Source organism: Triticum aestivum, chromosome 7A (genome assembly GCF_018294505.1).
Source record: "Triticum aestivum cultivar Chinese Spring chromosome 7A, IWGSC CS RefSeq v2.1, whole genome shotgun sequence".
In the NCBI taxonomy this organism is placed as follows: domain Eukaryota; kingdom Viridiplantae; phylum Streptophyta; class Magnoliopsida; order Poales; family Poaceae; genus Triticum; species Triticum aestivum.
This window is the reverse complement of record NC_057812.1, coordinates 549001402-549072623: the sequence shown is the minus strand read 5'-3', so window position 1 is coordinate 549072623 and position 71222 is coordinate 549001402. Positions and strand designations below refer to the sequence as shown.

General features: G+C 46.5%; 3 protein-coding genes across 6 annotated transcripts; 1 reads left to right on the top strand and 2 right to left on the bottom strand.

Moving 5' to 3' along the window:
• Window positions 1–43841: 43841 nt before the first annotated feature.
• Window positions 43842–45687, bottom strand: LOC123148124 (aurachin C monooxygenase/isomerase). Its single transcript, XM_044567486.1, has 4 exons — window positions 45417–45687; window positions 44988–45313; window positions 44624–44834; window positions 43842–44516 (listed from the first exon to the last, which is right to left on the bottom strand). Exons 1-4 carry the CDS (start codon window positions 45660–45662, stop codon window positions 43995–43997), a joined length of 1305 nt encoding a protein of 434 aa, XP_044423421.1. The 5' UTR covers window positions 45663–45687; the 3' UTR covers window positions 43842–43994.
• Window positions 45688–45798: 111 nt separating this feature from the next.
• On the top strand, window positions 45799–49197 carry LOC123148123 (pentatricopeptide repeat-containing protein At1g31430). The gene is made up of 2 exons (XM_044567485.1): window positions 45799–47701; window positions 47801–49197. Exon 1 carries the CDS (start codon window positions 45799–45801, stop codon window positions 47380–47382), a length of 1584 nt encoding a protein of 527 aa, XP_044423420.1. The 3' UTR covers window positions 47383–47701; window positions 47801–49197.
• Window positions 49198–49510: 313 nt separating this feature from the next.
• Window positions 49511–62594, bottom strand: LOC123148122 (protein argonaute PNH1). Of its 4 annotated transcripts, none has more exons than XM_044567481.1 (23): window positions 62415–62594; window positions 55393–55960; window positions 55092–55303; window positions 54843–54989; window positions 54590–54723; window positions 54376–54485; window positions 54093–54199; window positions 53610–53748; window positions 53354–53470; window positions 52934–53041; window positions 52772–52843; window positions 52550–52672; window positions 52292–52451; window positions 52080–52201; window positions 51839–51976; window positions 51607–51749; window positions 51462–51524; window positions 51204–51267; window positions 50993–51128; window positions 50617–50690; window positions 50160–50254; window positions 50011–50057; window positions 49511–49898 (listed from the first exon to the last, which is right to left on the bottom strand). In XM_044567481.1, exons 2-23 carry the CDS (start codon window positions 55798–55800, stop codon window positions 49729–49731), a joined length of 2889 nt encoding a protein of 962 aa, XP_044423416.1. In that variant the 5' UTR covers window positions 55801–55960; window positions 62415–62594; the 3' UTR covers window positions 49511–49728. The 4 variants fall into 4 exon arrangements, with proteins under 4 accessions (XP_044423416.1, XP_044423418.1, XP_044423417.1 ...); XM_044567483.1 differs by having other exon boundaries at window positions 55393–55916; XM_044567482.1 differs by having other exon boundaries at window positions 55393–55883.
• Between the last annotated feature and the right edge of the window lie 8628 nt (window positions 62595–71222).

Sequence of the window (71222 nt, the reverse complement as noted above, 5' to 3'; positions counted from 1 at the left end):
GGCTGATCACCCACAGAGACAAGACACTCCAAGCTCTCCCCAACCGCAAGCTACCCCAACAGTGCAAGATGATGATGACTTTGTGGCCCAGCACACTCCATCTCCACAAGCGTCGCCCGCATTATGCAGGCTTCACAAAGGACCAAGGCCCCAAGTCACTCCCACAATGCACGTGTCTGAACCCGAAGCCAAAATGGCTAAAGACATTCCGGCTGCATCAGCCGATGAAGAAGAAGATGAAGAAGAAGCCCCAAGAGACACAAGAGTTGCTACACCCCCGTCTCACCAAGATGTTGTTCTCGAGGAGAATGTGACCGACCCTCCAGCTCCTGAAGTGGAGGTTAACAACCCTGAAGTAACCACCAACATCACTGCTGATGCCAATGACGTTGTCATGGTTGACGCCAATATGGCGCCAGAAGCCAATGAGGCACCAGAAGTCAATGCTGCAGCACCTGAAGTCAATGCTGCAGCACCTGAGGTCCAAGTACCTGAAGCACATGTGGCCCCTGAATCCCATGAAGACAATGCCAATGCCCATGTTCCCCCTCCAAGACCTCACACAATGGAGCTGGCATTTGATCGTGGTTAGCTAGTTATGGTTCGATGGCCCATTCTGACTCCTCCGCCTGCTGCTGGTCCACAATTTGAGTACCACGTCGAGCACATGCCTCAAGTCCAAAAGCCCAAGCCAAGACTTCCACGTTTCCCAGGAACTGCCACTTCACCTGGGGTCTTCAATGCGAATGGCTTCGTGGCACATAATACCTTCTTCAACAGCTCCAAGAACCCTTATACCAGACCGCGCATTTCCTCAGATCGGTTCTGGAGCTATCAGCAGCGCAGCTACTATTCCTGTGTCCTATACAATCAAGGGCGCATATTTCCACATATGCGCCTCGATTCTGAAGCTATAGCTGGTCTGCCCTGCCTCGAAGAAGCATTGGACTGTTTCAGAGATGCTGGTCTGTTGCAGTTCATCACTGACAAGGAGCACTGGAATGAAGAATTGTTGCTTCAATACTATGCCACTCTTCATATTCAAGGCTACAAGAGGGATCCGAAGACTTGGGTCCTTGAGTGGATGACATGCAATGTCCATCATGAAGCTAAAGCTCTTGATATCATTGAGCTCACAGGCCTGCACACTCCTGGTGAATACTATGAACCAGGTTGTCAACAACATCAAAATGCCTTGGAAAGCATCTTTCAGAAGCCAGAACCCAACATGAGTCAAATGCTGAGCATGATGAAGCCTCTGCCTCACGATGCTGAATACCCATCTGAGTTCTTTATTGAAGACCTAGAGTACCTGCCTCGCACCATTTACCACATCATCAGGAAGACTCTATGGCCTATCAAAGGACACTCATCTGCAGCGAAGCTTAAAGGAGCAATGAAGACTTTGGTTTTCTATATCTTCAATGGCATCAGCTTCAATGCTTAAGACTTCTTCATCAGGCAGTTGGCTGCGTCTGGCTCCGACATCTTTGGGTTGAAATTCTATGCTCCATGGGTCATGCGTCTGATCAAGCGTCACTCGGCCTTCAACTATCAGCCATCTGCGCGCAATCATCTTATATTCTTGCCCGAGGTTGATCTGTTAGTTGAAGCCATTTACCCAGAGCCTGCTAAGGATCCCATTTATCTTCACAATGCTGATCACCAAAGCTTCACCCAGCTCATTGAAGGAATTCCAGCAGTGTCTCGTGTTCATCCCCTTGCTGGATACACACGTGCCCCTCGTGCTCAAACTAATGCCACTGGTAGCACCATTGCGCAAAGGCCTCAAAGACGATCTCGTGTCCTCAATGACCGAGAGCTTCTCATCGCGCTGCATCAGAAACAGGACAAACATCACGACTGGCTTAAGCGTCAGATGCAAAGCCTCTTGATGGATGTCAACCGCATTCGCAATCTTGCCACCAAGAATGCCTTTGTCACTCATGAAACCTGTCGGAGGTCATGGAAGAGTTTGACCCTACTGAGTGCTGAAGCTGATCTGCACGACGATGGCTTCACCAAACGCTTCAAGTTTGACTCAACTCCTCCCAGAAATGCTCACTTGCGTCGGACTCCCTCACTTGAAGACTCTGAATACTCGTCCTCAGCTGCGACCGTAAATGCCAGAGTCATCGATGACCAAGATGATGCAACTTCACCTCCTCCAACTTCAGCGCGTGACGACACTGCACCAAGTTCCTCTGCACCACCGGATCTCACCGACGACCCTGCTGCCTCGCCTGCACCTCATGGGAACGAGTAGGCGCTCTATGTCTTCAAACCTTTTTGGTCCTCACTGACAAAAGGGGGAGAAGCATATGAGTTGATAGTCTTCAAGCGGGTCCATATGGGTGGTTGCTTTACTTTTTGCTACTTTTGCCAAGTGCTTACAACTCTCGTTTTCGATACATTTGGTTCTTTGAGTTGTAACACTTAAACTCGATGGTCGTCTGCTACTTATTTGCTATTCTGTGATGCGATGATAAATTCCGCATGTGCGACGATAAATTCTGCACTTAGATCATTTTGCAGACGTCCATTTTTCATTATGCATGTCATTATCTTCACATACTTTTCTTGCATGATGAATTGTCATCATAAGTTGAAGAGGATCTCCACAAGTACAACCTGCCATGTGCATTTGCATACCAAAAGCAAATTACTTATATGCACATCTTCAGGGGGAGCCTTTGCCACTTATGATGACAATCCCCTATCCTTTACAATTTCACATATTTTATTCCCCGTTGAAAACTTCAACTAGTTTGTCATCAATCACCAAAAAGGGGGAGATTGTAAGTGCATCTAGTGCCACCCCTAGTTGGTTTTGGAGTATTGACGACAAACCTAGTTGAGGGACTAATGTGTTTGTGAGAATTGCAGGATAACACAGGTAGAAGTCCCTCATTGATTCGGTTTTCCTACCAGAGATGACCCCTAAAAATGTAAGAAGACATTGAAGTCAAAGGTGGTATGTGAAGACATTCACATTGAAGACTATGACAAGAGAAGACATCGCATGAAGACTATGGAGCGCGAAGACTTAGTTCTTTCGTCGTTCTTTTTCTTCTTTGTTGAGTCATAGGAACCACCGTACTGTTAAGTGGGGTCCAAGTGAACCAGTCAGAATGACTGAAGTGATGCTTAACCAAAATCCTATGTCTTCGAGTGAAGACTATGAGAGCAAATCTTGTCCAGAGTTGGATAAGTCAGCTTTGCTTGTAGCTCAAGTAAAGTTGTCGTGTGTGTTTGAAATCTGACCGTTGGAACACGTGTCAGTTCCTTAGTGACCAAGGGTCATTTCGGACAAATCAGGTCGGGTTGCCTAGTGGCTATAAATAGCCCACCCCCTACAACCATAAACGGTTGGCTGCTCAGAGTTAGTGCACGGCTTTTGTCGTTTGAGAGCAACCCACCTCGAAGCCTTTGAGAGAGAATTCCTTGCGAGGATAAAGCCCTAAACACCCAGAGCCAAAGAGTGTTAGGCATCACTTAAGTCTTCCTGTCTGTGTGATCTGAAGACTTATTACACTTGAGGACTGTGAATCCTCCAGCCGGTTAGGCGTCGCGTTCTGAGCATCCAAGAGTCATTGTGGATCGCCGGTGAACGAAGTCTGTGAAGGTTTGGAAGTCTACCTTGAAGACTTACCAGAGTGATTGGGCGAGGACTGGGTGTCCTTAGCTCAAGGGGAATAAGGTGAAGACGAGGTCTTCTGAGTTGAATCTCAGCCTCCCTAACCAGACGTACAGTTGTCACAGCAACTGGAACTGGTCCAACAAATCATTGTCTTCAACGAGTCACTGGTTTCATCCTTCCCTTCCCTTTACTTACTGTTGGTCCTTGTGAAGTCATTGTATGATTGCTTTATCTTTTCTCTTCACTGAGTGACTGCTTGTTCTGATTGGCTTCACAATATCTTCCTACCTGATCTTTACTGCCTAGCTGCTATTAGTCATTGTGCTTTCACTCCATTGAATACTTGACTATGGTTTGCCTAGTGTAGTCTACCTTCCGCTGCATGGTAATAGGTTTATTTCTATCGTTTGTCTTTGAAACTTCCATGTTTTGAAGACTTTCATAAAAATCGCCTATTCACCCCCCTCTAGTCGATCACTAGCACTTTCAAGCTCCTATCAGGATTTGTTGGCATATTCGGGTGGCTTTACTGGTCTTGTTTTACCATTGTCGAAATGTCTTGTAATCGGGATTCTGAGTCTGATCGGGTCTTCCTGGGAGAAGGAATATCCTTCATTGACCGTGAGAGCTTGTGATGGGCTAAGTTGGGACAACCCTGTAGGGTTTTGAACTTTTGAAAGCCGTGCCCGCGGTTATGGGCAGATGGGAATTTGTTAATATCCGGTTGTAGAAAACTTGACACTTAACTTAATTAAAATGAACCAACCGCGTGTGTAGCCGTGATGGTCTCTTTCCGGCGGAGTCCGGGAAGTGAACACGGTTCTTGTGTTATGCCTGAACGTAAGTAGTTTCAGGATCACTTCTTGATCATTATAGCTTCTCGACCGAGCTTTGCTTCTCTTCTCGCTCTCATTTGCGTAAGTTGGCCACCATATATGCTAGTGCTTGCTGCAACTCCACCTCACTACCCCTTTTCCTACCTTAAGCTTAAATAGTCTTGATCGCGAGGGTGTGAAATTGCTGAGTCCCCGTGACTCACAGATTACTTCCAAACAGTTGCAGGTGCCGATGATACCAGTGCAGGTGACGCAACCCAGCTCGAGTGGGAGCTCGATGAAGTTCGTGTTCGTTGTGTTGTTTAGTTTCCTGTTGATCGGCAGTGGAGCCCAGTTGGGGCGATCAGGGATCTAGCATTTGGGGTTGTCTTTCTTTATTTGGTTCCATAGTCGGACCTTGATTGTATTCTGGATGATGTAATGCTATATTTATGTATTGTTTGAAGTGGCGATTGTAAGCCAACTCTTTATCCCTTTCTTATTTAGTACATGGGATGTGTAAAGATTACCCTCTTGTGACATGCCTACTATGCGGTTATGCCTCTAAGTCGTGCTCCGACACGTGGGAGATATAGCCGCATCGTGGGTGTTACACTGGCTTTACATATTTGCAACAACAAGAGCAAACAGAGTTTGTAAAAGTTTTTCTTTATCACTTTCAGTTTGTCAACTGAATTGCTTGAGGACAAGCAAATGTTTAAGCTTGGGGGAGTTGATACGTCTCCATCGTATCTACTTTTCCAAACACTTTTGCCCTTGTTTTGGACTCTAACTTGCATGATTTGAATGGAGCTAACCCGGGCTGACGCTGTTTTCAAGGTAGTGGCCCTCTTAATGGAGGTAAAACCCTACGTCCTGCTCTTGTTTATATTGATGGAGTATCAAGTACAGAGTTGATCTACCTCGAGATCATATGTTGTGGTCTAAAACCTTAGGGGTGATGAATAATGTCATGATCTATCGACTAGCCTGGCCCTGGCTTATATAATGTACCAGAGGCCTAGGATAACAAGAGTCCTAGTCGAATACGTTGGTGGAGAGGAGTCCTTGTCTTGATCACCAAGCCTTGTGGAATCTTCCTCGTGTGCGGTGATACATCTCCGTCGTATCTACCTTTCCAAACACTTTTGCCCTTGTTTTGGACTCTAACTTGCATGATTTGAATGGAACTAACCCGGACTGATGCTGTTTTCAGCAGAATTGCCATGGTGTTATTTATGTGCAGAAACAAACATTCTCGGAATGACCTAAAACTTCATGGAACGTCTATTTGGAAATAATAAAAAATCCTTGCAAAAGATGAAGACCAGGGGGCCCACACCCTAGCCACGAGGGTGGGGGCACGCCTGCCCCCCCCCCCAGGGCGCGCCCCCTACCTCGCGGGCCCCCTGGAGCTCCTCCAACCTCAACTCCAACTCTATATATTTGCTTTCGGGGAGGAAAAAATCAGGGAGAAGGATTCATCGCGTTTTACGATATGGAGCCGCCGCCAAGCCCTAAAACCTCTCAGGAGGGCTGATTTGGAGTCCGTTTGGGGCTCCGAAGAGGGGAATCCGTTGCCATCGTCATCATCAACCTTCCTCCATCACCAATTTCATGATGATCACCGTCGTGCGTGAGTAATTCCATCGTAGGCTTGCTGGACGGTGATGGGTTGGATGAGATCTATCATGTAATCAAGTTAGTTTTGTTTGGGTTTGATCCCTAGTATCCACTATGTTCTGAGATTGATGTTGCTATGACTTTGCTATGCTTAATGCTTGTCACTAGGGCCCGAGTGCCATGATTTCAGATCTGAACCTATTATGTTTTCATCAATATATGAGAGTTCTTGATCCTATCTTGCAAGTTTATAGTCACCTATTATGTGTTATGATCCATTAACCACGAAGTGACAATAATCGGGATACTTACTGGTGATGACCGTAGTTTGAGGAGTTCATGTATTCACTATGTGTTAATGCTTTGGTCCGGTACTCTATTAAAAGGAGGCCTTAATATCCCTTAGTTTCCATTAGGACCCCGCTGCCACGGGAGGGTAGGACAAAAGATGTCATGCAAGTTCTTTTCCATAAGCATGTATGACTATATTTGGAATACATGCCTACATTACATTGATGAATTGGAGCTAGTTCTGTGTCACCCTAGGTTATGACTGTTACATGACGAACCGCATCCAGCATAATTCTCTATCACCGATCCATTGCCTACGAGCTTTTCATATATTTTTCTTCGCTTATTTAATTTTACATTGCTGTTGCTACCATCACTACAAAATACCAAAAACACTACTTTTGCTACCATTACCTTTTGCTACCATTACCACCACTATCATATTACTTTGCTACTAAATACTTCGCTGCGGATATTAAGTTTCCAGGTGTGGTTGAATTGACAACTCAGCTGCTAATACTTGACAATATTATTTGGCTCCTCTTGTGTCGAATCAATAAATTTGGGTTGAATACTCTACCCTCGAAAACTGTTGCGATCCCCTATACTTGTGGGTTATCATGCGGCATGGGCTGCCCGAAGTGGCCCATGAGTGAACCGCCATGGGGGTCCTCGGCCCGATCCACCTGGTCGAGAGACGACGTGGTGAGTACCCCCTAGTCTAGGACACCGTCAGTAGCCCCCTGAACCGGTCTTCAAGTTGGGGACGCTCCTCGATTCTTCCGAACTTCTCTTCATCTTGAGTCGTCGGTCTTGTAAACTGGTTCAACAAATCTCCTTATCTTCGATCTTGAGGATTGCCGAAGTAAATCTGAAGAGTTTACACGTCGGGTATCCGAGGAGCCCCTTTAAGTTATCGACCTGTATCAATGCCTTGTTATTTTTATGCCCACCTCGGGTTTGAAGTTTTTCCCATGCGGCGGTGTCCTCTCGCGTACGAGCTCCAACGCCCGACTACATTTAAGGTATCTTTTGCAGCCGAGCACCAACACCGGACCGCTTCCGAGCTCCAACGCCGAAATGTATTTGAGGTGTCATAGATTACCTTCGTCTTGAAAAAGTTAAAAGGGTTCAGCCACTTGCAACCAAGCTTTATGCCAGACTGCTTCCGAGGTATCTTTTGCGGTCAAGCGCCAACACCGGACTATATCTGAGGTGGTGCACCACCCCGGTCATGGGCTGATTGTTATGAATTTATTTCCGAATTGTGCAATGCATTCTCTGCCGAGATGTATAGCCAGTAGCCCTTAAGGTGCGTGTTGGCCTAATATCCGGGATGCACCTGAAGGATAAAATCAAACCGCTGACCCTAGTAGCCCCTAAGACTCAGGTCGATTCGTAAAATCAGCCTGAGGATCAATTCCCAACTCGGCAGCATACTTAGGAATAGAAACGCGGTGTAATATATTAGAGGAAATAGTGATCGGCGAACGGGCCCTTAAGAGAGGGTCTTGATAAGTTGCTGTAATATATTAGCTTGATGTCGGATAGGTCTAGATGGTACCTATTGTTGTCCGAAGACGCGTTTGCCCATAGTTCGGTCAAGCCGAACACTAAGCGCTTTGAATTTTCTACATTGAATAGGCAATGCAGTAGCCCCCGAGACACTGGTTGGGTGGCAACACTAGATCAGGGGATCGATGTGCCCCTTTAATATTTGTAAATAATAAGCGTGAAGCCCAGTAGCCCCCGAGCCTTAATGTGGACATGGGTGGCCGAATTAAGGATCGATATCCATTTGATAGAAAATTTTGTTGTGTTTAACGCAAACTTCTTGGAAAGAGATTAAAGAACTCATAAAGGAGTTGGAGCTAATGAAAGCTGAGCTCGGCCTTAAGGGGCCTAATAGATAGGAAATTAATGCCAATAGGGAACTATGAGAGCGTTATGTCAGCTGCTCGGTTGTCTCAAAGAGACTGTGCCATTGACCCTTTAAAAGATTGGTTGTGAAAAAATTGATTTTTGCTCACAATTTATGTGTAATGATTCTATGTACCCAAGTACTTTACATCATTAATGCTCGGATCCGCATTGTACAAAACTTTGTTGACCGACCATCGGCTTCAACCTCTTTGGCCAGTAGCCGGGGAGTGTTTTCCTACTTTATAAGCCGTTATAAGGGCAAAGATTTATGGAAAACAAGGCAATCCATACATACGGTTTTATAAACAAAGGTACGCAAAGAGATATAAAACATCTTCCAAAGAAAATAATCCCGCTATCGGTTCCTTTCTTTGGGTTGTCATGATGATCATGATCATGAAACCTCACCTCCGATCAATGTGGGAGGAAAATATTGAGGATTTAGTTCGGGGAAAGTTCCCAAACTCTATGGTATTAATGAACCAAAATTTCACTTCCGTCGTTGCCGACCAATTATATTCTTTAAGATGGCTATCTTTTGGCTTCTCCCAGTCTGAGGTGCTAACACGGATGACCCGGAAGTAACAATCACAAAGGTGCTCCCTTTACCTCCTAGTCGAACAATCAGGAACGTAGGGGTAATCACAGGAGCCAGACAACCCAGCTTGGCCAAAATCTTAAGTCAAATTGATGCATATTATGGCTTTATAACGATAATTACGGAAAGCAGCGCTTGTATAATAAATACAAATGCTGATGAGATATGTTTATTTTGACTCCGTTGTGACAGTTTATCATTTGAAAGTGGCCCATCGTCGGCTTCTACCCCTTTGTAGATGCTACACATGGTGTTTCCACAATAACAAAACAACCATTAGCCGACGTCTTGGTGCCCGAAGGCGGTTGTGTTAGAGGAAACAAGGGAATCAAATATGCGAGATTTATAAATTTCACTTAGTCATAGGAGCTTAAAGTTGGGAGGCCAGTTACCCCCGGTTAGTGTTCAGCGACAGTCGAGGTCAAGCCGTAAACACTTTGGACAATGTTATGAGTGGACCATCATTTAACACGGGGTGACCTCTATCGATCGTATAGTTTAATACAGTCATCGGATCGCTGACTAGTTTATGCTTATTGTGACAGTCAGTTTTCAGCTTTCTCCACTGAGGCGCTGCTACCTCTTGAGCATGCGTTGGTTTTCCTTTGAAGAGGAAAGTGTGATGCAGCAAAGTAGCGTAAGTATTTCCCTCAGTTTTTGAGAACCAAGGTATCAATCCAGTAGGAGACAACACACAAGTCACCTAGTACCTGCACAAACAATCAAGAACCTTGCAACCAACGCGATAAAGGGGTTGTCAATCCCTTCACGGTCACTCGCAAAAGTGAGATCTGATAAAGATAGTAAGATAAATGTTTTTGGTATTTTTGTTGTATAGATTGGAAAGTAAACATTGAAAAATAGTAAACGAGATTCGTTGTAAATAAAAGAGATGCAATATAATAAGAAAGAGACCGGGGGCCATAGGTTTCACTAGTGGCTTCTCTCTAGATAGCATGTATTATGGTGGGTGAACAAATTACTGTCGAGCAATTGATAGAAAAGCGCATAGTGATGAGAATATCTAAGGCAATGATCATGAATATAGGCATCATGTCCATGTCAAGTAGATCGAAACGATTCTGCATCTACTACTATTACTCCACACATCGACCGCTATCTAGCATGCATCTAGAGTATTAAGTTCATAAGAACAGAGTAACGCTTTAAGAAAGATGACATGATGTAGAGGGATAAACTCAAACAATATGATATAAACCCCATCTTTTTATCCTCGATGGCAACAATACAATACATGCCTTGCTGCCCCTACTGTCATTGGGAAAGGACACCGCAAGATTGAACCCAAAGCTAAGCACTTCTCCCATTGCAAGAAAGATCAATCTACTAGGCCAAACTAAACCGATAATTCAAAGAGACTTGCAAAGATATCAAATCATGCATATAAGAATTCAGAGAAGAACCAGATAATATTCATAGATAATCTTGTTCATGAACCCACAATTCATCGGATCTCGGCAAACACACCGCAAAAGAGTATTACATCGAATAGATCTCTAAGAACATCAAGGAGAACTTTGTATTCAGATTCAAAGAGAGATAAGAAGCCATCTAGCTAATAACTATGGACCCGAAGGTCTGTGGTAAACTACTCACGCTTCATCGGAGAGGCTATGGTGTTGATGTAGAAGCCCTCCATGATCGATTCCCCCTCCGGCAGATCGCCGGAAGAGGCCCCAAGATGGGATCTCACAGGTACAGAAGGTTGCAGCAGTGGAAGAGTTGTTTCGTGGCTCTCTGCGGTGTTTTTAGGGTATAATAGTATATATAGTCGAAAGAAGTACGTCGGTGGAGCTACGAGGGGCCCATGAGGGTGGGGGTCGTGCCTACCCCCCTGGGCGCGCCCTCCTGCCTCGTGGCCACCTCGTGGAGTTCCAAACTTTGGCTCCAAGTCTTTTGGATTGTTTCGGTCCAAGAAAGATCATCGCAAAGGTTTCATTCCGTTTGGACTCCGTTTGGTATTCCTTTTCTGTGAAACTCTAAAATAGGCAAAAAAACAGAAATTGGCTCTGGGCCTCCGGTTAATAGGTTAGTCCCAAAAATAATATAAAAGAGCATATTAAAGCCCCTTAAACATCCAAAACAGATAATATAATAGCATGGAACAATCAAAAATTATAGATACGTTGGAGACGTATCAAGCATCCCCAAGCTTAATTCCTGCTCGTCCTCGAGTAGGTAAATGATAAAAATAGAATTTTTGATGTGGAATGTTACCTATCATAATTATCAATGTAATTTTCTTTATTATGGCATGAATGTTCAGATCCGAAAGATTCAAAATAAAAGTTTAATATTAACATAAAAATAATAATACTTCAAGCATACTAATAAAGCAATCATGTCTTCTCAAAATAACATGGCCAAAGAAAGCTATCCCTACAAAATCATATAGTCTGGCTATGCTCTATCTTCATCACACAAAATATTTAAATCATACGAAACCCCGATGACAAGCCAAGCAACTGTTTCATACTTTTGATGTTCTCAAACTTTTTCAATCTTCACGCAATACATGAGCGTGAGCCATGGACATAGCACTATAGGTGGAATAGAATGGTGGTTGTGGAGAAGATAAAAAGGAGAAGATAGTCTCACATCAACTAGGTGTATCGATGGCTATGGAGATGTCCATCAATAGATATCAATGTGAGTGAGTAGGTATTGCCATGCAACGGATGCACTAGATCTATAATTGTATGAAATCTCAAAAAGAAACTAAGTGGGTGTGCATCCAACTCGCTTGCTCACGAAGACCTAGGGCATTTTGAGGAAGCCCACCATTGGAATATACAAGCCAAGTTCTATAATGAAAGATTCCCACTAGTATATGAAAGTGACAACATAGGAGACTCTCTATCATGAAGATCATGGTGCTACTTTGAAGCACAAGTGTGTAAAAAGGATAGTAGCATTGCTCCTTCTCTCTTTTTCTCTCATTTTTTTATTCGGGCCTTTCTCTTTTTTATGGCCTCTTTTTTTCTTTTTTTATTTTTTCGTCCGGAGTCTCATCCTGACTTGTGGGGGGATCATAGTCTCCATCATCCTTTCCTCACATGGGACAATGCTCTAATAATCATGACCATCACACTTTTATTTACTTACAACTCAAGAATTACAACTCGATACTTAGAACAAAATATGACTCTATGTGAATGCCTCCGGCGGTGTACCGGGATATGCAATGAATCAAGAGTGCATGTATGAAAGAATTATGAAGGTGGCTTTGCCACAAATACGATGTCAATTACATGGTCATGCAAAGCAATATGACAATGATGGAGCGTGTCATAATAAATGGAACGGTGGAAAGTTGCATGGCAATATATCTCGGAATGGCTATGGAAATGCCATAATAGGTAGGTATGGTGGCTGTTTTGAGGAAGGTAAATGGTGGGTTTATGGTACCGGCGGAAGTTGTGCGGTACTAGAGAGGCTAGGAACGGTGGAAGGGTGAGAGTGCGTATAATCCAGGGACTCAACATTAGTCATAAAGAACTCACATACTTATTGCAAAAATCTATTAGTTATCGAAACGGAGTACTACGCGCATGCTCCTAGGGGGATAGGTTGGTAAGAAAAGACCATCGCTCGTCCCCGACCGCCACTCATAAGGAAGACAATCAAAAAATAAATCATGCTCCGACTTCATCACATGATGGTTCACCATACGTGCATGCTACGGGAATCACAAACTTTAACACACGTATCTCTGAAATTCACAACTACTCAACTAGCATGACTCTAATATCACCATCTTAATATCTCAAAACAATCATAAGGCATCAAACTTCTCATAGTATTCAATGCACTTTATATGAAAGTTTTTATTATACCCATCTTGGATGTCCATCATATTAGGACTAATTTTATAGCCAAAGCAAATTACCATGCTGTTCTAAAAGACTCTCAAAATAATATAAGTGAAGCATGAGAGATCAATAATTTCTATAAAATAAAACCACCATCGTGCTCTAAAAAGATATAAGTGAAGCACTAGAGCAAAATTATCTAGCTCAAAAGATATAAGTGAAGAACATAGAGTATTCTAATAAATTCCGATTCATGCATGTCTCTCCCAAAAGGTGTGTACAGCAAGGATGATTGTGCTAAACTAAAAAGCAAAGACTCAAACCATACAAGACGCTCCAAGCAAAACACATATCATGTGGTGAATAAAAATATAGCCTCAAGTAAAGTTACCGATAGGCGAAGACGAAAGAGGGGATGCCTTCCGGGGCATCCCCAAGCTTAGGCTTTTGGTTGTCCTTGAATTTTACCTTGGGGTGCCTTGGGCATACCCAAGCTTAGGCTCTTGCCACTCCTTATTCCAAAATCCATCAAATCTTTACCCAAAAACTAGAAAACTTCACAACACAAAACTTCAACAAACAATCTCATTAGCTCCGTTAGTATAAGAAAATAAACCACCACTTTAAGGTATTGTAATGAACTCGTTCTTTATTTATATTGGTGTTAAACTTATTGTATTCCAACTTCTCTATGGTTCATACCCCCGATACTACTCATAGATTCATCAAAATAAGCAAACAACACATGAAAAACAGAACAATGTGTAGCAATCTGGAGGTTTCGAATACTTCTATAACTCCAAAAATTCTGAAACATTAGGAAGACCAGCATAATTTGAATATAGATCTACTGCTGTTGGAATTGGTATTTTATCACTCTCTGGTAAAAATGCAAATTATTTTTGTGAGCGCATACTTTCTATTTTTATCAGCAAGATCAAACAACAATCACCCAAGAAGATCCTAAAGGCTTTACTTGGCAAAAACACTAATTAAAACATAAAAAACACAATTATAACAGAGGCTAGATGAATTATTTATTATAAACAGGAACAAAAAACAAAAAACAAAAATAAAATTGGGTTGCCTCCCAACAAGCGCTATCATTTAACGCCCCTAGCTACGCATAAAAACAAGAATAGATCTAGGTATTGCCATCTTCTCCCTTTTGATGATAAAGAGAGAATTTCTTATCGAAAGCACTTATCTTTCTATTTTGTGAGAGTACGTGGCCATTAATGGTAGAAGAAAGATTAAGCACACTATGAAAATTTGCATCTAAGCTAGCCTTCATCTCTTTGATAATTTCATTTAGATAAAAACACAAAAGAGAGGCGGATTCAACCTTTTCACTCATGGGGTGCCCAAATATAGCTTTCATCTTTTCATAGGTATCGATGGCATCCCCCTCAATAAAATCTTCTTCAAAAATAGAATCCAACACTTGCTTGAAAGAAGAAGGTAAGCCAACATAAAAAAATTTAAGTAAATCTCAATTTGATTGGGGCACATAGCTGGCTCAGATCCTTAATAGCCTATCGCAAGCATCTTTCAAATATTCATCAAGCAAATAACGAAAAATTCCGGGATCATCTTCATCAAAATTATTCAAACTCTCATCGATAATCCCGGTAGGTCTTTCCATAGCATCATTATTTATGAGCTTAGAAAGGACATAGGGACTATCCAAAGTATTAAAACCCAGGAGAAAACCATTAGCCCCTTTTGGTTCGGCCATGGCGATAGAAAGGCAAAGGTTTTCGAAAATCGTATTAGAAGTGGGGGAGAAGAAAACGAGAGGCCAATTGCAAATAATGTAATGCGAGGTAGAAGAGTTTATGATGGTACTTGGTATGTTTTGACTTGGCGTAGATCTCCCCGGCAACGGCGCCAGAAATCCTTCTTGCTACCTCTTGAGCATGTGTTGGTTTTCCCTTGAAGAGGAAAGGGTGATGCAGCAAAGTAGCGTAAGCATTTCCCTTAGTTTTGAAAACCAAGGTATCAATCCAGTAGGAGACAATCCACAAGTCACCTAGTACCTGGACAAACAATCAAGAACCTTGCAACCAACGCGATAAAGGGGTTGTCAATCCCTTCACGGTCACTCGCAAAAGTGAGATCTAATAAAGATAATAAAGTAAATATTTTTGGTATTTTTGTTGTATAGATTGGAAACTAAAGATTGCAAAATAGTAAACGAGATGCGATGTAAATAAAAGAGATGCAATATAATAAGAAAGAGACCCGAGAGCCATAGGTTTCATTAGTTGCTTCTCTCAAGATAGCATGTATTACACCGGGTGAACAAATTACTGCCGAGCAATTGATAGAAAAGCGCATAGTTATGAAGATATCTAAGGCAATGATCATGAATATAGACATCACGTCCATGTCAAATAGATCGAAACGATTCTGCATCTACTACTATTACTCCACACATCGACCGCTATCCAGCATGCATCTAGAGTATTAAGTTCATAAGAATAGAGTAACGCATTAAGCAAGATGACATGATGTAGAGGGATAAAATCAAGCAATATGATATAAACCCCATCTTTTATCCTCGATGGCAACAATACAATACGTGCCTCGTTGCCCCTACTGTCACTGGGAAAGGACACTGCAAGATTGAACCCAAAGCTAAGCACTTCTCCCATTGCAAGAAAGATCAATCTAGTAGGCCAAACTAAACCGATAATTCAAAGAGACTTGCAAAGATATCAAATCATGCATATAAGAATTTAGAGAAGAACCAAATAATATTCATAGATAATCTTGTTCATAAATCCATAATTCATTGGATCTCGGCAAACACACCGCAAAAGAGTATTACCTCGAATAGATCTCCAAGAACATCGAGGAGAACTTTATATTGGAAATCAAAGCGAGAGAGAAGAAGCCATCTAGCTTATAACTATGGACCCGAAGGTTTGTGGTAACCTACTCACACTTCATCGGAGAGGCAATGGTGTTGATGTAGAAGCCCTCCATGATTGATTCCCCCTCCGGCAGATCGCTGGAAAAGGGCCCAAGATGGGATCTCACAGGTACATAAGGTTGCGGCGGGGGAAAAGTGGTTTTGTGGCTCTCTGCCATCGATCTAGGGTATAAGAGTATATATAGGTGAAAGAAGTACATCGGTGGAGCTATGAGGGGCTGCTACCTCTTGAGCACTGCGTTGGATTTCCTTGAAGAGGAAAGGATGATGCAGCAAAGTAGTGTAAGTATTTCCCTCGGTTTTTGAGAACCAAGGTATCAATCCAGTAGGTGGCTGCGCGCGAGTCCCTAGTACCTGCACAAAACAAATAACTCCTCGCAACCAACGCGATAAGGGGTTGTCAATCCCTTCACGGTCACTTACGAGAGTGAGATCTGATAGATATGATAAGATAATATTTTTGGTATTTTTATGATAAAGATGCAAAGTAAAATAAAAGCAAAGTAAAAAGCAAATGAAATAACTAAGTATTGGAAGATTAATATGATGAAGATAGACCCGGGGGCCATACGTTTCACTAGTGGCTTCTCTCAAGAGCATAAGTATTTTACGGTGGGTGAACGAATTACTGTTGAGCAATTGACAGAATTGGGCATAGTTATGAGAATATCTAGGTATGATCATGTATATAGGCATCACGTTCGAGACAAGTAGACCAACTCCTGCCTGCATCTACTACTATTACTCCACTCATCGACCGCTATCCACCATGCATCTAGAGTATTAAGTTCATGAAAATAGAGTAATGCCTTAAGCAAGATGACATGATGTAGAGGGATAAATTCATGCAATATGATAAAAAAAACATCTTGTTATCCTCGATGGCAACAATACAATACGTGCCTTGCTGCCCCTACTGTCACTGGGAAAGGACACTGCAAGATTGAACCCAAAGCTAAGCACTACTCCCATTGCAAGAAAGATCAATCTAGTAGGCCAAACCAAACTGATAATTCGAAGAGACTTGCAAAGATAACCAATCATACATAAAAGAATTCAGAGAAGATTCAAATATTGTTCATAGATAATCTTGATCATAAACCCACAATTCATCGATCTCAACAAACACACCGCAAAAAGAAGATAACATCAAATAGATCTCCACAAGAGAGGGGGAGAACATTGTATTGAGATCCAAAAAGGGAGAAGAAGCCATCTAGCTAATAACTATGGACCCGAAGGTCTGAGGTAAACTACTCACACTTCATCTGAGAGGCTATGGTGTTGATGTAGAAGCCTCCGTGATGGATGCCCCCTCCGGCGGAGCTCCGGAACAGGCCCCAAGATGGGATCTCGCGGATACAGAAAGTTACGACAGTGGAGTTAGGGTTTTGGCGTCGTATCTGATTGTTTGGGGGTACGTAGGTATATATAGGAGGAAGGAGTATGTCGGTGGAGAAACAGGGGGCCCACGAGGGTGGAGGGCGCGCCTGGGGGGGTAGGCGTGCCCCCCTACCTCGTGGCTTCCTCCTTTATTTCTTGACATAGGGTCCAAGTCTCCTGGATCATGTTCGGTGAGAAAATCACGTTTCCGAAGGTTTCATTCCGTTTGGACTCTGTTTGATATTCCTTTTCTGCTAAACTCTGAAATAGGCAAAAAAACAGCAATTCTGGGTTGGGCCTCCGGTTAATAGGTTAGTCCCAAAAATAATATAAAAGTGGATAATAAATCCCAATAATGTCCAAAACAGTAGATAATATAGCATGGAGCAATCAAAAATTATAGATACGTTGGAGACATATCAAGCATCCCCAAGCTTAATTCCTGCTCGTCCTCGAGTAGGTAAATGATAAAAAGGATAATTTTGATGCGGAGTGCTACTTGGCATAATTTTAATGTAATTCTTCTTAATTGTGGTTTGAATATTCAGATCCAAAAGATTCAAGATAAAAGTTCATATTGACATAAAAATAATAATAGTTCAAGCATACTAACTAAGCAATTATGTCTTCTCAAAATAACATGGCCAAAGAAAGTTCATCCCTACAAAATCATATAGTTTAGTCATGCTCCATTTTCGTCACACAAGAATGCTCTCATCATGCACAACCCCGATGACAAGCCAAGCAATTGTTTCACACTTTAGTAATCTCAAACCTATAAACTTTCACGCAATATATGAGCGCGAGCCATGGACATAGCACTATGGGTGGAATAGAATATGATGATGGGAGTTATGTGGAGAAGACAAAAAAGGAGAAAGTCTCACATCAACGAGGCTAATCAATGGGCTATGGAGATGCCCATCGATTGATGTTAATGCAAGGAGTAGGGATTGCCATGCAACGAATGCACTAGAGCTATAAATGTATGAAAGCTCAACAAAAGAAACTAAGTGGGTGTGCATCCAACTTGCTTGCTCACGAAGACCTAGGGCACTTGAGGAGGCCCATTGTTGGAATATACAAGCCAAGTTATATAATGAAAAATTCCCACTAGTATATGAAAGTGACAAAACAAAAGACTCTCTATCATGAAGATTATGGTGCTACTTTGAAGCACAAGTGTGGCAAAGGATAGTAGCATTGTCCCTTCTCTCTTTTTCTCTCATATTTTTTTGGGCCTTCTCTTTTTTTATGGCCTTTCTCTTTTTTAATTCCTCCCTTGGGACAATGCTCTAGAAAATGATGATCATCGCACTTCTATTGATTTACAACTCAATGATTACAACTCAATGCTAGAACAAAAGATGACTCTATATGAATTCCTCCGGCGGTGTACCGGGATATGCAATGAACCAAGAGTGACATGTATGAAAGAATTATGAATGGTGGCTTTGCCACAAATACTATGTCAACTACATGATCATGCTAAGCAATATGACAATGATGAATGTGTCATGATAAACGGAATGGTGGAAAGTTGCATGGCAATATATATCGGAATGGCTATGGAAATGCCATAATAGGTAGGTATGGTGGCTGTTTTGAGGAAGATATAAGGAGGTTTATGTGTGAAAAAGCGTATCATATCACGGGGTTTGGATGCACCGGCGAAGTTTGCACCAACTCTCAATGTGAGAAAGGGCAATGCACGGTACCGAAGAGGCTAGCAATGATGGAAGGGTGAGAGTGTGTATAATCCATGGACTCAACATTAGTCATAAAGAACTCACATATTTATTTCAAAAATCTACAGGTCATCAAAAACCAAGCACTACGCGCATGCTCCTAGGGGGGTAGATTGGTAGGAAAAGACCATCGCTCGTCCCCGACCGCCACTCATAAGGAGGACAATCAAAGAACACCTCATGTTTCAAATTTGTTACATAATGTTTACCATACGTGCATGCTACGGGACTTGCAAACTCCAACACAAGAATTTCTTCAAATTCACAACTACTCAACTAGCATGACTTTGATATTATTACCTCCATATCTCAAAACAATCATCAAGCATCAAACTTCTCTTAGTATTCAGAACACTCATAAGATTTTTTTTACTAATCTTGAATACCTAGCATATTAGGATTATTTAAGCAAATTACCATGCTATTTAAGACTCTAAAAATAATCTAAGTGAAGCATGAGAGATCAATAGTTTCTATAAAACAAATCCACCATCGTGCTCTAAAAGATATAAGTGAAGTACTAGAGCAAAACTATATAACTCAAATGATATAAGCGAAGCACATAGAGTATTCTAACAAATTCCGAATCATGTATGGCTCTCTCAAAAGGTGTGTACAGCAAGGATGATTGTGGTAAACTAAATAGCAAAGACTCAAATCATACAAGATGCTTCAAGCAAAACACATATCATGTGGTGAATAAAAATATAGCTCCAAGGAAAGTTACCGATAGAAGTAGACGAAAGAGGGGATGCCTTCCGGGGCATCCCCAAGCTTTGGCTTTTAGGTGTCCTTAGATTATCTTGGGGGTGCCATGGGCATCCCCAAGCTTAGGCTCTTGCCACTCCTTGTTCCATAATCCATCAAATCTTTACCCAAAACTTGAAAACTTCACAACACAAAACTTAAAGTAGAGAATCTCGTGAGCTCCGTTAGCGAAAGAAAACAAAAGACCACTTCAAGGTACTGTAATGAACTCATTCTTTATTTATATTGGTGTTAAACCTACTGTATTCCAACTTCTCTATGGTTTATAAACTATTTTACTAGCCATAGATTCATCAAAATAAGCAAACAACACAAGAAAAATAGAATCTGCCAAAAACAGAACAGTCTGTAGTAATATGTAGCTAGCGCAAGATCTGGAACCCCAAAAATTCTAAAATAAATTTCTGGACGCGATAAATTTATATATTAATCATCTGCAAAAAGAATTAACTAAATAGCACTTTCCAAATAATAATGGCAGCAGTTCTCGTGAGCGCTAAAGTTTCTGTTTTTTTTACAGCAAGATATCAAGACTTTCCCCAAGTCTTCCCAACGGTTCTACTTGGCACAAACACTAATTAAACACAAAAAACACAACCAAAACAGAGGATAGGTAAATTATTTATTACTAAACAGGAGCAAAAAGCAAGGAATAAAAATAAAATTGGGTTTCCTCCCAACAAGCGCTATCGTTTAACGCCCCTAGCTAGGCATAAAAAACAAGGATAGATCTAGGTATTGCCATCTTTGGTGGTTAATTCTTCAATGAGGCATCTACCATCCTTAGGAATTTCTTTATTTTTATTGATTATCAAACTTTTAGGCACAAGATCAAAAAAATTCATTTGTAACAAATGGTTCCTTAATGATAGCAACAAGATTGGGATGAATACTTATAGATTTGAGATCCGCAGTTTCCTTACTAGAGGATTCACCCTTATTTTTAGGAACATAAATAAGCTAGATTTTAGTAGGAGGACTTGGAGTATTCTTTATGGAAGAAAAAGCGGTTCCCAAGTTGGTAATGATATCTTCAAGTTTATCGATCCTAGTGGAATTTATTTTCTCATTAACTATGGGTTCCTTCTCTTTAATATTTTTCAAAGTGACCCCTACTTTAGATCCATATTGAGAGATTCGGTTGTGGATCCTTTTATCCAAATTTTCAATTAACTCTACGGTGGCAACCTTATTTTCAATAATTTCGAGCCTTTGCATTACATGCTCCAAAGTTAACATAGTTCCATTAACCAAAAGAGGTGGCGAGCCAAACAAATCTAGCATAGCATTATAAGAATCAAAAGTATGGCTACCCAAGAAGTTACCTCCGGTAATGGTATCAAGGATATATCTGTGCCAAGGAGTAGTGCCTAAATAAAAATTGCGAAGAAGAACAGAAGTAAATTGCTTCCTGGTAGATCTATTTTGAGCATTGCAAATTCTATACCAAGCGTATTTTAGATTTTCTCCCTCCCTTTGTTTAAAATTTAGAACTTCATTCTCGGGAGATAACGGAGAGGATAGTGTCGGATTTCGAGTTCCGGCAGACCCTTGAGGTTCGAACACTGGGGTGCGCATGGAGATTTCGCTTCCTACCTACCTGCACCCCTCCGCCTCGCTAAGATCTAAGCTATGGAAAGAACAACACAAGGGACACAAGGTTTATACTGGTTCGGGCCACCATTGTGGTGTAATACCCTACTCCAGTGTGTGGCGTGGTGGATTGCCTCTTGGGCTGATGATGATGAATGATACAAGGAAGAACAGCCTCGCGAGGGTCTATTCTTGGCTGGGGTGATGGACTGCTGGGAAGAGTTCAGCCACCCTTCTCTCTCTCTCTGATCGACAAACCCCCTCCTCTGAGGGTGGCTGGTCCCATTTATAGAGGCCCTGGTCCTCTTCCCAAATATCGAGCGGGAAGGGAGCCAACAATGGCGGGCTAATTTGAAGGGGGACAGCTAGTACTAGATACCCTGACAAAAGTAGTCTTCGCCTGCACAAAGCTCTGGTGGTGACGCCGTCTTGGGATCCACAATGACCTCCGTCTTGCAGTCCTCCTGGTCTTGGTCTTGTTGCACCAAAATGGCAACCTTTGCCTGATGCCTCGGTACTCCGCGGCTGCGCTTGCCCCTTTGCACCAAAGAGGAAAGGAGGACACTGCACGGGTTGGCACCCGCCTGGCGCCCTTGGTTGTCATGGCATGCGTCATGGGCACCTCGTGAGGTACCCCGCCTTGATCTCTCCGCCTCCTCGCGAGTCAGCCTGGTGAGGCCGTGCCTGAGGAGGCTCCGTGTCGTCCGCCCCGCGAGGCTTGGCCCCTCGCGAGGGTCTTGGGTTTGTGTTGACAAAGATGGGCCATGCTGGGCCCCCTTTTAAGCCACGCCGCAGGCCGCATGCAGGCAAGTCTGGGGACCCCCGTTCCCAGAACGCCGACAGTAGCCCCCGGGCCCAAGGCTCGCCCGGGCTTGGCCGTGCAGGGAGGCGGAAGGGCAAGGGCGAAGCGCCGCGGGCCCTAACAGCCTGCGGTCTTGGGCGCCGCGTGGCGGTTGATTGGACATGGGCGTCTCCACTTCCGCATGGTGCCTCGGCAACTGCACGGACTGGACAAGTCCCTGCATGCAAAGCGGGTCATGATTACCTGTGATAGTGGGGACCGACAGTTGGCCCTCGCCGGCTATAAGTACGGATTGGCGCGCGCCCTTCCAGTTCATTCCCCCTTGCTTCTCCTTCTTCTTCATGGCCCCGGCGAGGAGGTTCTCGGCCGTAGAGAAGGGGAAGGCTCACCGGGTAGAGCCTGCCTCTTCCCCGCCCAAGCGTGGCCGAGGGCGCCCTCGCAAGCATCCTGTGGCCTCCACGGCAGCTCCCCGCAGCCGCGGAGACGATTCCCAGCATGGTGACGGTCGGACTGCTGCGGCCGAGGGGCGCACTTTCGTCGCGCATCCCCCTAGGCCACGCTTTCGTGCTGCAGAGGTGCTGCCGGAGTTCGTCGTGTGGTCGGCGGAGCCGACTAGCACCCGGCTTCCACTTCCTCTCTTCCTCCTCGGCGAGCTTCCGGCCGGTGCCCCGGGCGGCCTCTGGCTCCAGGCTGACGGCTACTGCAGCCGGGCCTCATGGGCTTCACTGGAGGTTTCCGCAGCTGGGAGCCTGGCCTTAGCCCGCAGTTGGTAGACGTTTGCCCGCACGCGCGGCCTGAGGCGTCGGTGCACCTTGCACTTCAAGTTTGACGGCGATGCCACCCTCTATGTGAGGGTGTTTGGGGAAGATGGTCGCCGTGCGGGGTGCTGCCCTGAGGACGACGACCGCGGCCAGGAACCCAGCTCCGACGATGATGGAGAGGACAGCGCTCGCGTGCCTGGCGGCGCTCAGGGTTCCTCAAGCTTCTCTGGTTCTTCTTCAAGCGGCGACTCTTCTAGCGGTGGCCGCGGTCAGCCTCCACGCCGTCGTATCTGCTTGGGGGTGGTGGCATGTCTGCCCGCCGTCGTGCCTCGGTGAAGCGCGAGAGGGAGTCCGCCTGAGCCCCTGGGGCGGCTCGAGTCCTCCCTGCAGGCTGGTGTGAGGTGGGCTGCGCCTGACTTGTTCTTTCTTTTCCTTTTTCCTGCGCAAAAAGACAGTAGTGTGGAGCCCCGAGGGGGCGTGTTTGGGTTATTGCTGTTAATCATCATTTGCTTCCGTTATCGTGCCTTCCGGCTTTGTGCCCGCGTGTGGGTAGCTCCCGGCCCCAGCCGTGGGGGGCGACCGACCCAGGCTCTGTGTTCGTGTCGCGGTGCCCATGGGGCACGGACCGGAGGGGTGCTCCTGCAATGGACCCAGGTCACGAAACCCTTGAATGACTAGGGTAGGAAAAACACTCGCGAGGGAGCTCGGCTGCCCCCTTCCCTCGTGAGGCCTTGCAAAAGAGAAATCGAGGCAGGAAAGCGAAAAGTCAAAGAACCACAAGCCAAAGACGGCAACAACTTCAATAAAACCTCGAATGAGAAGGAACAAGCCAACTGCTGAAAGCAAATGAAAAGCCGCGTCCGGCACCTAATCTAGTCTTAGACGTCTTCTCACCAGCACGGAGCTAAGTGCTGCCACTGGGCGTGGGAGGGAGCCCCAGGGCCTGAGGCCGGCGCTCCTGAGACTCCGGGGCGTGTACAGCCCCAACTCATTATTACGTGAGAGTGTCACGGGCCGCGAGCTTCACAGGCGTTGGTCTTCTTCACAGGCTCCGGGCCTTTTCCAAAACGCGACAGCTTCACAGGTATTTGCCTTCTTCACAGGCTCCGGACCTTTTCCAAAACACGACAGCTTCACAGGCATTCGCCTTCTTCACAGGCTCCGGGCCTTTTCCAAAACGCGACAGCTTCATAGGCATTCGCCTTCTTCACAGGCTCCGGGCCTTTTCCAAAACGCGACAACTTCACAGGCATTCACCTTCTTCACAGGCTCCGGGCCTTTTCCAAAACGCGACGGCTTCACAGGCATTCGCCTTCTTCACAGGCTCCGGGCCTTTTCCAAAACGCGACGGCTTCACAGGCATTCGCCTTCTTCACAGGCTCTGGGCCTTTTTAGGGGTAGAACCTCCGGAGGTGCTGGATGTTCCATGCGTTCTGAACTGGCGCCCCCTCCTGAGTCTCCAAGCGCGCGGAGCCGGGCCTGGAAACATGAACAACTTTGAACGGGCCCTCCCACATGGGAGAGAGCTTGTGCAGCCCCTCCCTGGAGAGAAACCGCCTGAGCACGAGGTCTCCTACCTCGAGAGTTCTGGGGCGGATGTTGCGACAGTGATATCGCCGCAGTGCTTGTTGGTACCTCGCCGCTCGCAGCGCACTTCTCGGTGACGTTCCTCCCCCAGCACGAGGTCCATCCCCCGCATGGCGTCCTGCTGCGCCTCGTCGAATGCCAGGACCAGCACGGAGCGACATCTGACCTCGTGAGGGAGGACCGCTTCGGCTCCGTAGACCAGGAAGAACGGGGTCTCTCCAGTCGGCTTGGTCGCGGTTGTGCGGATGGACCACAACACGGACTGAAGCTCATCGTACCAACCTCTGCCGCAGGCCTCTAGCTTCTTCTTGAACGTCCTAGTCTTGAGGCCCCTCAGGACCTCCGCGTTGGCTCGTTCGGCCTGGCCGTTGCTTCAGGGGTGCGCCACCGTAGCATAGCATATCTGCGTTCCAAGGTTAGCACAGTATGTTTTGAAGAGGTTACTAGTGAACTGTGAACCGTTGTCCGTGATGATGCGGTTCGGCACCCCGAACCGGCTCATGATGCCCTTGATGAACTTGACCGCGAAGCCCACGGGAATGGTGCGGACAGCCTCTACTTCAGCCCACTTGGTGAACTTGTCCATGGCGATGTAGAGGTAGCGGTAGCCCCCTGGCGCCCGAGGAAACGGGCCCAAGATGTCCAGCCCCCAGACTGCGAATGGCCACGAAAGGGGTATAGTCTGTAGGCCTCCTGCTGGCTGATGGATCTACTTGGCGTGGAACTGGCAGGCCTCACAAGCTTTCACTAGTTCAATGGCGTCATTGAGTGCGGTGGGCCAATAAAACCCACTGCGGAACGCCTTGCCGAAGAGGGTCCGTGATGATGAATGATGCCCACAATCTCCGTCGTGTATATCTTCCAGCAGTTCCTTCCCTTGCTCCCTAGAGATGCAGCGCAGGGATACATCGTTTGATTGCTTCCGGTAGAGCTCTCCGTCCTTGATGCAGTATGTCGTGGCCTGGCGTGCCACTCGCTCCGCTTCCTCCTCCTTCTCCGGCAGAGTCCCTTGTGTTAAGTAACTCCGAAGCTCCGTGATCCAACATCCCTCCTGAGGTTCCATCGTCAGGAGCAGGCGTGCTCCTGAGGCCGGGCCATAGGCCGGGGCTCCTGAGGCAGGTGGCTAGGGGAGCTCCTCCCGGGGCTGAGCCGTGTTTGATAATGACGGCAGGGCCGAGGGCTTGAAGAGCCGCTCTTCGAAAACACCAGGCTCCTGAGGTAGCCGCCTGGACACCCGTTTGGCGATGTCGTTGGCCTCCTGATTGGTGCCACGGGGCACATGCTGCAACTCCAACCCCCAGAACTGCTTCTCCATCCTGCGGACCTCCGCAAGGTAGGCCTCCATGTGCTCATCCTTCGGCTCGTATACCTTGTTGGAGAAATTGAAAAGGAGCTGCGAATCACCCTTGATGGTGAGGCATTTCACCCCCAGGGCAACTGCGGCCTTCAAGCCCGCTATTAATCCTTCATACTCCGCTATGTTTTTGGAGACCTTTTCACCTTGCTGGAAACATAGCTGCACAGCATAGTAGAGCTTGTCCTGAGTGGGCGATATAAGCACCGCCCCAGCCCCAGTGCCATGCCTGGAGAACGCTCCATCGAAGTACATGACCCAGCCTTCTGGCGCCTCGCTTCCCGGGGAGAGGGACCGATCCTCGTCGGCCTTGAGGCCTGGTGTCTCCGTCCATTCTGCCACAAAATCCGCCAACGCTGCTCCCTTGATGACTCTGGTCGTGCTGAATTCAAGCTGAAACGCTTGCAGTTCTATGTTCCACTCAGCGACTCTTCCAGCTGAGTTAGGGCTCCTGAGCACTCTCTCTAGGGGGTATGACGAGACGACCTTGATGGGGTGACCCTGAAAATAGTGCCGCAGCTTGCGCGAGGCCACCAGTAGCGCGAGGAGGAGTTTCTGAGGCATGGGGTACCGCGCCCTCGCATCCCGCAACACCGTGCTGACGAAGTACACCGGGTGCTCTACGAGGTTGGGTGCATCAGTATCGGCGGCTCCCTTCGAAGACCATGGCACCTCTTGAGGCGATGAGGCCTTCTGAGGCTGGTCATCTGGGGGAGGGGCCTCTTCCGCCTTCGATGCACTCCTCTGCGGCGGCTGATCCTCCTTAGCCGTGGTGGCGGTTTCTGTGGGTCTTCCTTGTTCCTGCTTTGCCTTGTTCCGGGCTGCTGTTGTGGTTTTGATTCAACGCTCCTCTCTAACCGCCACCAAGGCTGCGCTGGCGGAGTACGGAGTGGCAGCGAGGTAAAGCACCAGGGGCTCTTGAGGGCGCGGAGCCACCATGAATGGTGGGCTGGTCAGGTATCTCTTGAGATCCTGGAACGCCTTGTCGGCCTCTTCAGTCCACTCAAAGGGCTCCTTTTTCTTCATTAGCTGGAAGAAGGGCAGCGCTTGTTCCCCCAACTTGGAGATGAAGCGCCCTAGCGCGGTCACGCGCCAAGTGAGCTTCTGCATTTCTCTGAGGGTCTTCGGAGGGCTCATGTCTTCCACTGCCTTGACCTTTTCCAGGTTAGCCTCGATGCCTCGGTGGGACACGAGGAAACCCAAGAGCTTGCTCGAGGGGACTCCGAACACACACTTCTCTGGGTTGAGCCATTGGTTCACTGCGTTGAGGCTCGTGAAGGTTTCCTCCAGGTCTTGTATCAGGGTCCTGGCCTCCCGAGACTTTACCACAATGTCATCGACGTAAGCTTCAACATTCTTCCCGAGCTGCGGGCCCAAGGTGATGTGCATCAGCCACTGAAAGGTCGCCCCAGCGTTACGCAGCCCGAACGACATGCATGTGTAGCAGTACACCCCACACGGGGTTAGGAAGGCTGTCTTTTCGACGTCTTCTACCGCCATCTTGATCTGGTGATACCCAGAAAAGGCATCCAAGAAGCATTGCAGGTCGCATTCCGCGGTGGAATCGACGATCTGGTCGATGCGGGGAAGCGGGAACGGATCTTGCGGGCATGCTTTGTTGAGGTTGGTGAAGTCGACACACATGCGCTCCTTCCCTCCCTTCTTTGGCACAACGACAGGGTTGGCCAACCAATCCGGGTATCGAACCTCGCGAATGACCCCAGCGGCTTCTAATTTGTGGGTCTCTTGGACGATGAAGGCTTGCTTTTCTGTGGACTGCCGCCTGGCCTTCTGCTTCACAGAGCGCACGTTGGGGCAAACGTTGAGGTGAGCTCGATTACTCTCCCACGGATCCCTGCCAACTGGTCAGGCTCCCAAACGAATACCTTCTTGTTTGCGCGCAGGACCCGACCAGGGCCTCCTCCTGCTCGGGTTCGAGGTTGGCGCCTATGGTGAAAGTGGCGTTGGTGGACCCGTACTCATCGACGGGTATCTGCTTGGTTTTTGCCTTGTCCTGGGTGAACAACTGTTTCTTCTTGGCAGGTGCAGCCCCCTTGGGCTCGGGGGTCTCCAAGTCGGCGGGCCGCGCCGCCGCCACCGTCTTGAAGGCGAGCTTGAGCACCCGCGGCGCGTCTCCGGTGTCCCCGTGCACGGTGAGGACACCGCTGCTCCCGGGCATCTTCATGAGGTTGTACGTCGGGTGCGTCGCGGCCATGAATTGGGCCAGTGTTGGGTAGCCGAGGATGGCGTTGTAGGGGAGGCCGATGGGGGCGATGTCGAAATCGACCAGCTCCGTGCGGAAGTTGTTGTAGGTGCCGAAGGTTACTGGGAGCCGGATCTATCCCAAGGAGCTGGATGATCCGCCCCCAACGCCTAAGTAGGGCTGGCTGGGTTGCAGCCGTTCCAGGGGTATGCAGAGGAGGTCGAAGGCCTCGACCGAGAGCACGCTGAGGCCCGCACCACCGTCGATGAGAGTTCTGGTGATGGCCACCTGGCAGATGGTGGGGGTGCACAGCATGGGGAGCGCACCCGAGCAGGCCGAGTTGGGGGGGTGGTCCTTCGAGCTGAAGGTCAGGCCGGCCTTGGGCGCCGCCCAGGGCTTTCCCGGCGGATGAACGGCTTGACGTGGTGACTTGTAGGCGGCGCCTGCGAGCCGCCCAGAAGGGCCGCGACGACCGGGTGTGTTGCTGTAGCGCGATGGGCGGGGAAGAGGCCGCGGGGCTCTTCCCAAGAGGCCACGGAGGCTGCCGGCGGGTGGAGCAGCCATGTGCGCGGAGCGCAGGTGGGGGCCATGGGGATCCAGTTGGCCATGACCCTATCGTCACCTCCAACTTCGAGGAGGGCCTCCTCGCTCGCCGACAAGAAGGCCAGCGGATCTGTCACGCCGCCATAGCGCGGCGGCTTCGTTGGCTTGAACTTGTCCGGCCACCGTACCCATTGCAGGGCTGGGGCCAGGGCTCGGAGCCCCCTGGCCCCCGTGCTGGCGCCGACGGCCGGAGCGGGCGACGCGGTGCTCATCGCGAGGCAGGTCGTGGCGGTGGCGGAAGAGAAAACTCCGGTGCACCCCCTACCTGGCGCGCCAAATGTCGGATTTCGGGTTCCGGCAGACCCTTGAGGTTCGAACACTGGGGTGCGCGCGGAGATTTCGCTTCCTACCTACCTGCACCCCTCCGCCTCGCTAAGATCTAAGCTATGGAAAGAACAACACAAGGGACACAAGGTTTATACTGGTTCGGGCCACCGTTGTGGTGTAATACCCTACTCCGGTGTGTGGCGTGGTGGATTGCCTCTTGGGCTGATGATGATGAATGATACAAGGAAGAACATCCTCGCGAGGGTCTGTTCTTGGCTGGGGTGATGGACTGTTGGGAGGAGTTCAGCCACCCTTCTCTCTCTCTGATCGAAAAACCCCCTCCTCTGAGGGTGGCTGGTCCCATTTATAGAGGCCCTGGTCCTCTTCCCAAATATCGAACGGGAAGGGAGCCAACAATGGCGGGCTAATTTGAAGGGGGACAGCTAGTACTAGATACCCTGACAAAAGTAGTCTTCGCCTGCCCAAAGCTCTGGTGGTGACGCCGTCTTAGGCTCCACAATGACCTCCGTCTTGCAGTCCTCCTGGTCTTGGTCTTGTTGCACCGAAATGGCAACCTTTGCCTGATGCCTCGGTACTCCGCGGCTACGCTTGCCCCCTTTGCACCAAAGAGGAAAGGAGGACACTGCGCGGGCTAGCACCCGCCTGGCGCCCTTGGTCGTCATGGCATGCGTCATGGGCACCTTGTGAGGTACCCCGCCTTGATCTCTCTGCCTCCTCGCGAGTCAACCTGGTGAGGTCGTGCCTGAGGAAGCTCTGTGTCGTCCGCCCCGCGAGGCTTGGCCCCTCGCGAGGGTCTTGGGTCTGTGTTGACGAAGATGGGCCGTGCTGGGCCCCCTTTTAAGCCACACCGCAGGCCGCAGGCAGGCAAGTCTGGGGACCCCCGTTCCCAGAACGCCGACAGATAGAGGACTAGCCATAACGACAAGCAAGCAATCCAACACACAAGCAAACAAAAAGCAAGCGGGCAAAAGGAGGCAAATAGAGAAAGAGAGGGAGGATAGAGAGAGGGCGAATAAAACGGCAAGGGTGAAGTGGGGGAGAGGAAAGCGAGAGGAAAATGGCAAATAATGTAATGCGGGAGATAAGGGTTATAATGGGTACTTGGTATGTTGACTTTTGCGTAGACTCCCCGGCAACGGCACCAGAAATGGCTCGTTGCCGGGAGTCAAATCTTGACTTGCGCAAACCTCCCCGGCAACGGCGCCAGAAATTCTTCTTGCTACCTCTTGAGAACTGCGTTGGATTTCCTTAAAGAGGAAAGGATGATGCGGCAAAGTAGCGTAAGTATTTCCGTCAGTTTTTGAGAACCAAGGTATCAATCCAGTAGGAGGCTGCGCGCGAGGCCCTAGTACCTGCACAAAACAAATAACTCCTCGCAACCAATGCGATAAGGGGTTGTCAATCCCTTCACGGTCACTTACGAGAGTGAGATCTGATAGATATGATAAGATAATATTTTTGGTATTTTTATGATAAAGATGCAAAGTAAAATAAAAACAAAGTAAAAAGCAAATGAAATAACTAAGTATTGGAAGATTAATATGATGAAGATAGACCCGGGGGCCATAGGTTTCACTAGTGGCTTCTCTCAAGAGCATAAGTATTTTACGGTGGGTGAACGAATTACTGTTGAGCAATTGACAGAATTGAGCATAGTTATGAGAATATCTAGGTATGATCATGTATATAGGCATCACGTCCGAGACAAGTAGACCGACTCCTGCCTGCATCTACTACTATTACTCCACTCATCAACCGCTATCCAGCATGCATCCAGAGTATTAAGTTCATGAAAACAGAGTAACGCCTTAAGCAAGATGACATGATGTAGAGGGATAAATTCATGCAATATGATAAAAAACCCATCTTGTTATCCTCGATGGCAACAATACAATACGTGCCTTGCTGCCCCTACTATCACTGGGAAAGGACACCGCAAGATTGAACCCAAAGCTAAGAACTTCTCCCGTTGCAAGAAAGATCAATCTAGTAGGCCAAACCAAACTGATAATTCGAAGAGACTTGCAAAGATAACCAATCATACATAAAAGAATTCAGAGAAGATTCAAATATTGTTCATAGATAATCTTGATCATAAACCCACAATTCATCGGTCTCAACAAACACACCGCAAAAAGAAGATTACATCGAATAGATCTCCACAAGAGAGGGGGAGAACATTGTATTGAGATCCAAAAAGAGAGAAGAGGCCATCTAGCTAATAACTATGGAGCCGAAGGTCTGAGGTAAACTACTCACACTTCATCGGAGAGGCTATGGTGTTGATGTAGAAGCCCTCCATGATGGATGCCCCCTCCGGCGGAGGTCCGAAACAGGCCCCAAGATGGGATCTCGCGGATACAAAAAATTACGGCGGTGGAATTAGGGTTTTGGCTCCGTATCTGATCGTTTGGGGGTACGTAGGTATATATAGGAGGAAGGAGTACGTCGATGGAGCAACAGGGGGGCCACGAGGGTGGAGGGCGCGCCCCCTACCTCGTGGCTTCCTCCTTTATTTCTTGACGTAGGGTCCAAGTCTCCTGGATCATGTTCGGTGAGAAAATCACGTTCCCGAAGGTTTCATTCCGTTTGGACTCCGTTTGATATTCCTTTTCTGTGAAACTCTGAAATAGGCAAAAAAAACAGCAATTCTAGGCTGGGCCTCCGGTTAATAGGTTAGTCCCAAAAATAATATAAAAGTGGATAATAAAGCCCAATAATGTCCAAATAGATACGTTGGAGACGTATCAGGGGCCCACGAGGGTGGGGGGCACGCCTACCCCCCTGGATGCGCCCTCCTACCTTGTGGAGTTCCAGACTTCGACTCCAAGTCATCTAAATTACTTTCGGTCCAAGAAAGATCATCGCGAAGGTTTCATTCCGTTTGGAATCCGTTTGGTATTCCCTTTTGCGAAACTGTAAAATAGGCAAAAAAACGGTATCTGGCACTGGGCCTCCGGTTAATAGGTTAGTCCCAAAAATAATATACAAGAGCATATTAAAGCCCATTAAACATCCAAAACAGATAATATAATAGCATGGAACAATCAAAAATTATAGATACATTGGAGATGTATCAGGCGCTTAACCATGCTAGCTGGAAGCACAATCGAGTGGTTCTTCCTTTGCACACCTAGCCGAACAAAGCGGAACGTAGGAGGCAAGCACAGGAGCCGGGCAACCCAACTATTGACCGAAGACACAATTCAAAACTGATGCATATAAAGCAATATCCGAGAACATTTTGCCGAGGACTCCTCAAAGTACCTTGGCTTTTGGTGGGTTCGGCTCAAGTCGCCGCCCCCATTGATATTGTCGATGCTTAAAAAGTGTTCAGCAGTGTACTGCGGGACTTATGCTCGGACCCAACATTGAGGTGCAAGTCGGCAGTAAAAATGCCGAACTATGGGTCAAAAAAGATTTCCCAAGCTGGATTATTACGCAGGGTACCTCGGTCAAGAGGATGTCCCGCCTCATAAAATAAAAATAGACAAATAGATCAAAAGTGCCATAAGCTTAAAAAACCAAAAAACTTATGCGGGAACTTTTCATCCGAACTAAATCAAGTTATTTGGTGCCAATCCGAAAATTGGTCTCAAAATTTTTGTGATTCTGTCGTGCTCTAACATGACACATCCGATCTCTGGACTTCAAGTGGATCAGCCTTCGGCTTCAACCTCCCTATCCCGAAGGCGGAGTGCGTTTCCAAGGCCAGTTTAGCAAACTAAACTCGACCAGCTTTAGAGAGAAACTAGGCCATCTGGCGATTGACCACACACTCGAATCGAGAAAGGAGTGGTAGAAAAAGACTTTGCAATGACTTAAAAGAAGAATACTTATCATAAAACAGCTCATATAAATTTACGAGCTCCCAGTTAACTTGGGTAAGAGAAGTGTTTTTACCAAATACCGTATGTGAGCATGGTCGAACCGTACACAAATAAAAAATTTAAAAACTTTGAGCATAAAAGTGGCTTAGCTGGTTAATGTGTTCAGCATTGATGACGCGGTCCGAGCTTACGGCGGGACGAGGTCCCAGCCTCCAAGCCGGTCCCGAGGAGGCAGAGCGAAGAGCTCGACACTCCGAAGTGGCGACATAGCACGGCCGATGCAGGCCGGCAGTGTGATGCCGAAGTACCCGGCATGGGTTAATGAAGTGATGATGAAGCCCCCGGCATGGGTGACAACACTGCCCAATCCGGATCATCTACCTATGCACAGAAAATAGTGCAAGCTAGAGATAATAGTAGTAATAATATTTTTTTAAAAATTGCATGATTAATAATTTATGCAAAGTGAGTAATAAAAGAAATATGGTCCGTGCACCGAGCACCCAATGAGGTAGGACCCTCTTGATGATGCCGAAGTCCTCGAGGCAACCGAACATGTCGATATGGCAATTCGATCAACAAGTTGATCATGCGAGCCGATTTATGCCAATTGGGACGATGACGTGATAACCCACAAGTATAGGAGATCGCAACTGTTTTCGAGGGTAGAGTATTTAACCCAAATTTATTGATTCGACACAAGGGGAGCAAAGAATATTCTCAAGTATTAGCAGCTGAGTTGTCAATTCAACCACACTTGGAAACTTAATATCTACAGCAAGGTATTTAGTAGCAAAGTAATATGATAGTAGTGGTAACGGTAGCAAAAGTAATATTTTTGGGTTTTGTAGTGATTGTGACAATAGCAACGGAAAAGTAAATAAGCGAAGAACAATATATGGAAAGCTCGTAGGCAATGGATCGGTGATGGAGAATTATGCCGGATGCGATTATTCATGCAATAGTTATAACATAGGTGACACAGAACTAGCTCCAATTCATCAATGTAATGTAGACATGTATTCCGAATATAGTCATACGTGCTTATGGAAAAGAACTTGCATGACATCTTTTGTCCTACCCTCTCGTGGCAGCGGGGTCCTATTGGAAACTAAGGGATATTAAGGCCTCCTTTTAATAGAGTACCGGACCAAAGCATTAACATATAGTGAATACATGAACTCCTCAAATTACGGTCATCGCCGGGAGTGGTCCCGATTATTGTCACTTCGGGGTTGCCGGATCATAACACATAGTAGGTGACTATAGACTTGCAAGATAGGATCAAGAACTCACATATATTCATGAAAACATAATAGGTTCAGAGCTGAAATCATGGCACTCGGGCCCTAGTGACAAGCATTAAGCATAGCAAAGTCATAGCAACATCAATCTCAGAACATAGTGGATACTAGGGATCAAACCCTAAAAAAACTAACTCGATTACATGATAAATCTCATCCAACCCATCACCGTCCAGCAAGCCTACGATGGAATTACTCACGCATGGCCGTGAGCATCATGGAATTGGTGATGGAGGAAGGTTGATGATGACGATGGTGACGGATTCCCCTCTCAGGAGCCCCAAACGGACTCTAGATCAGCCCTCTCGAGAGAGTTTAGGGCTTGGCGGCGCCTCCGTATCGTAAAACATGATGAATCCTTCTCTCTGATTTTTTTCTCCCCAAACATGAATATATGGAGTTGGAGTTGAGGTCGGTGGAGCGTCAGGGGGCCCACGAGGTAGGGGGCGCGCCCAGGGGGTAGGCGTGCCCCCCACCCTCGTGGACAGGGTGTGGGGCCCCTGACGTGGATTCTTCTTCCAGTATTTTTTATATATTCCAAAAATAATCTCCGTTGATTTTCATGTCATTCTGAGAACTTTTATTTCTGCTCAAAAATAACACCATGGCAATTCTGCTAAAAACAGCGTCAGTCCGGGTTAGCTCCATTGAAATCATGCAAGTTAGAGTCCAAAGCAAGGGCAAAAGTGTTTGGAAAAGTTGATACGACGGAGACGTATCAACTCCCCCAAGCTTAAACCTTTGCTTGTCCTCAAGCAATTCAGTTGATAAACTGAAAGTGATAAAGAAAAACTTTTACAAACTCTGTTTGCTCTTGTTGTTGTAAATATGTAAAGCCAGCATTCAAGTTTTCAGCAAAGATTATTAACTAACCACATTCGCAATAACATTTAGGTCTCATGTTTACTCATATCAATGGCATAATCAACTAGCGAGCAATAATAATAGATCTCGGATGACAACACTTTCTCAAAATAATCATAATATGATATAACAAAATGGTATCTCGCTAGCCCTTTCAGAGACTGCAAAACATAAATGCAGAGCACCTTTAAAGATCAAGGACTGACTAGACATTGTGATTCATGGTAAAAGAGATCTAGTCAAGTCATACTCAATGTAAACTAACAGTAATGGATGCAAATGACAGCGGTGCTCTCCAACTGGTGCTTTTTAATAAGAGGATGATGAGTCAACACAAAAGTAAATGGATAAGCCCTTCGCGGAGGGGAGCATGGATTTGTAGAGGTGCCAGAGCTCGGTTTTGAAATAGATATGAATAATATTTTGAGCGGTATACTTACATTGTCAACATAACAACCGAGAGATCTCGATATCTTCCATGATACACACATTATATGCGGTTCCCAAACAGAATGGTAAAGTTTATACTCCCCCTCCACCAACAAGCATCAATCCATGGCTTGCTCGAAACAACGAGTGACTCCAACTAACAAGAGTCCCGTGGGAGTTTTGTTTGCAATTATTTCGATTTAAATTGCTTAAAGCATGGGATTGGGCATCCCGGTGACCAGCCATTTTCTCGTGAGTGAGGAGCGGAGTCCACTCCTCTTGAGAATAACCCGCCTAGCATGGAAGATACAGACAGCCCTAGTTGATACATGAGCTATTCGAGCATACAAAACAGAATGTTTATTTGAAGGTTTAGAGTTTGGCACATACAAATTTACTTGGAACGACAGGTAGATACCGTATATAGGTAGGTATGGTGGACTCATATGGAACAACTTTGGGGTTTATGGAGTTGGATGCACAAGCAGTATTCCCGCTTAGTACAAGTGAAGGCTAGAAAAAGACTGGGAAGCGACCAGCTAGAGAGCGACAACAGTCATAAACATGCATTAAAATTAATCAACACCGAATGCAAGCATGAGTAGGATATAATTCACCATGAACATAAATATTGTAGAGGCTATGTTGATTTTGTTTCAACTACATGCATGAACATGTGCCAAGTCAAGCCACTCAAATCGTTCAAAGGAGGATACCACCCTATCATACCACATCACAACCATTTTAATATCATGTTGGCACGCAAGGTAAACCATTATAAACTCCTAGCTAATTAAGCATGGCATAAGCAACTACAATCTCTAATTGTCATTGCAAATATGTTTCTTTCATAATAGGCTGAATCAGGAACGATGGACTAATCATATTTACAAAAACAAGAGAGGTCGAGTTCATACCAGCTTTCCTCATCTCAATAAGTTCATCATATAATCATCATTATTGCCTTTCACTTGCACGACCGAATAGTATGGATAATAATAATAGTGCACATGCATTGGACTAAGCTGGAATCTGCAAGCATTCAATTCAAGAGAGAAGAGAAGGTAATATGGGCTCTTTGTTAGATCAACAATAATGCATATGAGAGCCACTCATCATTTTCATCATGGTCTTCTCCTCTCGACCCCCAAAGGAAAGAAAAGAAACAAAACTATTTGCACGGGAAAGCTCCCAACAAGCAAAAGAGAATGGGAAATCTTTTTGTGTTTTCTTTTTAATTACTACTACTACATGCATAGAAAGTAAACTAGCTAAAAGCTACAACTAATTTTTTTGGTTTTTCTTAAGGTTTTTCAAGGCACACAAGAAGAAAACTAAAAAGGAAATAAACTATCATGGATGATAGAGTGAAAAAGTATGAGCACCGACAACTAGCATGAGTGTGTGAACATGAATGTAATGTCGATGAGAGATACGTACTCCCCCAAGCTTAGGCTTTTGGCCTAAGTTGGTCTATGCCCATGGATGGCCTGGTGGATATCCAAAGTTGAAGCTGGGGTCGTACTGAGATGCATCAGCTATTGCCTGACGAGCTGCAGCTTGGAGGCGAGCTGCCTCCGTCCTCCTCTCGTACTCGGTCGCCTCCTCCCTGGTTATGACATATCTCCCCTTTGCCTGAAAGTCAAAGAAGGCAGGAGCAGGGAGAGCGACGTGATAGGTGCGTCGTCTATCAAAGATTAGTCGGTACTGGAGGAACTGATTGTTCCTCTCAACAAACTGATGACGAACCATGGCATTATAATCTAAATAAGCAGGAGGCAACTCAATATCATCTCCACGTATGGGTATCTCAAGAAAATCAGCTAAACGGGTTGCGTAAATTCCACCAAATAAATCTCCATTAATTTTGTTATTATGCAACCTGCGTGCAACAATGGCCCCCAAGTTTTCTCTATCTCCTAATACAGCACTCTTGAGAACACTAAGATCTGGCACACACATGTGACATGCCTTATCCTTACCATTTATGCATCTACCTATAAAGAGAGCAAAATAATGTATGGCAGGAAAATGAATGCTCCCTATGGTAGCTTGCGTGATTTTCCTAGATTCCCCCACAGTTATACTAGCAAGGAAGTCTCTATATTCAGATTTGTGAGGTTCACTAACATTACCCCACTTTGGAAGTTTCCAAGCAGTGTTAAAATCTTCTAAGTCCATGGTATAAGATTTATCATAAAGATTAAATAGGACAGTTTGAGAATTGCGTGATGATGAAAATTCAAACCTTCTCACAAAGGAATCAGTGAGGTAGTGGTATTGACGGCACTTATCTGCCACGAAGCTCTCAAGATCGGCGTTACGCACATATGCGTCAAATTCCTCCTTGATTCCTGCTTGGACCATGAAATCTTTTGACGGCCATTCACAAGGTGGCACTTGAGCGTCCCTCGGTGGTTCATCGTCCGGCTCACGCATCGCGGGCCTGGGTCCTTGCTTCCTTGAAGAACCACCTAGGTACATTTTCCTAAACATATTTCCTCCTTTGAATAATTTCTGAAATTTTTAGTAACTTCAAAATAAAAGTGAACCAAACTCAACAAAATTGATAGCAACTACTCCTACAAGTGCCTAGAGGCCATATCATGCATTAAAACTACTTTTACCACATAAATTTGACATGCAAGCTCAAGAACAGGGTCACCTAAGCAGCAAAAATTTGTAATGAATAAAGCACTAGAACAAGAACTAATTGGACCATTGGAGGAGTCACATACCGAAGAACAATCCCCCAAAGCAGTTTTGTGAATGGAGCTTTGAGCTAGGAGATCGAAAATGGAAGCAAGATGAGCTAGAACTCGTGCTTGAGCTGGTTGGTGATTTTTTCGGGGAGGAAGGAGTGTGTGGTGGCTGGAATAAGTGGAGGGGGGCCACCAGGGGCCCACGAGGCAGGGGGCGCGCCCTGGACTCTCGTGGCCAGGTGTTGGCTCCCGCTGATGTGTTCTCAGTGCCAGATATTCTCAAATATTCTAAAAAATCATATTAAATTTTTAGGGCATTTGGAGAATTTTTATTTTCGAGGTATTTTTTATTGCATGGATAATTCAGAAAACTGACAGAAATTACTATTTTTGCTTTATTTAATATAAATAATAGAAAGTAAAAAGAGGGTACAGAAGGTTGTGCCTTCTAACTTCATCCATCTCATGTTCTTCAAAAGGAATCCACTAACAAGGTTGATCAAGTCTTGTTAACAAACTCATTCCGAATAACATAGAACCGGAGAAATTTCGAATAACACTAGGTTACCTCAACGGGGATATGCATGTCCCCAACAATAAGAATATCATATTTCTTCTTAACAGTAGGAAGAGGAAATTCAAAACCTCCAATAGTGATTGTTGAAAATTTTCCAATAGAATTGATACTATGGACTTGAGGTTGTTTCCTCGGAAAGTGTACCTTATGCTCATTACCATTAACATGAAAAGTGGCATTGCCTTTGTTGCAATCAATAACAGCCCCTGCAGTATTCAAAAAGGGTCTTCCAAGAATAATAGACATACTATCGTCCTCGGGAATATCAAGAATAACAAAGTCCGTTAAAATAGTAACGTTTACAACCACAACAGGCACATCCTCACAAATACCGACAGGTATAGCAGTTGATTTGTCAGCCATTTGCAAAGATATTTCAGTAGATGTCAACTTATTCAAATCAAGTCTACGATATAAAGAGAGAGGCATAACACTAACACCAGCTCCAAGATCACATAAAGCAGTTTTAACATAGTTTCTTTTAATAGAGCATGGTATAGTTGGTACTCCTGGATCTCCAAGTTTCTTTGGTATTCCACCCTTAAAAGTATAATTAGCAAGCATGGTGGAAATTTCAGCTTCCGGTATTTTTCTCTTATTAGTAACTATATCCTTCATATACTTAGCATAAAGATCCATTTTAAGCATATCGTCATACGCATACGCAAAAAGATAGGTCTAATCATTTCAGCAAAGCGCTCAAAATCCTCATCATCCTTTTTCTTGGATGGTTTAGGAGGAAAAGGCATGGGTTTCTGAACCCATGGTTCTCTTTCTTTACCGTGCTTCCTAGCAACAAAGTCTCTCTTATCATAACGTTGATTCTTTGATTGTGGGTTATCAAGATCAGCAACAGGTTCAATTTCTACATCATTATTATTGCTAGGTTGAGCATCAATATGAACATCATCATTAACATTATCACTAGGTTCATGTTCATTACCAGATTGTGTTTCAGCATCAGAAATAGAAATATCATTAGGATTCTCAGGTGTGTCTACAACAGGTTCACTAGAAGCATGCAAAGTCCTATCATTTTTTTTCTTCCTCTTAGAAGGACTAGGTGCATCAACGTTATTTCTCTAAGAATCCTGCTCAATTCTCTTAGGGTGGGCCTCAGGATACAAAGGTCCTGAGTTACTTTACCTCATCTAGTTGCAACTCTAACAGCAAAGTCATTATTCTTACTATTCAATTCATTAAGCAAATCATTCTGAGCTTTAAGCACTTGTTCTACTTGAGTGGTGACCATAGAAGCATGTTTACTAATGAGTTTAAGTTCACCTTTAACACTAGCCATATAATCACTCAAGTGTTCAATCATATAAGCATTATGTTTCAATTGTCTACCAACATAAGCATTGAAGTTTTCTTGTTTAACCATAAAGTTATCAAATTCATCCAAACATTGGCTAGCAAACTTAGCAGGAGGGATTTCAGCTTTATCATATCTATAGAGAGAGTTTACCTTCACTACCTGTGTCGGGTTATCAAGACCGTGTGTTTCTTCAATAGGTGATGAATTAAGACCATGTATTTCTTCAACAGGAGGTAAATTCTTAACATCTTCAGCTTTTATACCTTTTTCTTTCATAGATTTATTTGCCTCTTGCATATCTTCAGGACTGAGAAATAGAATACCCCTTTTCTTCGGAGTTGGCTTAGGAGTTGGTTCAGGAAGTGTCCAATTATTTTCATTGGTGAACATATTATTCAATAGAATTTCAGCCTGATAAATTGTTCTTTCCCTGAAAACACAACCAGCACAACTATCCAGGTGGTCTCTGGAAGCATTAGTTAGTCCATTATAAAAGATATCAAGTATTTCATTTTTCTTGAGAGGATGATCAGGCAAAGCATTAAGTAATTGGAGAAGCCTCCCCCAAACTTGTGGGAGACTCTCTTCTTCAATTTGCATAAAATTATATATTTCCCTTAAAGCAGCTTGCTTCTTATGAGCGGGGAAATGTTTAGCAGAGAAGTAGTAAATCATATCCTGGGGACTATGCACACAACCAGGATCAAGAGAATTAAACCATATCTTAGCATCACCCTTTAATGAGAATGGAAATAATTTAAGGATATAATAGTAGTGAGTTTTCTCATCATTAGAAACAGGGTAGCTATATCATTTAATTTAGTAAGATGTGCCACAACAGTTTCAGACTCTATTAAAAGGAGGCCTTAATATCCCAATAGGAACTCAGGCCGGATTCATATTCGCGCAGAAAACATATCCGAAAAGTGATGCACTAATTGGAAGGTTCCCGGAGTTTGGACGGTCGGATCGAGCTAAAATTTTGAGAGGTGGTAGATATAGGAATTCCACAGCCGATCAACGGTTGGATCTTTCAAAGGACGTCCGAGCTAGATGTTGGACACCACGCTCCAAACTCGTCCAGATTCGACAGGGCTCCGGTATATCGGAGATTGGCGAAGATTGCTCCATCAGAACGCGACGAAATTTTACAGTGTTGTTGTAGACTCAGTTCTGCACAATTCCACTGAAGGAATCGTCAAAGCGATGCTCGAGGAGGTGGTGGTAGCGGTTACAAGTTCGATGTTCGAAAAAAACAACACGGTCGCCCGAGGGCAATGTTGACGTTGAGCCCCCGAGCTCCATGGATGATTCCTTCATGATCATGATAGAGATTGGAGTTGATGTTGATGAAGGCCCTTGTCCGAACATGATGATTGGAGGTAGGGCACAGTCCTTGGTCAAGCCAAGGTGACCAATCGAGCCGGCGACGAAGATGCTGCTGTCGTAGTTGATTTGCAGGCGAGCCATTGATCTTTTGCCGATCACACAGCAAAACTCTCAATGAAAGCACCATTGTCGGTGTCAAAACCGGCAAATCTCGGGTAGGGGGTCCCGAACTACGCGTCTGTGGATCAACGGTAACAGGAACGAAGGAGACGATGTTTTACCCAGGTTCGGGCCCTCTTAATGGAGGTAAGACCCTACGTCCCGCTCTTGTTTATATTGATGGAATATCAAGTACAGAGTTGATCTACCTCGAGATCATATGTTGTGGTCTAAAACCTTAGGGTATGATGAATAATGTCATGATCTATCGACTAGCCTGGCCCTGGCTTATATAATGTACCAGAGGCCTAGGATAACAAGAGTCCTAGTCGAATACGTTGGTGGAGAGGATTCCTTGTCTTGATCACCAAGCCTTGTGGAATCTTCCTCATGTGCGGCATGGGCTGCCCGAAGTGGCCCATGAGTGAACCGCCATGGGGGTCCTCGGCCCGATCCACCTGGTCGGGAGACGACATGGTGAGTACCCCCAAGTACAGGACACCGTCAGTGGGCGGCGAGAGCGGCGGGGCGGCGGGGGGTCAACAGCGTTGGGGGCGCAGGCCGGTGGGGGTCGGGGTGGCGCGGGTGAGGTGAGGGAGAGAGAAAGAGGGGTGGGGCGCGGGACCAACCGTTTTTAGTTAGGTTTAATTTCTTTACCGTCTGCTAGCAGACGGCAAAGAGCGTAGCTAGTAGGGTGGGGTCAGGGGGGACGGCCATTAGGTTGGCTATTCTCTTTGTCGTCTGCTCGCGGACGGCAAACACACTTTGTCGTCAGTTTTCTGTATGCTGATGGCAAAGACCTCCTTTGACGTCAGGTAGCAGACGGCAAAAAACTGGTTGATGACAAAGATCCTGATTTCAGTAGTGAGTTTACCTTAGCCGCCAAGGGATAGGGAGGAGAGAAACCCTAGATCCTTCCAGTTGTGTTAATCGTAGATTACGCAACATACAAGTTGAGATCGTATGATTTTCTTTTACCTTGAAGTTGAACTAGCCCCATAGCCTAAAATCTTAGCAATAGTGGCATATTTGTGATTCCCTCAATACATGAAGAAAATCATATTTATGTGACTCCAAAGTTCATTTTTTCTAAAATATGCAAGAGCGTGCATATCATATATTGATAGAAGAAAAAGGTAAGGAGACCCCCACCAAGGTATGCAAAGACCTGATCTTACATCGCTGCTAATGCAGCCTCCACCTATACAACCTTACTGACTACTCGGTACTAGCCCACCTTGATAACCCACCGAAGAAGAAGTCCAACTCTCCTTTTAGAAGAGCTACCGTTCTCCAGGTTCTGCCCTCACGGGCTATGTTACTGATCACACGTTGAGGAGACGTTGAAGTTCCATCGAAGATGACGTTGTTCCTATGTTTCCATAACTCCCATAGCCCTAGTGTGATGATTGCCTTTAGGTCTTTTGGTGAGCATCTCTTGCAGCTCCTGGTGGTGCACCACTGCACCAACGTATTAGCTGTCGTGGGCATTTGGTCGTGTTAGCTCCTGGTGGTGCACCACTGCACCAATGTATTATAAATTATGGAAATGATATAATACATTAGACATTTCTTGGAAATAAATATGCATCTTGTCTTTTACATGAGTGAATGATCTATTTTATATGTACTAACCTATCTCACGAGTTTCTGTTAAATTTTGTGTGAATGAAGTTTTTAAGTTTTGGATGAGATAGCGATGTGAGGAGAATAAGGAGCGGCAAGAACCTATGCTTGGGGATGCCCAAGCACCCCAAGGTAATATCTAAGGAAAACTCGAGATGTTAAGCTTGGGGATGCCTCGGATGTCATTTTTTCTTTTGTCTTCAAAAATGTCGGTATATTTTACTTGGAGCTATATTTTAATTCTTCACATGATATGTGTTTTACTTGGAGCATCATTTGCTTTTATTTGCTGGTCTTCACAATCATTGTTTTCTGATCACACATATTAATAGAGGCACACATTCATCTTACTTTTTAGAATGTTCATTTGTTGTGTTTTAAAAAAAGAATGTTCAATTGTTCTTCACTTATATCCATTTGAGTAGAGGCGTTTATAGAATTGCTATGGTCCTCCACTTCAATATGTTAGAGCACGGTGTTAAATTATATTTTTGTAGAAAAAATCAGGACTCTATTGCCTCACTTAAATCTTTTTAGAGAATTGAATAAGAATAATTTGCATGAATTATGTGGTTGGTCTAAAAATGATGGGTATATGTGAGTGGCATAATCTCATATAGACATTACGTGTGTGATAAGTAGATCATTAATCCAACTACATCTACTACTAATACTTCACTTCAAAACCGCCATGCAGCATGCATCTCAAGGTAATAAGTTTACAAGAAACAAAGTATCGCAATAAGTAAAATGACATAATGTAGACATGAAGAAGTCAATCAATATGGCAAAATCTCGTCGTTTTATCCTTAGTGGCAACAATACTATATATATTTTGAGCAACAATACTATATATATTTTGAGCGTGGCGGGCATTATACCGTGGTTGAAAATGATGACCTGCCTTGGCTCTGATTGCAGACTCTTGTGTTGCTGGGGTTTTCTCGGAAGGTTTACTCTGGTTCTGTAAGGCTGTGCTTGTACGGTCAAGGACCTTGTATTATTTGGTGATTTGAATACAAACATACTTTTGAAAGAAAAAAATACACAAATGAGATATAGATTTGTGTCCATTCACCGGCAGTCCAGCATCAAAATTCGTAACTCACAAACTACCGCCGTCAACAGTCGGCGCGCCGCCAAAATACGGCATGCCCCTCTGCCGCAACTGCAGAGCATCCTCCGCCGTTGCCGCCCACGCGTCGAAAGCCCCGGTGTCACCGTCCTCCACCGGCAGGCCCTGCTTCAGCCGCCCGAGCCTGCGGGCGTGCAGCACCTGCGCCGCCACGACCGGCAGCCGCGCGGCCTCGTACTCGGCCAGAGCGCGTGGCGGCGGCGTCTGCCCCCACCTCGCGAGGCACTCCCCGAGCACGCGGGCGTCGTGGACGGACATGTTGGTGCTCCGCAGCCCGTGCGGGGTGGTCGGGTGCGCCGCGTCGCCGACCAGCGCCACGCTGCCGCCCGCCCACGACAGCCGCGGCAGCGGGTCCGCGTCGTAGATCACGTTCACGAAGGGTTCCGCCGTCTCCCTGATCAGCCGCGCCAGCTCCGGCGACCAGACGCGCTCGGCGTCCTCCTGCATCCCTGCCAGCGTGGCGTCGCTCACCTTCATCGTCACCGAGCTCCCCTGTTAATTAGCCACAGCCCGACCGATCCCCCAGTCCGTCAGACAAAAAACCATCAATGGTTTCTCATGGTTAGCAACTGGGCAAGCAGACAAGGGATCGCCATTACCGTGAGCTCTGGCTCTGGGCCGTTGATGTACCACAGCCAGTTGAGCCTGTTCCCGGGCAACTCGTAGAGCACGGCGTGAGTCTTCTCGGCCAGATCGAAGTACAGGCAGCTGCCGAGCTCTGGGTACGCTCTTCGGATGCCGGTGATGATGCCAGAGCTTTCCTTCCCGGTGAAATCGAACACGCCTCGCCATGCGCAGTACCCCGAGTACCTGCACATTGGCCGCAAAAACAAGAAACGGTGTCGTCTGTGATGAACTTATAATGTCCTAAAGACGAGCTGATCAACTACTGAAAACGTGAGATTCTTTGTTGCCTCCTAAATTGCTGTCAGATCATAAGTGTCGAAGAGATTTGTAACTCACCTGAGCTTGAGGTCAGGGAGGAAGCGCCGGCGGATCGACGACGTGCAGCCATCCGCCGCGACCAGCAAATCCCCGGCGACCTCCACCGTTTCACCGGTTCCGAGCAGGCGAGCCGTGGCGACGACCCCGCCGCGTTTGCCACCACCGTCGTCCAAGTCCGACACCTCGAACGAAAGGAACTGGTGGCCCCAGTGCACGGTCACCGCGGCCGGCAGAGCCTCGTGAAGCCGCCGGTGCAGCTCGCCCCAGTGCGCCGCGCGGAAGTCGAACCCCTCGTCCCTCGTCAGCGTCCGCGCCGCCTTCGTCTCGCTGTCCGTTGCCCTGTTCTGCGATTGCGGCACAACAGGGGTGCTCAACCCATGCCCACACCGCAAGGAACGCAACGAAGAAGCAAAGCTTGCGATTTGCCGGGAGGACGGACGGGCTTACCAGGTCGACGGCGAGCGGCAGCGTGGCCGCGTCGAGACCCCACCCAGGGATCCAGCGGGCGAGGGTCTCCATAGACTGCGCGTCCAGGCCCAGCCCGGCGCCCGTGCCGCCTCCGGCCGCCGGGCCCGCCGCCTTCTCCAGCACCACCGCCTTCCACCCCGCCGCCGCCACCGCGTGCGCGCAGGCCAGGCCGGCCACGCTCCCTCCCACCACGACGGCCACCCGCCCACCCATCTCAGGAGCCATCGCTTCTCCCAACTCCGCGAGGGCCTCTTATCGCTCACTGCTATCTCTACACGGCACCTGGCTAAAAGTGTAGTATTCCATCTTGGCCGGCCCGCGCGCGCCTCCACGCGTCCCGCGTCGCCGCCACACGCCCAGGATGGCGACGGCGCGCCGCCGCGGCATGCCGCTGCGCGAGTGCAACCTGCTGATCAGGACCCTGGCGAGGCGCGGCAGCCACGCCGATGTCATGGCGGTCTACTACGACCTCCGCGGACGCGGTCTCGTGGCGGACAGCTTCACCTACCCGTTCGTGCTCAGGGCCATCGGGGTCCTCAAGGTACCCGTCGAGGGGCGCAAGGCGCACGCGGCGGCCCTCAAGACCGGTTTCCGGTGGGATGCCTACACCGCGAGCTCGCTCATGGACATGTACACGACGGTGGACCGTCCGGAAGTCGCGCGGAAGGTGTTCGACGAAATGCCGCAGAGGGCGCTGGTCGTGTGGAATATGATGATCAGGTGCTATGTCAGGAGTGGCCGAAACACAGACGCGGTTGCTTTGGCTGAGGAGATGGAAAGGGGCGGCCTCACACCCGACAGGGTGACGTTGCTGACCGCACTCACCGCCTGCTCCAGAGCCGGTGACCTGAGCTTAGGAAGGAGAATTCATGCCTACATGGATGGAGTCACTGGGTTCAGCCTCCCAGTTGCAAATGCACTGCTGGACATGTACACGAAGAATGCTTGCTTGGAAGAGGCAGTGAAGCTGTTCGAACAGATGCCAGCGAGGAACATCATTTCCTGGACCATACTTGTGTCGGGATATGCCTTGGCCGGACAGGTGGAAAAGGCGAGATTACTCTTCCACCAATGCACAGAGAAGGATCTAATCATGTGGACTGCTATGATCAACGCGTATGCGCAACATGGATGCTTCGTGGAGGCATTGTCGTTGTTTCGAGACATGCTGATGCATCAAGTTGAGCCAGACAGGTTCACTGTTGTCACTCTCCTGACATGCTGTGCCAATCTTGGCGCGCTCGATCAAGGTGAGTGGATCCACCAGCTTGCTGAAGGTAAGAAGATGAAGCTTGATGCAGTTCTTGGCACCGCATTGATCGACATGTATGCCAAGTGTGGGCATGTAGAGAAGTCAGTGGAGGTCTTTGAACGAATGGAAGGCAGAGACACTACGGCCTGGACAGCCATTATCTGCGGCCTGGCCACAAATGGTCAGGCAAGTAGAGCCCTCGAATTGTTTGAGGATATGGAGAGAAGCAGCGCTAGGCCTGACAGCGTTACCTTCATTGGGGTGCTGAGCGCATGTTGCCATGGTGGCTTGGTTGATGAAGGGCGGAAACAGTTTCGTGCTATGAAGGAGGTTTATCGGATACGACCAAGAGTTGAACATTATGGTTGCCTTGTCAATCTTTTAGGTCGTGCTGGTCAACTTGATGAAGCTGAGAAGTTGATCAAGGGTATACCAATTGACAAGGACGCTATGCCGCTGTTTGGTGCACTCCTCACTGCTTGCAAGGCTCAAGGCAATGTCGAGATGAGCGAAAGGCTGACCAAACGAATAGGCAAGCGAGGCTACCAAATTCCTGATGTGGATTTGCTCATGTCTAATGTGTATGCAACTGCAAGTCGATGGGAGGATGTAGTAAGAGTAAGGAGCAAGATCGCACACCCCAGTGTCAAGAAAAATGCAGGGCGCAGCTTGATCGAGGTGAAGGGATACTGAAGATGGCAGTTAGCACTTGCACATCTAGTGCTTCAACATAGGAATGGCTAAAACATCCATTAGTCTGAGTAATTTTTCCTAGAGATCCATTGATCTGAGTTGATTGCATTGATATAACCAAAATATTATGGTCAATTTAGCTGCGGTGACTCGGTTCGTTAACAATTAAAAAGGTGCTCAAAATTCCACCTGTTTTTACCTCCTTGAGACCCCGGGACTAAAATTTTCAGAACAGAGGTGTTGAAATGCATTGTCTTCTGCAGTTGGTTGATTTGATCCTTGATAACGATCAGTACTTATTTTCAGGAACCGATCACAGGTATGATCCACAGTTTACTTGGTGGAGCTTGTTTCTTCCTATTGCTTTGTTTGCGAGCCATCTCTTCTATCTGTTATTAATTTGTTTGAACATTTTCAGCGAGACTTGTGAAATTACTATTTATTTAACTCCTGCAATGAAATGACATACATTTCTGGAAACGAAGAAATCAAGGTTAGTTACCAAGCCAATGGTATCTTTCATCTATTTCTGTTGCAGATGAATATACCTATGGGCTAATATGCACCTTGACACTATCGATAATGCACCAAATTCTAGTGTGACCATTTGTAATCTTATGATGAGACCGTATGACTTTGGTCGTTTAATCGACTAGCTAATACTTGGCTTGCACTTGTTGATGGATTTCAGCCTGAACTGACCGACACCCAGAATTTCATTGACCCTAATGCAGTACATTATCTTCAGAACGTTGTTCAGGAGATCACATAAGTTGGCTGCCTCCCAACATCTTGAAAATATCTCTTGTAAGTTCATCCGCTAGTTACAAAATATCAATTCAAGCCACTGTTTGGGTTCAGTGAATTAACTAAACAAGAATTCAGTTTACCACATGAGGCAAAAATCAAGGCTTGTAGCCGGTGACAATATAGCAGTTTTCTGGCTGTATTTGCATTTTCAGTTGCGTTCATTTCATAGTTTTGGTGCTACTTGTGGAAGAAAATCAGAATGACACACTATAAACTGATAAGCTTTCTTTCTCACGGAGGTAACCTGCTAGTACTGCCTATTACCTTCATTTTGTGTGGATATTTCAGCTACGCATAACCTTAATTATGAGTACAAAAAAGAAAGCCCCGTTAAGTCCGTTGATAACATCTAGGACATATTATGGTTCCAGCCCTAAAAATAGCAGTACAGATAGGCATAAAAAGGTTCTTAATATTTTTTGAAAATATGATGCAAAACCAACCTATCATATCATAGAATTTCACATCTATGAAAAGGAAACTTGGAGTAGCCCAGAAGGTACTATATGATAAATAAAAACCAGAAGGTACTATTAACTGAAATTATCGTTATACTCCTACATCTCATTGTTCAGAATAATATTTTCAGGTTACTTTATTACATCATACCTTATCAAACAAAGAAAAAATCTTGTTTTTTCATGATCACTAGCGCTGCTATTTCGACGTTGGAGTACAGTTCCACCTTAGGCTAGTATCGCTAGATATGTTCTTGTTCCAGGGGAAATACCCTTTGGCTCTCGCATGTATATACACCCTATATGGGATATTTTTTAAAAATAATTAAACAAAAAGTCAAAATAGTTCAAAAGTATTTTTAGATTAACTTGACTTATTTGCGCACTAGTATATAAGTTTCCACCAAAAAAGAACCAACGTTGACTTCACAGCAAAAAAGACAAAATTTATTTGCTATTATAGGTCACTATTCACGATATTTTGACCGAAAATTTGTCTTTTTCAAAAAGAAGTCAAAGAGGAATTGTCCTTTTGTGAAACTTTTCTCACTAGTACAATGAAGGTCAAGTTTATTTCAAAAATATTGTCAGAGATTTTTGACTTTTTATTGAATTGCTAAAAAAAAAATCCATATAGGGTACATATGTACCCAAGAACCAAACGTTCCCCTCCCTTGTTCCAGTCCATTTCAAACTCCAGCTTTGGAGAAGTGTAGTAGCTCCAACTTACATCTATACTCTTTGATTATGTTCTATTGAGATCTTTCGTATTATTGTCATGGGAAAGCATCAGAGCAGTTATATCAGATGCACTGGCCAGAAGCATGCAAGTCAGTTATGCTGGTGAGTTTAAACATTGCTGCTCAGGAACTGGATGACATCTGACCCAAGCAAGAACTACTATTATACATGCTTTCTGAATACTTTACAGAGGTAGTCGAGAGATTCTTCAGGGGTCCAAAATGCAGAAATGATCTTCTCTTCTCTTCCTTTCCGGGAGAAAGCTAACCTAACCCTCTAGTGCTAAATTCTACAGTGTTAGGCACATAACTGTGAGTAGTTAAAACTAGTCCCTCTGTCAACAGTAGAACATCACCCTCTTCACCTTCTCTTTCACAGCGGGCAAAGGCTTCACCGAGGTACCATTCGTCCCACTGGAGCTCTTCGACGTGTGGTTCTCCGACAGCTCCGGCTCCATGTAGAACCGCGCCCGGAACGCAGCCAGATGCGCGTAATACGCAGGTGGGACTGTTGGAGCAGCAAAGACAAAGACACCATGGTTCAGATTTGCGACATACGTAGGTACGAGAACTTACAATGTTTGCAGATAAACAGAGAAGCTGAAGAATGCTTCGGTTACCACGGAAGAACATACCGACGGAAACGGAGCGCGTGCACCGTGCGTAACTGCAAAATCAGCATAACAGAATCAGATCAGTCACTTCTTAGAAGATCCAGGTGTGAAGAGCAAGAGACAAAACATAACACAAAGCAGTCATCATGCCGTACGTGTAGCAAAGGTTGTTTGTCAACGTCTGCATTTCGTCTGCCGAGAAGTTGTTCTCATCCCAGAGGACATGGTAGTGAGCTGGCCTACTTGTTCCCTGGTGACAGAACTCACACATCAGTCATTTCATCAAATCACAAGAGGGTGGAGAATCTGGGGTAAAATATTCCCATACTTCTAGTACAACACTTTTGCAGGTACAGTACAATCTTTTCCAAAAGAAGTGGAAGTTTTCATGTGTTTGTACATTCACATGATCTAAATTTTTTGGCATACTGTCAGTTAGTTTATTCTTTTTACCATGTCTCCTCTGCTAGGTACTAGCTAGGCGCAGTGAGAGCTTTGTTGAAAAGAGAACACCAAGTCTATTCAAATGCTTGACCACAAGGCACGGGACCCGAGCAACGACAAATTCAGTGTATGTCAGCCTTCAGCAAGGGACCAGTACAATATTCTTACCTGGATTCCAGCGTGACTACAGAGGTAGAAATCAAACTCCGTTGGGTGGCATATCTTCGAATCAACAACAGTTCCTGTAATTTTTGCAAGCAATTAGTCCTTGTATTATTACCAAGACAATGGAATCACATATTACATACAGTATGCTATACCGGAAAAAATACAGTATCCTACAATGAGCATACCCAAATTTCCTTTCTGAAAATATTTAGCTTACCCAAATTGTGTTTTAATAGTTTCAATAATAGCATGAAAAAAATGGTATCATATAAAAAAACAGTTAAATACTAAAAAGTTCACAATATGTTAGTGGACGTAATAATGTGCACTACATCCCATGGCTTCAAACATATAGAGGCCATGACTAGATGATTACCAGGTAAAATATTTCCACTTTTGTCCATGCTACTTCTGTCTTTGTGATTGTTTGCAAACAGTCTTGTATGGTGACGCTTTTGAACCACCACAAACGTTACAGGAGGTTGGTAATTTGGTTCTAGGGACGCACAAGCCTAGAAGAAAGCATTTGTTAGAAAATGTCTGAAGTGGTTAGAAGATCTACATTAGAAAACACAAGTGTATCCTACCTTACGGATAGCATCCAACTCATAAAGGAGAACTTGGTAGAATTGGCCTTCACTAACGCCATCCCTGGATGAAAGATGGTGTTAAAAAAATTGCGGGGAAGATATAGTGTTAATTTATAGAATAACCAGATATGCTAGTTTAATTGCCACATAAAAAGGCCTTGAAATGTTCTTTTTACTCCGCTCTACAAAAGATGCCAAACCTAAACATTATTGTGTTTGACTATCTATTATCTTATAGCATTTTCACTAGCTCACCGATAGAAAATTATCCTCAATGGTTTCTGTCCCGTGGCCTTCCTGAATGATATTAAGAGTTCCCTGCACAGCAAAATAAACACATCAAGTATCTCATTGAAAAAGTTATTTTACTAGTTTTCAAGAAGTGTTCCTTGATAAATACCTGACCATGCCTCCTGTTACGGTGCCTCTCTGAGGATCATGCCATGTTTTGTAAAGGTCCTGAATGAGCTCTTGTCGGTGTGCCTGCGCACACACCAATCCAGCATATTTTGTAACTTCCGGCCAGTCTTGAGAAGCCACAACCTGCAAGCAGCTAATTAGAAAAGGGCCAAATAATATATGTATGTATGGAGAGTGATGTGGAATAAGAAGAACAGGTCTCTAAGACTTACTGCAGCAATGGATGGACTAGAGTCCTCCCCAGTTTCAGGATGTGTTACATCTGCACCAAATATAATAGTTGGTATGTCACTGACCAACGGAATCCTCCAACTTAGCGCATCCACGAGCACGGTGTTTCTTCCTCCCATCTGAATTTAATCATATCAACATGTCATAAATTAGCATGGTAGCAAATTACTAGATTATTGGTCTACAGTATGTTTGTTGTAAATAAGGTGATAAAGTTAGTACCTTAACATTGATTTTTAGTGAGACATTTGCCAAATATTGCTTGCTGATCTTAAAAACATGTTTCGTTAAGCAACATTGCGATATCAAGCCCAAATCGGTTTCGCAGATACGCTTGATGTCACCTGCAAAAATAGAGTTTATGATTCAAACCAATATAAGAGAATTCAGAAGAAATGAGAATACACGGGGTAATTAGCATGATTGGCACTTACCATATAAAGCTCCATTATTGTCTGGGAGGATGGCCAAAAGAAGTTCAAGTTCTTTACCCTTGAGTTTGTGTAGTGCAACATTATACACATGCTTTAGTGCCTTCGCTACTTGATCTGGTCTAGCTGAATATATTGGAAGCACAGGTTCACTGTTGAATTCCTGCAATAACAGCAGAGATCAAACTAAACAACATGCTACGCATGAAAGTTTACAATGGCCATGTAAAAAAAAATTATCAGAAATGAGGGTTACACTACCATGCCCGAAATTTGACACATTTGTGCCAACTCTTGGCAGAATCCGCGTGCAGTGGTTTCTTGAACACTCCTTGAGAAGTTTATACAAGCCCAGTGACTTACCTTGCCCCCATTGATCACTTTCTGAAAAAGTTGAGTTTATTTTAGTTGTAAACAAAGTGTGATCCGCACCATGATAAATAGGACATGAGGCGTGCAACTACTGCAGAAATAGAATCTAACCTTGTTCACCATGTTCCATTGACCAACCTGTGGCAGGCACTCCTTTTCCTTTCCAGCATCATGATATTTCAGCTGTACTCCACAAAAAACCATGTCCGCATTATTAGCAAAGAGTATCAGCTAACTATAGACAAGAATAACACTGTACGATCATAACTGTACCCAAGGTGCAGGAAGGACCCGCGCTTCAACGGATGTTAGCTTCTCACTTATGTTGATCCCAAATTCCTTTGCGTAAGGATCTTGGTCATATCCGTTTTGATGGACTGTCTGAAAACAAATTCATTTAGACACCTGAGCTCTATTTACCAACAGCATTGATCAGCAAAATTCTTCCATGAAGAAAAACCCTAGTACTAGCATGTATTGCATGGGAAGTTTGGACCACAGGCAAATAAAAACAAGCACTTAAGGATAGGACAATTAATGAGCATGAGCATGCTGCATGCATGTGTGGCAATGCACAGGACTTGTTTTAACAAGACCATCAGCTTCGTTGGAACAAAAACCTAGCACATCTAACCCTACCCAACATGTAAATGTATATGCAGTTATTCATGTGATTAGGAGAAAACTCTGGACCTGTAGAATATCCATTTCCTTTTCTCTAGGCCTTTGGCATGTAACCTTTAGCAGTGATGTGATCTGCTTTTCGTTCAACCTCTTTGTGTATCTCTGACCCTCAACAATCTTGCAGGCCTGGTAAGAAAAGTCACAAAAACACAATCGACCGATGTAACACTGATACTAACATTACAATTCGTACCGAGGAAGTAAAAAACATTACTCCAATATACAAATTGGCCAGCTAACAGGACTTGCGATTTGCCAAGCTTACCTCCATTGGTAGATAGTTTGCCTTCTTTTGGTTTCCAACCATAAGGCAAGGAAGATGTGATTGCTGAATGGTAAACCCATACATTTCCTTGAAATACTCCACGACAGACTTCATATTCATTTGATCGTCAATTGGGAAACTGTCAAAAGAAGCAAAATCAACCACAGTTGGGCACTTTGTAGCAATCAGGCTCCCATGTATATATAATTAGGCTCACTCTATCTACTGATTAGATCCAATCAATATATTGAAGTACGCGGTTTGAATTTTAAGGTAGGAATCAAGAGGGTGTGCTATTAGGCCTTTGTGCTTGCTGAAAAGCTTGGTGTAGACATCTGCCAAACAATGGCTCTTTTTTTTGTTTTTGTTTTTTTTTTTGAAAAAGGGGAATGCCCCGGCCTCTGCATCAGAACGATGCATACGGCCCTAACCAAACAATGGCACTACATGGGAGCAACGGAATGAAGCACAATCTAAACTTACATGAGTTCATGAGTTGGCTGTGCAGTCACCCCCGAAATGCGGTACTTCCGCCTCACATTTTCCCGGTGAGTAACCTCGACTTTGACGCCCCGCAACGCTTTCTTGATCTGCTTGGCATTTAGGAAAATATCTTCGTTAGGCAACGCGGCACAATCAGAAGGACATGAACGAACCAGCTAACAGTCTGTAACCAATACAGTAGCAAGCAAAGGAATAGCATCTGGCACATGGCCAGTGCAGCAGTAGTATGCCAGATTCCTTGCTCCCCACAGCGACGATTTACCTTAATTCTGTTTGCATCCGACAATGGCCTTGACATGACATCCTTCCCTAGTATCTGGGCCACGAAGTCGATCACCGGCAGCGCCTCGATGAACGCGGTGGACGACATATCTGGCATCAACATCAGTCACCGTGTAAGCGAGCAGCAAGCACAGGGCCAGGGCAGGAGATCACATGCATGGGGGGGCACAAGATGTTCGAGCATCTCATCTCACCGATGTTGAGCGACAGGCCCATCTGTGTCGGCCGGAGGCTCTGGTAGAAGCCGCACCACGACTGCAGGCCGTCGCCGAGCCGCTGCGGCTTCCTTATGTCCGGCGAGTAGAACGACCGCCCTATCGCCACGTGCCTGCCATTGCACAGGAGACGCCATCAGCTCAGCTCCATCCAATAAGCTTGAATGAAGTTGCAACGGATGATGCGTGCTGTGCGTCCTAATTTGAATGCAGGCGCCGAGTGAGTGAATACCTCTGGCTGGCGAGCTCCCGGAGGACGATGTCGAGGACCTGGACGGCCTCCTGCGGCGCGTCGGCCTGCCGGCCGGCGATGAACTGCCGGAGGTGGTGGAGGTCGGCGCGCGCGGCGAACTTGATGGCGACCCTGTACTCCCTCTCGCTGCAGCACCGTCGTCGACCAGGCAAGTAGCAAGACATGAGTTGGCTGCCATCAAGAAGGAGGGCGTAACAAGAGTAGAAATGCCGAAATGCGGGCGCGTACCGTGGGGGCACGCCGGTGCCGCTGTCGTGGTCGGTGAGGCGGACGACGAACTCGCGCGCGTCGAACGGGAGGGCGCCCGCGGTGTAGAGGCTCTTGCGGCCGTCGTAGGCCGGGAGGCGCATTCCGAGGTCGGACTCCCGGTAGAGGCGCACCAGCTCGGCGATGATGGCCCGGTTCACGCACCGGGAGGTCACCTCCGGCGTGATCTTGACCTGCAAGGACGCCAACAAAGCCAGCATTTTTATTCTTCCATCTCGACCGCGCTCTGGGAGCGGGAACGGCGGGGGGAACGAGCACTTACGTCGTACTGGGTGAGGTCCTTGTCGGGAATCTCGGCGAGGAAGTGGTTGGCCTTGACGACGCAGCGCGCGCCCACGGTCCCGAACCCCGGCCGCCGGCAGAAGGACAGCCCCTTGCCGGGCACGGGCGGGCCAATGACGGCGCGCGTGGCCGCCGCCGCCGCCACCGCCGCCACGGGCCCCGGCGCCGGCCGCGGCTCCTCCGCGGGCCTGGCGCGCCCGCGGCCGCCGCGCCGCTTCCCGCCGCACCTCTTGGCTCCCTCTGGCGGCGGCGGGTGCGGCGGCTCCGCCTTGGGCTGCGCGACGCTGCTCTGCAGCGGCTGCTTCCTCCCACCGCCGCCGCCGCCCCCTCTGGGCTGGCGCCGGGGCTGCTGCTGCGGCGGCGGCGTCATCTCCAGCACCTCCAGCATGTGAGCAAGCGGCTGGCGACGCGCTGGTTACCCGACAAGGCGGTCGCTGGCAGGACCGGAGCGGGCGGCCCCCTGCGCGCCCCCTGCACGGCGCCTTATAATGTGACCACAGTAGCCTGCGCGATCAGCAGCAAGGAGCAAAGCAAGAAGAACCCACCCACTGTAAAAACGAAGGAGAGGAGCGGGGTAAGGAGGGAAGAGAAGAGAGAGGATGGGTTAATGGGGGCGGGCGGGACAGAAAGGCATTAGAACCGGCACGGCACTGATGCGGCAACAGCAGCAGGTTTGACCTCTTGTGGCCACAGTCGCAGGCACGCAGGGTGGGGGGGTTCCCTTCCGTGATACTGTACATCCTCTGCGGTGCGGCGCGCGGCGCTCCAATTAATCCATCCTCCGTCCGGGATGGGGTTTACAAAGGTGGCAGGCGTCGTAGAAAGCAAACGGCGGGGGGCGGGGGGCAAGGAGACGGTAGCATTTATTCGTAGCATGGGTATGGGCCGTGTGGATGGATTAATCGGGGCGCGAGATACTCTAGTGGGGAGGTGAGCTTCCGATGAATGGTGGCATCGGAGGAGGAGGTCGGATGATGGGGATTTTCATTGAAAAGTGCATCGCATGTTCGTGCGCCTGGCCGCTAGTGCCTTGTACTCTACTATTATTGTTGTTCATCGCACCCAGGAGCGGAGGTCGTAGACTGTTTGTTTATTTACAAAAGAATGAGGAGCTACTTTGTGTCTTTATTGTTAGTACTCCCTCCGTCCGGGTGTATAAGTCATTCACGTAGTTCTAGGTCATCGATTTGAGGAATTAAATATGTGTTATATGTCATGAAAAGTATACCACTAGATTTCCACACGGATGTAGTTTCTAAATATATATTTTTTGTCACATATAATACATATTTAGATAGTTAAATTATCGACCTAGAACTACGCGAATGACTTATACACCGGGACGGAGGTAGTAGTATATAATACTCCCTCCGACTCCTTTTTACTAGTTCACTTTGTGTCTTTGTTGAATAATCAATAAAGTGGCCGTATGCATCTTCCAGATGCAGAGGCCGGGGGTCATCCTCTTTTTCTAAAAAGAATGTAATATTTGTCTAAAGTCAAACCTTGTAAACTTTGGCCAAGTTTATAGAAAAAAATATCAACATTTCAAATATGAAATCAACAACATTAGATGCATGACGACATTAGTTTTCATATTATATAAATTTAGCTTTGTAGATGTTGATGTTTTTTCATATAAATATAATCAAGCTTTCTAAAGTTTGATTTCAGACAATTCTTATATGCACGGTAAAAAAGACCGGGAGAGTAAATAATCCTTCAAAAGGAGAGCATGTGTGAGAGCGTGTGCTGCATGATGCGGTGGTGCGCATACTGTAAAAAACTGTGGGCTCTAATCCGTAGTGAATTGCCTGTAAGAGTAGCATTTCTCCTCTCACACTGTACTCCTGGACGTGCTTCTTTCTTACACAGCCCCAACTTTCATATGGTTTTTGCACAGAATACTTGAAAATGGCACCAAATTAACATACGAGCAACATGAATTAACCGAATCGTTTGAAAGCCATACCACTACTACTTGTGGAACGAAATTCCTGTACGGACGTTGGATTAGCAAGGGGTTCTCAGGTTGCTGGTGATGGTCCCGTGAGTGGCACTACCGTAAACCTGACGCTAGGCTACCCCTAAACAAACAAGGCAACCAGCGCTACTCTACTCTGCTCCACTAGTCGTACAAAGCAGCGGCAAACGTCGTCCACCAACAGCCTCGGTGGCCGACAGCAAGGAAGAAGGCGCCCCGCTGTTCCAGAATAGAACCCTCAATCCTCATGGCCCGAACGCATTCTATATTCCTTCATCCGTCTCTGGCACGCGCACGGCCCCAAACACTGCCGCACGACGGCAGCGCCAGCCCAGCCAAGCCGGAGAATGAGCACCCATAGGCATGGCCCGGCCTTCGGCGTTCAACGTCGTGGGCGCGGCCACGGCGGCGGGCGACGGCGCGCCGGCCGAGGCGTCGTTCCTGTTCCGCTCCGAGGGAGACAAAGCGGAGCGTTCGACCAGAGGCTACAGGCCGCGCGAGTGGAGGAGGCAGCAGCGGGAGGCAGCGGCTGCGGCACGAACCAACTGGCCCAGTGCCCACCCACCGTACCGCCCCGCGCCAGCCTGCCCCGCCGTCGCCGCTGCCGCTGTGCGTGAGTGGGGTTAATGCCTGTGCCTGCGCGCGCATGGCATGGCATGGCAGCGGCTGCGTGCGCGTGCTGCTTGCTTGCTATACTATTGCGTGCAGAGTTCAGGGCCAGGCCTCTGCGGCCCGGCTGCTGCGGCATGGCCTCGTTAGTGCGTTTTGTTTTGTTTTGGGCCCGTCGCCTCCTCCATTACTTATACTTGCTAGAAAGGCGCCATCATGCCCTTGGTAGGGCAGGGCATGCACTACGTCTACGGCGGCCGGGGCCCTGGAGTTTCTTTTGAGTCGGCCGGAGGGAGGATCGGAACAGATTCCCTGGCCGCCGTCTCCGCGATGGATTTGGATTATGGATGCATCGGCGGGAACGCGTTGGCATCGAGCTATTAGGGGAACTCGTACGGATTGAGCAGCGACATGGCGGCAACTTGGTACAGTACTACTAGACGTTTGGAATGTCTCGTGGAAATCGTTGCACTACTTGTACTACGTGATTAATTAAGGGCAGACACCATCTCGTAATGGCGTTACCCTAATCGAGGTCTAATGCTGAAGCGTCCGTGCCAGATTCCTCGTCACTGTCACGCACCTCTTGCCGCGCAGACTCGTCTCCCTCCTCCTCTGTGGAGGCCTGTTCTGGTCAATAAAGCTGTGCCGCGTCGCACGGAGAGATGCCGGGCATGGCGCAAGGCTGAGGCAGAAACAGAAACAGGAACAGGTGGTGATCGCGCCCACAATCTGCATGGTGCGGCGCCAGATTGTGCGGCGTGGGGACGCCCACTACGGCGTCGCGTCGCTCGATCGGGGCTCGATGGAGGAGTTGACCGGCGGGCGGGAGGAGATGCGATGCAACATCCACGCCGTGCGTACGGAGGTGGTGGGGAGCGGAGAAAAGCCATCATTGACGGTGTGGTGCAGGCAGCGCACCAGGTGTGGTACGCAGCAGTCCTGCCGCCGCTGATGGCGAGGGCAGAGAGAGTTATCATGGCGGCGTTGAAGCTGGGAACGGGCCATGATGCTCGCTCGGCCCTGCATGCACACATGCACACATGCTTTCCCATCCGAGAGACGGAAGGGAGGAAGATTTTTTGGAAGCACCATGGCTAGAGCCTAGAGGAGCGCGCACGTGAATGGCATGCGGGTGCTACTGTGCCATGGTATTATCACGAGAACGGAGATGGCCTCGATCGGTCCGAAGCCGAGGCAAAACGCACGCCAACAGGGATACCAACGAACGACAGAGAGACAGGCCACACGGTGCCGTCCCGATCGCCGGCGTCTTTTGCCCCGGGCGTGGGCGTGGGCGTGGGCGGGACAGCGACGCGGCGTGCGAGCCGCGCCGGAGCCATGCGACCACCAAGCGGCGCGGGGAAAGGCAGCGGATGGAGGCGAGACAGACAGCCCATGCGCTGCGTGCGCGCGCTCCCGGGGTGGAAGGGGTCGCCGTCCGGTCCGGGGCCCCGTCGGCGTGCGCGCTTGGCCGTTCGCCCACGCGGGGGCGCGTACGGGCGTGAACGCCGCAGACACACGGAGGCTGGCGGCACGCGCGCACGCGGGAGGAGCCATGCACGCACGCGCGCGTGGAGTGGGGGGAACGGAAAATGGTCCGGTTTTATGTTTTTGTCCGTCTTTTTCGGAGCAACGGTTTCTTTCACTTGTATAGATATAGACGACTACGGAGTACTTTTTTTCGTGCGCAAGGGGGAATATAGCTCGTGTGTCACTACGAACATATAATTGTGGCGTGCCACCCAGAGAAGCTAGATGAAGATGCCGTTGATTTTTGTGTTAAATAAGTGTGTGTGTGTACAACAGCGGTCGAATTTGTACTAGCATGTCGGCAAAAATATTTGTATTTGTGTCTTTGTTTTGATGTAAATGTCGGTACACCATAAAAAATGTGTTATACGGCTCAGAAAAAAATTATATTGACAACAAGACAAGCAACTATATAGAGATGCCGTGTTTGGTCCAAGATAGACTAGATGAAGCTGATCGCCATGGTCGTGCGATGACAAGAAACATTGTCTAGATTCCTAGCTGGCTCAGTATTCATTCCATGGCTTTTCATTCCCCGGTATAATGTCGATGGGTTCTTTTGCTCACCGCAGATCGATCTCACATGGTGTCGGTCATCTCCAATTTGTCGATAGCCTCGACTAGAGACCCTACTTTTGGTATTATTTTTCAATATGGCACGCAGCATTTGCCTTGTTTGCGTGAAACCTAACATTGAGTGGGTGGTTTTTCCAGACGGGCTTTGCAAAGCAAGCCAGAAAATGCCAGGCTCTGATTCGGCCTAGGACTTGAGAAAATATTATTTTTAATGTTAAATAACTCATTGTCGAGATTAAATGATAGAATCATATTCCTACTTCCATCTATAAATCCTAAAAGCATGTTTCTCGGTTCTTTTCTAGGGTTTCAGACTAGGTTTTAGCCCTAGATAGCGGGATTTGCCCCAGTTTAGTTTCCGCAACATTTTAATATTGCACAGGAAAACGTGTTTGTGTTGTGCATTATGTGTATATGTCAAGAGCATATGCGGTCTTAAAACACATAGCGCAATTCAAGTTCTATCACAAGCCATAAAAATGCCTAAAACACATACATACATGTTTGTTAAAATGTGTTTGCCAAGCGCGTGAATTTTCTTTTAAAAGTCTCAGGCGCATCTTTTGTTCAATTTAGTTCTAGACTGTTTTGCAGAGTGATTTGTGGAGTATCGATGTCATTTTTTTTTATCAAGTTTCATATTTTAAAATTCTCAGCCACTTATTATTATTATTTGGTTGTTTCATGTCTATAAGTTTTGCAGCACTCCTTTGTTCCAATTACCCTTTGGTGGTGGGACACGTAAGCGACCAAAAACTCCCGAAATCTGCAGCTCATCTATCACGCGTCTTGAAATACTTTTATTTTCATCCGAAATTACGTGTCTTAGATTTAAATACATTCGTATCTAGACGAATCTAAGACAAATAATTGACTGAGAGAGTATTATTTTCGTTTGTTTCTCTCGCCCGAGAAGTGTCCCCGGACGGACGGCCGAGTTATGAACACCTTTGGCGCAACCGCCCGATTTGGGTAAAAAAAGGTACTGCTACGTACACAAAGCTTGCACGCATGAAAATGAAAGTGGGAGGCGTGCTGCCGCGGCGCGCACAAGCCCGGCAGAGCCGGCACGCGCATCTTCATCAAGCCACGCCAAGCAACACAGCACAGTGGCTGACGCACGCGGTGGGGCCGCCTGCCGCGGCCGTACGGGCAGCGCGACGCGTGCACGTAAAATCTACCCGTCACGTCGGTCGCCCGGCGGGGCGCCACCGCCGCCGCGCCCTCCCTGCCGGAGGAAGGAGCCGGGCGAGCGGTCGCGGTGATCGGATCGAACGTACGCACCGCGCCGGTGAGGTGACACCGGCCGGCATTCTCCCTACGGACGAACGGACGGATGGATGGACGGGCGACGTGCCGGCAGGCAAGCACCCACCGGTAGGATGATAGCTAGATAGGGCCACTCGCTGAGTCATTCCACAGAGCTCCACTGCGTAGCAGCTGGCTGGCTCTATCTTTTTTTTACCCTGGTCGACGGGTGAAAGGAAGAGAAAAGGGCCGCAAATGCTCTGCGGAAAGAGGCTTTTGGCACGGACCCATGAAAGCTAGCCGGGTTGTTTTTTTCACCGCTGTCGTGGATAAAAGAGACCTGCTTGCTTTGAGACCTCATTTCTTTTTCTAAACGGAGATGCTATTCGTCTACGCTGTCGCCCACTCGCCCCAGCATGCGTGTGCTGTTTTTTGCAGCAAAATGAAATGTAGTTTTTTTTTACTTTACTGCTCATAATACTACCGTTTTCACCCTGGGGGTGGAATGAAGTGCGCTCACATGAGTTGGTAGACTAGAAAAAGAGTGGCAGTAGCAGAAAAAATCTACGGGAGATAGGGTGCCCACTCATTCGCCTACGTGGTGTCCACTCACTAGCCAGCCACATGTAACCTGCCAGGCTCAAGAATAATTTTCGTCGTCGATGGTGTGCTATCAAGTATCAATCTAGCATGGCAGGACAAGTAGATGAACACGGCCTACTGTGCTGCTTTCATGGAAGGGAAAAAGGACCGAGGATCAGCCAGCCTAGGGCGCCCTACCGCGGAGGCAAGAAGGAGAGTCGGAGGAAGACGACGAGCGGGAAGCCTACAAGCGACGCAATCATGAGTTGTTCCGCCCAAGTTTGAAGAAGTGGATCGCGTGCATGCTGCATGCATGCGTCCATTTAATGGCCGGCAGAGGATGGATGGAGAGAGAGAGAGAGAGAGAGAGAGAGAGAGAGAGAGAGAGAGAGAGAGAGAGAGAGAGAGAGAGAGAGAGAGAGGAGAGGATGTGAGCTAGGCAACGACCACCGGAAGCTACCGTAGCGTACCTGAGCGATGCGTGGTGATAGAAGCCTCAGGGAAGCGCGCTCGGGATCCGAACGGCTCCTGGCTGCTATCCAAGCTAGCTTCCTCTCGGCTGCTCCCTTGGCAATGGCAACGGTGGGTAGTCGCAGTGAGCAACGGCTAAGTGTAGAGGATAGTAATAAGCAGGCAGGCAAAGATCCGGTCCAAAGTGGCATGAGGCGCCGGAGGGGCGCTGCGCTTATATAAAGCCGCGGGAAAAGCAAAACTAAAAGGCAAAGCAAAGCAAAGCTAGTAGCCGGGGGCCACGCCATTGCCATGCCATGCCATGCACGCAGCCTAGCCCGAGCTAAAGCAGAGCCAGTGCTCACGCACGCACAACACAAAAGCGGCGGCCGTCTTTTCACGCACCCCGCCCGCTTCCTTCTTTTTACCCCTGCGATTACTAATCTGCCTCTCCCTCTCTTTTACCTCTCGTCTTTAGGCGAGGCCTTTGGTGGAACGTAGAACGTTACGGTTTTCCTGATTTACCGCGTGGCTTTTTACGCACGGTGAAAACACGAGAAACACGGCGTGGCGACCTCTGAGTGTAGAGAACGTTTTCTTTTCATTTTTTGCCCCGGACAGATTATGTGTTGGGTAGACATTCCGTCGCCGGCCTGCGGCGGCCTCGAAACAAGGCGTGCGCCGGCCGGCGAGGGGTCGTGGTCGTACGTCGTACGTCGGTCCGAGCAAAGCGATCAAGGGGAAAAGCAGCGCATGCAAATGCACGCGACGGACCGAGAGCTACAAAGCGGCTTGCTCGCCGGCCGCCGCCCGAAAAGGAGACGGGGGCGCTGAGGGGGAAATCTCACGCACCTCTTTCGTTTTCTTTCGAGAGAGAGGAGAGAAAAGAAACTTGGCGCTGGCTTTGCGCGCGTTTAACATGACCGGGCGCGGTCACCGAGCCGGTGCGTTTTCTGTTGTTCCGGTGGGGTGGAGCAGCTGACTGACGGTGGATGGAGCCTCGGGAAACTGTTGACGGGCAGGGAGCCACTGGACCACTGCTATTTAGCTGTAGCTTGGGGTTGGGGAGTTTCGTTTGAACCTGCGGACCGGTGATACAGTTTTGGGTTTCAATTTCCGACCAAGAAGTATCAGCTGAACAGATTCAGCAATTCTCTGTTGAAGACAAAATGATTGATAAAAATTGTAGCAGTTTTATGAGTTTGGTGAAGACTATTCCTCGTTTAAGGGTGGAATCTAAGGTGGTGATGATCATAGGATGCACGGGAGGTGAGTTTCAGGATATAAGTATTTGTCAGCATAATACTCTGCTGTCCAGGGACATTGACAGTGAACAAAATGGAAGGCAAGCAAGGGAATTTGGATGGCACAGTTGATATCCTATGTTTATTTTTATCTTCGACCCTGGTGAAGTGACATCCACATCGATGTTTTCATCCATGCCAATGGATATGAGGTATGATAATTTTGGGGAAGATATGGGTGATTGGCTGGGAGAAGTGTTTAAAGCTGACGTTCAAAGAGATGGCAAGGCACGGTCTATTGATATTACTGCTGCTGGGAAGGGGGCATATGAGGGAAAGGAATTTTCAAAAGAAACAGTAGCGAGGCACAAAGAAGATGATGAAGACTTAAACTTAGTCAACTCTAGATCAGCCAAGAGACTGCCGATGGGAAAAGATGGTTTCGATGATGGAAGTACAGCAGAGGATATTGATCGTATAGCACTGACAGGAGCCTTTATTCCATATGGACGACAGGGGGTCAGTCGCATATGGTTAGCTCGACGTCAGGAAGTAAACGCCAGAAGGACGATGAAGATGTGTGGAGCTACAATTTATGCAGGATCGGCGCCTCCTTTGGGGAGGACCGCCGGGCACAATGAATATCTTGAGTTTGAACTGTCGGGGGTGCGGGCGACCCGAGACAGTTCAAGAGATATGCAGTTTGATTAGATTGCATCACCCGTCACTGGTCTTTCTCTCGGAGACCAGATTGTCTGATAAGAGAGCTCAAGATCTTAAGTTCCGTTTTGGATTTAGTAATGCTTTTGGTGTGAAGAGTGAAGGACTGAGTGGTGGCTTGGTCCTTTTATGGAATAATGACTCGGCGGTCTCTTTAAATTCATACAGCCAGTCACATATTGATGTGTTTGTACAAAATAACTTGCTGGGAGAGAGGGAGTGGAGATTTACGGGGTTCTATGGTCAACCGGTACGATCTCGTAGGAAGCTCAGCTGGGATCTCATGAAGTTCCTTCGCAAGGAATATGACATACCATGGTTAATTACAGGGGACTTTAATGAGATATTGGATGCCTCTGAACAATTTGGTGGTAATGTACGGGAGGAATGGAAGATGGATGGGTTCCGGGATGCAGTTGAGATATGCAAGCTATGTGATTTGGGGTACTCTGGACTCCCCTTTACATGGGATAATAGGCAGCAGGGCAGGGATAATATCAAAGTCAGACTTGACCGCGCGATGGTGGATGAAACATTTATGGAGCTGTTTGACAATACAGGGGTGCAGCATATCCAAACAACAGAATCAGACCACTGTGCTCTTTCAATTGTCATCAAACAATCAGAGTGGATTGATTCAAATGCTATGGAGAGACCCTTCCGTTTCGAGAATGCTTGGACAAGACATGAAACATATGACAGAACAGTAGAGGAGAGTTGGCTTGATGGTGCGTCAGATATGGCCTCAGTGCATGGTGCGTTGGGAGGAGTAAGAAATAAATTGAAGAAGTGGAGTATGGATGAGTTTGGCTCGGTTAAACGTCAACTAAAGATTATGCGACAACGTCTTGAAAAACTGCGTGCTAATACTCTGTACACAGGTCCGACAGGAGAGGAGAGGAAATTGATGCGGCGGATCTCAGAGTTGCTGTCAAGAGAGGAGATGATGTCCAAGCAGCGGTCTAGAGCAGATTGGCTAAAGGATGGTGACAGGAACACTGCCTTTTTTCACGCTCGTGCGAAGGAGAGGTTCAGAAGGAACAAAATTAAATTACTAAAGTGTGCTGATGGTACGGTTAAAACGTCTCAAGAGGAGATTGAGAAGAGTGCCAATGAGTTCTATAAAGCGATGTTTACAGCTCAGCCGGATTCTAGGCCGGAAGTGGTCACGGAATGGATTCCTCCAAAAGTAACAACAGATATGAATGAGAGATTATGTGCCCCGGTCACAGATGATGAGATTGAGCAAGCTCTCTTCAGTATGCATCCGAACAAATCACCTGGGCCGGACGGATTTACTGCAGGTTTTTATATCCGTCATTGGAATATTTTGAAACAAGCTATATGCAGAGCTGTTCGGGATTTTTTGGAGGGAGGAGTTATGCCTGATGTGGTTAACAGTACCGTACTTGTCCTTATTCCAAAAGTCAAGTCACCCCAGGAGCTTAGTCAGTATAGACCGATTTCGCTATGCAATGTTTTATACAAAATTGCATCCAAAGTCTTGGCACTTAGACTCAGGCCTATTCTAGATGAGATTATTGCTGAAGAACAGAGTGCCTTTGTGCCGGGACGCTTAATCACAGACAATGTCTTGATCGCTTATGAGAATATCCATTACTTGAAAAAGAAGAAAGGTAAAGGAAATGCATGTGCAGTCAAACTTGACATGGCGAAAGCCTATGACCTCATCGAGTGGTCTTATTTGCGATAGGTAATGAGGAAAATGGGGTTCTCAGAACAGTGGATAGGGAGAGTGATGGCTTGTGTGGAGACTGTCTCTTTTTCAGTCCGGGTGAATGGGCGTTTTTCTGAATTTTTCAAGCCATTCAGGGGAATTCGACAAGGGGATCCCTTGTCACCTTATCTATTCTTGTTGTGCGCCGAAGGTCTGAGTAGCATGTTGAAGTACAAGGGGCCTGCTCATTTGGCTAAAGGTATTAGAGTGGGAACCCATGCACCTTGGATCTCGCACCTCTTATTTGCAGATGATTGCATGATTTTCTCCCAGGCTACGATTCAGGGTGCAGAAAGGCTCCATGATATTTTGGAGTTGTATAGAGAAGGTTCCGGCCAGCTGATAAACAAGGAGAAATCGGCTATTTTCTTTAGTGCCAACAGCTCGGATGAAGAGAAGGCAATTTTTCATGAGAGAATGGATGTTCACACAGAAGCTTTAGCTGAGAAGTACTTGGGATTACCCACGGCACTTGGGAGATCTTCTGAGGATCAATTCGACCATATTGTTACAAGTATAAGGAAGTTGGTTACTGGCTGGGCTCCAAAACTTATGAACAGTGCAGCCAGGGAGGTTTTGATCAAGTCAATTTGCCAAGCAATACCTACTTACTCAATGAGTTGCTTCAAATTGTCAAAGAAAACCTGCAAAAAAATTATTAGTGTGGTGGCGCAATATTGGTGGGGAGGAGACGGAGTAAAAAGAAAGATGCATTGGAAAAAGTGGCAGGATATAGCGGTACCCAAATGTGTTGGTGGAATGGGTTTTAGGGACCTCCAGTTATTTAATAAAGCCATGTTAGCTAAACAAGGATGGAGGCTATTGACTAATCCCGAATCGCTATGTGCAAGACTTTTGAGAGGGAAGTATTATAACGGCAAAGACTTCATGACCGCTACAAGAAGAAGGGGATCCTCACACACTTGGCGCGCCATATTGTTTGGTAGAGAAGCTCTTGAGCTGGGCCTAATCAAGAGGGTCGGTGATGGCGAATCAATTAAAATATGGGATGATCCGTGGATCCCAGCCAACTATAATTACAAGACCTTAGTAAAGCTTCCTCTTGCTGCAGTTAATAGAGTCAATGAGCTACTGGATGTAGATAGCAGAACATGGGACGAGGAATGTGTGAGAACTAATTTTACTGTGATTGATGCTGAAGCTATCCTGCGAATTCCAGTCAATGCGGGAGAGGATTTCTGGGCATGGCAACCTGATAAGATGGGCATTTTCTCTGTGAGGTCGGCTTATAAGTTGTTGACTGAGGAACAGGGTAGGATGACCCAGGTGTCAGGCTCGGACAATGGATACTGTAAGGCGTTTAAGATACTTTGGCGAATGGAGGTTCCTCCCAAAGTAAGATGTTTCTGGTGGAGAGTTATTCACAACTTTATTCCGTGTCGTGTTGTGCTGCAACATCGTCATATCGAGAAAATACCTTACTGTGAGGACTGTGGTGTTGAAGAAACTACATACCATGCTCTATTCACTTGCAATTGGGCTCGCAGGTTCTGGGAGCAGATGAAGGTACGCACTGGGATTAAAATTCCAAATCTTCATCCTGATTCATGGCCCCTTGATATGATACAGGGAGGTAAGGTGGATCACTTTTCAGCATGTACGATCTTATGCGGGGCATGGTCAGTTTGGTCTGAGCGCAATGCCAGAAGACATGGGGAGCAGCGACGATCAATTGCAAAATCTATCCAGTGGGCAATAGATATTGCAGTAGATTTATCACAACTTGGGAAGGAACAACAAAAGTCAAGTCCGCGGGTGCAGGCTCGCTGGAAGCCACCGGATGAAAATGTTCTAAAACTGAATGTGGATGCTCAGTATGGGGAGGCTGCAGGTCATGGGGGTACCGGATGTGTTGTCCGTGGTACAAATGGGAACCTTATTCGGGCACAATCCAGATGGTATGAATTTGCCGCTTCTGCTACAATGATGGAAGCATATGCAATTCGTGATGCGGTCCGGTTAGCGAGCGACATGGGATGGCAGCGGATCAAAATCGAGACTGATGCTTTGCAAGTTGTCAACTCGTGGAAGACCCAAGCATTTGAAAGGGCTGATATTGCATGTCCTATGCAGGAGGTCAAGGAGCTATGCGGGAACTTTGCTAGTTTTAGTATATCTTTTGTTGGTAGGGAAGCCAATATGGCGGCCCATCTGTGTGCTCATCAAGCTAGTGAGGTTCGTCGGAGATGTCTTTGGATCAACTTTGTTCCAAATTTTCTTCGTGATTGTATTACCCGCGAATGTTTTACGACTGAGTAATCTATAGAGCTCCTGAATTGCAAAAAAAAAAGGGAAGGCACAGTGGTGCAGTGAGGAGGCATACAGTGAAGTCCGCTTTGTACTCCCTGCGGCACTGTTCACGGCAAGTGCTGCGCTTGGTTTGTTTGCTTTGAGGTGAACGTACTTGGTTCGAAAACGAAATACCCATCTATACCCTGTTTGAAATTCCCATTTTTCCTTTTGACTTTTTTAAGAATCAAAAGTTGTGCATAGATTTATAGTAGATATTGTGAAGTAAAAACATGATTTTTAAAAATCTGGAAATTTACAGTGTTCATGGATTTAGAACAATGTTCTGAAATTGGAAAAAAGGGTTGCAAGTTTTAACATGCTCATGAACTTTAAAAATGTTCTTGTATTTGAATTTTTTTATGATTTTTAAAATGTTCTGAATTAAATGTTAAAAAATAAAAAAAGGGTAAATAACAAGGAGAAAGAGAATAAGAAATGGAAAAAAGGGAAATGATAATAAATACAAACAGGAAAAAGGCAAAAGAAAAACTGTTAAAACCTATAGAAAAAATGCAGAAAAGAAAGAGAAAACAAAATGTCAGTCAATACCTTCTAGAACCTTCTCAAAACAGCCGACCATTACGGCTATATGGATGTGTGTTACTCTCAACCAGCTACACACCCCCTTACAAGCAGGCCCCATAGCAATCCCCAGAGCTCCCGACTCACTAGAGGCTTCAAATCTTGGGAGTTTAGTTCAGGAACTTCTAAAATATTCATATATTTGAAAAAAGTGTTCACAGTTTCTAAAATGTCCATGAATTTAAAAAAATTAAACGAAAAATGAAAGGAGGGAAAGAGAATAAGAAATGAAAAAAGGGAAATGATAATAAACACAAAAACAAGAAAACAAAAGAAAAACTGTTAAAATCTGTGAGAAAACACAGAAAAGAAAGAAACGCAAAATGTCAGTCAATACCTTCTAGAACCTTCTCAAAACCGGCCAATCCATTACGACTATATTCGTATGTATGGATGTGCATTACACTCAACCAGTGACAACCCCCCCCCCCCCCCTACAAGCGGGCCTACCAATCCCCACAACTCCCGACGCACTAGAGGCTTTAAATCTTGGGGGCTTAGTATCTAAATAGATAGATGATGCAAGAAAAAAAAGACTTAAGACACCAAAGAACTATGTTTTTATCCAAAAAAATTACTTTTGTGTACACCATCACCAGAAAGCAATATTTATGAAATTTGTGCATAATTTTTTTAACAGAACCTCGTCGGAGGGTATGATGTTCCTATAGCAAAAAAGTACAGAGTGATCCGAACCAGATGATGGAGGTAGAGCAAGGTGTGCGTCAGACTGAGGCCACACCGCAACGTCGCCCTCGCGGATGAACGTCGCGTCAGCGGGAAGTGCGACACTAGGAGGAGTCACCCATGGAGCTTTGAGTTAACCCGAATCTATGAGAAAAATTGTCACAAGGGGTCGCGCTCATGCCATGCTTCGCATGGGCTTCACCCGCCAGTGTCCTTCAACGGCGGCGATGGGAAGGAGGAGCGAAGAAGGGGGTGGTGCCGCGGGGGAGGAGCGGGAGGAGCGGGTTTGAGTTGTGGTTTGATTGATCGGTGTTAAATATTTTATATCAGCACTGTAATGTTTCTTGTGTCATCCATGCATCTTCTTGTGAATGTTTTCCACGATCTTCTTGTTTCGGTCTTTTGTGATTTGAAAACACGGTAGCACCCCATGTTTGGGGGTAATTTAGCTTCAACAGCATGTGACACCCCTGGCTATCGCGGGGTCTTTTTTAACGGCCTTGGCAAGGCCATTATATGTGAACTTGATGAATGGAAGATAATTCTTTCAATTCATGTCGAAAGATATAACACATACTTTGAACATGTCTTCGAGAATTTGATTGTCTCTATCTACTTGACCACTAGATTGGGAGTCATAAGCCGTGCTAAAAGGAAAAATGAGTTCTCATAGCCTTCTGAAAGCATTCTATAGGGCTTGCAGTATTAGTTTCTTTTTCTTTTTGAAATAGGGGTAAAAACTTTGCCTCATCACATTAATTAAGAAGAATTTACAAACAAAATGCAACCATACAATAGGGGCTACAACCAATTACTCTCGTGGGCTCGTGGCATCAAAGATCCTAGATCTTTAGCCCCTGTCTTCTCCCATACAAGAGCTTCCCTCTAAATCTTGGTAAGCACGGTTCCTAGCATGGATGAATTATTTCTAAAAACCTGGAATTTTCTTCTCGCACAAAATCTCACACGATGTCAGTATCGTTAGGAATAGCAACTTAATATTACCTTGAGGCCAGAGCCAATATTTTTTTTTCGAAACCGAGGCAAAAGATTTGCCTCATCTATTAAATAAGAAGAGGATAGAGTTTGTTACAAGGGCACACTTTTACACGGCATGGAAGATTACTCACACAAAATAATGTTCCTTAATTTTTTTGCTCTGGCGGTGATTCAAAGGTTTGCCTCGCAGATGATGTTGTTTAGCAAGATTGGTGGTGGAGCACTCTTGTTTCGGAAAACACGGGCATTCCGCTCGTTCCAAATGGTCCATGACACGAGCATGGTTAGAGAGGCCATGGCCTTCCTGTTGGGGACTCCGGCGCCGGTCCTATTTGTCCACCATTCCTTGACTGAACTCTCAAGATGCCACATAGAGGTGTCCATATGATGAAGCCCAAATTTTGCAATGACCAAGTTCCATAGCCTAATGGTGAAGCGGCATTTGAAGAAAAGATGCGGTCCACTTTCTTGCTCTGCTTGCAAAGGGTGCAAAGACCACAATTTGGCCATCCATATTTTTTTAGTCTATCTGCAGTCCAAATTAT

What these genes read in the sequence shown, in the direction of transcription:
- LOC123148124 (XM_044567486.1), bottom strand. Translation starts at nt 45,662, where the DNA reads ATGGCTCCTGAGATGGGTGGGCGGGTGGCCGTCGTGGTGGGAGGGAGC. An exon ending in TGCCGCTCGCCGTCGACCTG is followed by an intron (nt 45,314 to 45,416) that starts GTAAGCCCGTCC and finishes CCGCAATCGCAG; the next exon opens with AACAGGGCAACGGACAGCGA. An exon ending in GCCCAGAGCCAGAGCTCACG is followed by an intron (nt 44,517 to 44,623) that starts GTAATGGCGATC and finishes GCTAATTAACAG; the next exon opens with GGGAGCTCGGTGACGATGAA.
- LOC123148122 (XM_044567481.1), bottom strand. Translation starts at nt 55,800, where the DNA reads ATGCTGGAGGTGCTGGAGATGACGCCGCCGCCGCAGCAGCAGCCCCGG. An exon ending in CTAGTCCATCCATTGCTGCA is followed by an intron (nt 51,750 to 51,838) that starts GTAAGTCTTAGA and finishes AGCTGCTTGCAG; the next exon opens with GTTGTGGCTTCTCAAGACTG. An exon ending in ACAAACAACCTTTGCTACAC is followed by an intron (nt 50,058 to 50,159) that starts GTACGGCATGAT and finishes CTGATTTTGCAG; the next exon opens with TTACGCACGGTGCACGCGCT.
- LOC123148123 (XM_044567485.1), top strand. Translation starts at nt 45,799, where the DNA reads ATGGCGACGGCGCGCCGCCGCGGCATGCCGCTGCGCGAGTGCAACCTG.